This window comes from Haliotis rubra, unplaced genomic scaffold, assembly GCF_003918875.1.
Source record: "Haliotis rubra isolate DU_JTF1 unplaced genomic scaffold, ASM391887v1 Scf71, whole genome shotgun sequence".
In the NCBI taxonomy this organism is placed as follows: Eukaryota; Metazoa; Mollusca; class Gastropoda; order Lepetellida; family Haliotidae; genus Haliotis; species Haliotis rubra.
The window spans coordinates 1,028,239-1,082,136 of NW_025767424.1; the positions used below are offsets into that span (position 1 = coordinate 1,028,239).

At 40.9% G+C, this 53,898-nt stretch overlaps 5 protein-coding genes across 5 annotated transcripts; 4 read left to right on the plus strand and 1 right to left on the minus strand.

The window, feature by feature from the left end:
- Nucleotides 1-9,991: 9,991 nt before the first annotated feature.
- On the plus strand, nucleotides 9,992-12,762 carry LOC124259090. The gene is made up of 3 exons (XM_046693178.1): nucleotides 9,992-10,228; nucleotides 11,310-12,163; nucleotides 12,620-12,762. The coding sequence occupies exons 2-3, from the start codon at nucleotides 11,314-11,316 to the stop codon at nucleotides 12,694-12,696; spliced, it is 927 nt and encodes a 308-aa protein (XP_046549134.1). The 5' UTR covers nucleotides 9,992-10,228; nucleotides 11,310-11,313; the 3' UTR covers nucleotides 12,697-12,762.
- Nucleotides 12,763-19,537: 6,775 nt separating this feature from the next.
- Nucleotides 19,538-23,446, plus strand: LOC124259137. Its single transcript, XM_046693232.1, has 3 exons — nucleotides 19,538-19,760; nucleotides 21,352-22,256; nucleotides 23,303-23,446. Exons 2-3 carry the CDS (start codon nucleotides 21,356-21,358, stop codon nucleotides 23,365-23,367), a joined length of 966 nt encoding a protein of 321 aa, XP_046549188.1. The 5' UTR covers nucleotides 19,538-19,760; nucleotides 21,352-21,355; the 3' UTR covers nucleotides 23,368-23,446.
- Nucleotides 23,447-33,294: 9,848 nt separating this feature from the next.
- Nucleotides 33,295-36,644, plus strand: LOC124259113. The gene is made up of 4 exons (XM_046693206.1): nucleotides 33,295-33,504; nucleotides 35,086-35,672; nucleotides 35,912-35,989; nucleotides 36,544-36,644. The coding sequence occupies exons 2-4, from the start codon at nucleotides 35,090-35,092 to the stop codon at nucleotides 36,606-36,608; spliced, it is 726 nt and encodes a 241-aa protein (XP_046549162.1). The 5' UTR covers nucleotides 33,295-33,504; nucleotides 35,086-35,089; the 3' UTR covers nucleotides 36,609-36,644.
- A 6,551-nt stretch (nucleotides 36,645-43,195) lies between these two features.
- Nucleotides 43,196-46,216, plus strand: LOC124259087. The gene is made up of 3 exons (XM_046693174.1): nucleotides 43,196-43,289; nucleotides 44,697-45,031; nucleotides 45,836-46,216. The coding sequence occupies exons 2-3, from the start codon at nucleotides 44,701-44,703 to the stop codon at nucleotides 45,907-45,909; spliced, it is 405 nt and encodes a 134-aa protein (XP_046549130.1). The 5' UTR covers nucleotides 43,196-43,289; nucleotides 44,697-44,700; the 3' UTR covers nucleotides 45,910-46,216.
- A 2,289-nt stretch (nucleotides 46,217-48,505) lies between these two features.
- Nucleotides 48,506-51,351, minus strand: LOC124259122. Its single transcript, XM_046693215.1, has 3 exons — nucleotides 51,330-51,351; nucleotides 49,551-49,986; nucleotides 48,506-48,597 (listed from the first exon to the last, which is right to left on the minus strand). Exons 2-3 carry the CDS (start codon nucleotides 49,981-49,983, stop codon nucleotides 48,506-48,508), a joined length of 525 nt encoding a protein of 174 aa, XP_046549171.1. The 5' UTR covers nucleotides 49,984-49,986; nucleotides 51,330-51,351.
- Between the last annotated feature and the right edge of the window lie 2,547 nt (nucleotides 51,352-53,898).

The window sequence follows — 53,898 nt, forward strand, 5'->3', positions numbered from 1 at the left end:
CACGTCTTACACCAATCACTTTTCAAAAGCGATTGCTGTACAAACAACTATGATCATAAGGAAGTGCAAGCGATAATGCACTCTCACAACATTCATCATTATCATATCAATATTGATTGTCTCCGCTATAGCTCCCAACTGTTTCAATCGTATATTAAAAACCAAGTTCCCCTACTTTTTTGGAAGAGTAATTATCTTCTGTTAACCAGAAGGACAGATTTCTCACGGAGAACAAATGGGTAAACCCTGAGTAAAATTAGTTTTGATTTCATGGCATGAAGTTCAAATGACACTATCCACGTGTTTATAAAGGGAATACTTCCTAGATGTTCGATGTTCACAAGGGTCATGTTTCCGGTAATTGTTCCACGCCCGTTAGTCGCAGTGACTGGCGAATATTTTTACTGTGGGTTGTGTCTCTATCGCCAAGGATAGGCGTCCGAAAATAGTCTGCTGTCATTCAGACCCACTCGGCTTTTCCCGTTATTCATAGAATACCAAGGCCAGTGTGGTGTAATGTTATTGTATAGTTTCATGGGAAAATACAGTCCGATCGATCCCTCTGCATATAATAAGTATGACTTGAGAGCTGATTTAAAAAAAGGCTATTGTTTGTAAGAGACAGAAATTATGTTACGAGTACGACGTCAAGAAACAGAATAGTTTATTTTTTTCTGAGAGAAGAAAGCAGGTGAAGTGAGGTGAAATTAGATTTTACGTCGTACTTGAGAATATTTCGCTCATATGACGACGTGCATGCGTGTGTATGTGTATGTGCGGCTGCTTGTACTAGCCCAGACTTAAGCTGGTTTTATAGTGCTAGCCCATTGAGATACCATGCCGCAGTGAAGCATGAATACCCCACTCAGACACATTATACTGACTCCGAGCCGACCAGTCCTTGTTGTACCCATTAATGCCGAGCGCCAGGCAGGGACCAACAAGTACCATAGTTTAACGTCTTTTGGTATGACGCGGTCGGGGATCGAACCCACGACCTTCCGCTCTCCGGGCGGACGCTCTAACCACTACACCACGGAGGCGGTCAGAGAAGAAAGAAAGTTCAACAGAACACATTTTTCTTTTTGCAGCACAATTTTAGTACATCAGAGGACATTTACACATATTTTTTTCTTTTTCAATATACAATAGCCTGATCAGTGTTCAATTCTGGAACGAAACTATGTAAATTATCAACGGCCGTGTTTGCACTAGGAAAACCAATGTTTGATACTGTGAGCAGCCATCCACGTGGTCCGGTTAGGATGACCTCTAACCACGTCACCCAGGATGACCATTCGATCCAGGTCATTTCTTTCGACCAGCGTAGGTTGTTGCTGACCTTTCAGCACTAAAGGCTGGTTCGTTTTCAAGGAAGTCCGCTTGACCTGCGTGCCGTTGTACAAAGCGATCTTAGCGCTAAGGTGGCCGTAACTCCCATACCTTAAAATAGACTCAATGTTGGTTGGTTTGTTGTTTAACGCCACACTCAGCAATATTCCAGTTATATGGCGGCGGTTTGTAATTAATGTCTGGACCAGACAATCCAATGATCAACAGCATGAGCATCGATCTGGGATATGATGACATGTGTCAACCAAGTCAGCGCACCTGACCACCCGATCCCGTATGTAGCCTCTTACGACAAGCATGGGTTGCTGAAGGTTCATTCTAACCCGGACCTTCACGGGTCGCCTTCCGCATGACCCGTGTTGGGTGGCTTCGTGGTATTACGGGAACCTCATTGTCTGGGGAACTCTCGATTATTTAAAGGCACTGTGTCACACAATTTTGACAATATTTTGGCCTCTATTTTACACATTAGGGGCATATGCAGTTCTAACCCGGATTCGTCACGTGTATGTGATGTAGGACATAAGGTACCTTGGCGCTAAGGTTGGTTTCCACAACGGCACCTGGCTTCTAGTGAAACAGTTTGTCAGATCTTGATGGGAAAGATAAAAGCCTTGGTTTGATGACATTGTGGAACAGTGGCAAGAAGATACCAACATTGTCGGTTCATTAGCATGTCAGACTATTGATATGACTTTAGTAAAAGGGGAGCAGCCGTTTTGTAATCCCTCCTTTGTGATCATGATTGAACGAGGACATTTCGCGTTCATCCCCCGCAACATGTTATCATTTCATCGCCAAACCCGACAAAAACATGGATAGGTCAGGGGTAAACTGGTGCCTTGTGGTATTTTTGGATTTCTCAATAAATGTTTTCCCCTAAGAACGGAAGTACATGTGGTAGTATAGTACTCTCCCTATCTTCATGACATGTTTTAGAAATAAAATAATGCTGTGGTTATAATTTTACATAAAACTCGAAAATCTGAATGATGGGAGTTATTTTGCATGCTTCTAGTTTCAGGGAATGATTAGTCACGTCGCTCACATGTGTAATTACTGACTCACAAACAACCCACCGAACACATTGCTGTCGGATGAAAACTTGTGATTATGAGGGTTTCATACACATACACATACACACATTCATAAATTCAAAGTCCAGTATGATGTGTTTGTAATGGAATTTAAATGAGCAAATAATGAATAACTTACTTACTCATCGGATGCAGCTGTACATCAAAGTGTGCAATTGACAACCATGTGCATATACATGTGACATAGACCAGCTGTTTGGGTGTATGTACCCTAAAGCTCCGCTGAAGCAACATGGTGAAAATGTATATATATTAAGCTCTATAAAACACGCTTTAGTTGGATTTAGATAAAGCCTTGTGTATATCAATCTACGCTTAAATACATTTAAAATTTAAAAAGAATTATAACTTCTTATAAATGAATCGAGTATTTATTATCTCTGTTGTAAGGAACGCAGTCAATGTATACTCTTACTTATTTACCATGTGTCTTATACACAACGTGTATGAGTATAGTGTTACGTATTTATCATCTTTCTTAACACAACACAACGTATAACTGTATAGTCTTACTTATTGATCATCTATCTTATAAGGAACACAATGAATAAGTGTATAGTCTCACTTATTTATCATCATTCTTATAAGGAACACAATGTATTAGAATATAGTCTTGCTTATTTATCATCATTCTTATAAGGAATACAATGGATAAGTGTATAGTCTCACTTATTTATCATCTTTGTTGTAGGGAACACAATGAATAAGAGTATAGTCTTACTTATTTATCATCATTCTTATAAAGAACACAACGTATTAGAGTATAGTCTTGCTTATTTATCATCTTTGTTGTAAGGAACATAACGTATAAGAGTATAGTCTTGCTTATTTATCATCTTTGTTGTAAGGAACATAACGTATAAGAGTATAGTCTTGCTTATTTATCATCTTTGTTGTAAGGAACATAACGTATAAGAGTATAGTCTTGCTTATTTATCATCTTTGTTGTAAGGAACATAATGTATAAGAGTATAGTCTTACTTATTTATCATCATTCTTATAAAGAACACAACGTATTAGAGTATAGTCTTGCTTATTTATCATCTTTGTTGTAAGGAACATAACGTATAAGAGTATAGTCTTGCTTATTTATCATCTTTGTTGTAAGGAACATAACGTATAAGAGTATAGTCTTGCTTATTTATCATCTTTGTTGTAAGGAACATAATGTATAAGAGTATAGTCTTACTTATTTATCATCATTCTTATAAAGAACACAACGTATTAGAGTATAGTCTTGCTTATTTATCATCTTTGTTGTAAGGAACATAACGTATAAGAGTATAGTCTTACTTATTTATCATCATTCTTATAAACAACACAACGTATTAGAGTATAGTCTTGCTTATTTATCATCTTTGTTGTAAGGAACATAACGTATAAGAGTATAGTCTTGCTTATTTATCATCTTTGTTGTAAGGAACATAACGTATAAGAGTATAGTCTTATTTATCATCATTCTTATAAGGAACACAATGTATTAGAATATAGTCTTGCTTATTTATCATCATTCTTATAAGGAATACAATGGATAAGTGTATAGTCTCACTTATTTATCATCTTTGTTGTAGGGAACACAATGAATAAGAGTATAGTCTTACTTATTTATCATCATTCTTATAAAGAACACAACGTATTAGAGTATAGTCTTGCTTATTTATCATCTTTGTTGTAAGGAACATAACGTATAAGAGTATAGTCTTGCTTATTTATCATCTTTGTTGTAAGGAACATAACGTATAAGAGTATAGTCTTGCTTATTTATCATCTTTGTTGTAAGGAACATAACGTATAAGAGTATAGTCTTGCTTATTTATCATCTTTTTTGTAAGGAACATAACGTATAAGAGTATAGTCTTACTTATTTATCATCTATCTTATAAGGAACACAATGAATAAGGGAATCATTTTTCATATTTATCACTTTTCTTTTTAGAAACACAACGCATAAGAGTATAGTCTCACTTATTTGTCATCTTTGTTGTAAGGAACATAACGTATAAGAGAATAATCTTACTTATTTATCATAATTCTTATAGGGAACACAACGTATAAGAGTATAGACTTACTTATTTATCATCTCTCCTATAAGGAACACAACGTATAAGAGTATAGTCTTGCTTATTTATCATCTTTGTTGTAAGGAACATAACTTATAAGAGTATAGTCTTGCTGATTTATCATCTATCTTGTAAGGAACACACCGTATAAGAGTATAGTCTTGCTTATTTACCATCTCTCTTATAACGACCACAAATAATAAAACTAGCATCGTTGAATGTCCTTTTCTTGATTGTTTTTGTTGGGTTTCTTTTGGGGGGTTTTCTGTTGTTTTGTTTTTTATCATGATTTGATACCAACAAATATGAGTGGTACTTTCTTTGTCTAGTTCATGTTGTTCCCCATGACAGGCCGTGGACCCATGCTATCACCGAAAACAAGACAATAGTAGTAGCAGTAACAGTAGTAGTAGTAGTAGTAGTAGTAGTAGTAGTAGTAGTAGTAGTAGTAGTAGTAGTAGTAGTAGTAGTAGTAGTAGTAGTAGTAGTAGTAGTAGTAGCGCGGTGGGCGAGCTGGCTAAGGCGCCAGGCTAGTGATCCAGCGAGGTTGAGGTGTCGGGATCGAGCCCACCTGTGACCGGGTGTAAAAACCTTGGAGTCAACTTTGTGTGCAGACTCTTTCAGTGTTGTCACAACCCCTAGTGTACAGTACACAACCCTGTGCACTTAAAAGAACCCACGAATCCGTTGGTATATGACCAGATGCTGGCCACATGAATACGTGCAAACACCTAGTTGCGGGTACAGCAACGTGCAGTGAACTTGGACAAAATACTGTGACTATTTGTCCCAGTCCACCCACAATGGGTACCTCGTTAGGATGAGAAAGCCACAATAACTCGGTGCGCCTAGTGGCTGCAAGAGTTGTATACTCCCCAGGGAGTTGAGATTGATAATACGATGTGCAATTGAGATTGACATCCAATGATTGAGGGAAAAAAATATTAGCGCCTTGAGCAAGCACTAGTTGCCTGGATATGTGCGCTATATAAGTATCATATAATAATATAAAAAAATAGTAGTAGCAGTAGAAGTTTGATACATTTAATCAGTGGTACCAAAATTAAGCACATGTCATAGGGAATAAAGCACTTATAATTATCTGTAAATTTCCAAGTTGCTACGGACCATTTACCCGTTGCCAGTGACATTTATGGAGAAGCATTTTGTTAAAGACCCAGAGGACAAATGAGATTACAGACTCGCATCGACAACACTGGTAGGTCCAAGGGACGCAACTCCGCATATCATATTGCCGTGCTTCCGAATTCTGGTTCACCGAGAGAAAAAATCAAAGTGAAACTATTCAGTGTGCATTGGGTGCCCACAATGAAAACGATGTATGATGGCATATAAACGAGTTATGACAACAAGACTGATACTTACGTGTGGATCGACGGAGTGGGCGATGGCTAGGCAAATGTCAACCCACTCCAATAAAACATACGGGGGCGGTGGGGTAGCCTACTGGTTAAGGCGTTTGCTCGTCACGCTGAAGACCCGGGTGCGAATCCCCATATGGGTACAATATGTGAAGCCCATTTCTGGTGTCCCCCACCGTGATATTGCTGAAATATTGCTGAAAGCGGCGTAAAACCAAACTCACTAATAAAATGGTTAGGTCCCGTATGGGTGTAAAAACAAACTGGTCGGTTTGCAGGGGTATATCTTCAAAGTCGACTGGTTCTAGACAATGGGCAGTCAAAGTTTTTAGAAACGGTACGGTTAATGCTAAAATGTTCACCTGAAAATAACTGGACAAGAATCACGCTGTAAAATGTCATTTTTATTTAGGCTTTCACTGGGACGGTAATTTCTAATGTCTACATAATAAATAATACAAATAGTTTATAAAGTTTATAGCACTAAAAAAAGCAACTTTGAATAACATAACATACAATGCATAATCTAACATTATTTATAAAAAGAAAACTGTATGGCACTACAAATGACCATTTCCTTGTGAATTAAATTAAATGTATAATTCATGGTGACAGCAAATACCTCAAGGTGTCTAGTCGTCTCTCCAAATATCTGTACTTCTTTTTGGGTCAGTCTTTGGCCAGCATTGTACTGAAGCATCTTTGCCTCGTTCAGCCCCTGTTCATCTGCCAAGAACTTGGCCATCGATCTGGAAACGGTTGGGATGTTGTTTTCCAACAACCTTCTTGAGACGGCCATGTCAACCCTCGAGGTTGTTGTTTGTGCGGGGACCGTCAGTATTTTTGGTACAGTCGAAAAGATTCACCTTGAATTCGTTGTGTACAGGTTTGTGATTGTTGTCTCAAGGTATTTTGGAAATTATGTCGTTCACTGTTGAGATTGATCTGCAGACTTTCTGAATGCATCTCCTCGAGATTCTTTCTCCCCTTTCTCCTTGTTCACAAGAAACATATAACCATTTACACGTATGTATCTTCCACCATGAGAAGTAGAAAGAAACGTATTGTGCATTTGCTATAACTGATGTTGTGGAAATGAGGATGAAAACTGTCAGTTCTAACATTCTTATAGCATGCACGTTTATGTAAGAGTGAGTGAGTGAGTTTAGTTTTACGCCGCATATTCCAGTTATATGGCGGCGGTCTGTAAATAATCGAGTCTGGACCAGACAATCCATTGATCAACTGCATGAGCATCGATCTGCGCAATTGGGAACTGATGACATGTGTCAAACAAGTCAGCGAGCCTGATCACCCGATCCCGTTAGTCGCCTCTTACGACAAGCATAGTCGCCTTTTGTGGCAAGCATGGGTTGCTGAAGACTTATTCTACCCCGGATCTTCACGGGTCAGTTTATGTAAGACATTGAATAACTCACTACTAATGAACTGAGTGAACTAAACTCACTCACTAAACCCGCTGGTTCACATGTCATATATCGTTGCCTGAGTGGACACATTTTACATTTTGTAGAAAACCAGTGTCTTAATCCCTTAAAAACAACACGTTTTCACAACGTCAAAAATCAAAGGATTTTTACCTCGACCCAAAGGTCGAACTTACGGGACTACCCCAATAAAACATACTGACGAACAAAAGAAAGTACACGCCAGTTTGAGGGGTGTTTTTTAAAAAAACTCAGCGTAATTATTTTGAAAAGAGTTACAAGTCACAAACATCGTGAACGTTGTGCCAGGTGTGTACTTTCTTTTGTTCGTCAGTATATTATTTCGCGGTTACATACGTAGTTAGATATTGCTCGTCACGAAGAAGTCCCGTCGTTATTATTCTGGACTAAGCCAACACTCACTCATTTTTAGAATCAGGTTGATCATGTTTCCAGATGTGTGTGCACAGTACACGTGCACTGGCATTCAGCAGCATTTCAGACTTGTCCTTGACCAAACTGACGTTAAGGCTGGGACGAGTCCAAATTTTCTACCTGGGTATCCCACCCCCTACTACTCTACCCTACCCGGATACCCGTTATGTTAATTCCTGACATCAAATTTGTAGGAAATGGCAATATATTCTTCAGCTCGGAGGCTAAAATTTCAAGTTTTTCAATATCTTAACCATGTATTATATTCAAAAGAAGTGACTGTAATTATGTCTAAATCTTCAAAGACAATACAACCTTTTAAAAATGAAAGAATATCATATAACATATTACATTGTTTAATCTATTGGTCACATGATCATAACGGGTCCGGGGATTGAGACGGGTACCCGGGTCCAACTCATTACCCACGCTTCTCGGGTATCCGGGTTACCCGTCCTAGTCCAAGCTGACATGCCATGACGTAACTGAAATACTGATCAGAGCGGTGTTAATCTGAACTCATCCACTCGCTCTTTCCGTCGCGCATTGGTGATTTTAGTGTCCATCTGAGACAACCAGAGTTATGTCCCTTCGTCCATATGCTTTCCATTCTCATTTGGGTTTGTATGCTAAGTTACACCAGAGACCATATAATAGTATGGTCTCTGGTTACACACCACCAAATGTTTTCCCATAGACTTCTATAGTAACCTTATATTTTTTTTTAAATATCCAGGCTATCAATAGCCATTCCAAGTACACATGGGTACACTCTGGCCTTTAAACTACCATAAAACAAAATATCAGGCCAACTTGCCCGGCTCGTTTTGCGAGCACAGGAAGTGGAACACATAAACCCCAGTTCCGCACCAAATGTCACCTGCTGGAAAATATCTGTACACACAATAAGCATATGTGATGGTGATAAAAATGACAGCACTAAATACTTAAAATTGTGGTAAGTTTTAATTACTGGTTGGATGTGCTTTTAAAAAACAAACATCTTACACTATTTCATCCAATCACAGCTGTCACATGTCTCTGTCTCTCTTCACATGTGATACTGATTTAGTGTAGTGAAACCTGCTACGGTAAGAGAACCGGCAAACGGAAACAAATATTCGAGAGTATACCGGTTTAAGTTACGACAACATGACAGTCGATCTGATCTGGGAAACATTTAAGTAGCGGCCATATATTTTCCCGTGCTGGTACTCGAAACACGGACCTTCTGATAATGATTTTAAAGGGGGGTCACCCATTTTGTTCGGTGGGGGGTGTGGGGTGTGTGGGGGTGTGTCATCAAGTTTGAACACATGTTTTAGGGGGTCAGCAATTTTGTACATACAAATATTTAAAAATTATGCTTAAACATTATCATAAGGTAAGGGAGGCAGGGGTGGGGTGGGGGTGTCATTGATTTTGTACATGAGATGCAGGGCGGGGTCACTTACTTTGTACATAAATTTTAGGGGTGGGGGTGGGGGTGGGAGTTGTCATTCACATTGTACATGCTTCTCCATGAAAATCATCATCACCCTCCCTAGCCATAAATTATGAACGGTCCCTATAACAACTGTCAAAATTAATGGTCTATGGTGATTTATTTATCAACCGTCTTGAAAACCGTCAAAATCAAGAATGACACCCCATGTACGTGTGTGGGACTACTGCGTTGTACACGTGCATACCATGCGTTGTGTTTAGGGGCGGTGATAAAGAGAAATGGTGGTGCGTTCATAAGATGTCTGTCTTTGAAAAGTTTGTTAAGCCTATACATGTACTTCATATACAAATTCGAAGTTCCCCTACATTCATGAAGAGTACATATGAAAGTACGCATGATATTGCACATTCAGCATCACCCAAAATAGCCTCTTTAATTATGGTGATGTTGGCAGATATGTATGTATCATATTATGTGTGGCTGACATATAGCGCCGTCACTACGACCATCCGTGTCGTGGCAATGATTCTCCGTTTCCTAATGCCCCGTACATAACTTGTAATGCCACCACACGGTCACATCTACTTGAGTTTATCCACAGCTAAAATCTGCATGACTTCCCTGTCATTCCCGCCATCTTGTCCGGTGCGTTGTCATGACAGCACGGGAGATAACTCTTGTTACTATTGTCTGGTACTGTGTGCGTAGCAAAGATCAAAACTGGGGGAAACACGTGGGAAGTATAGCATGGAGTTTGAAGGAAACTGAGTCACCCTGCTCCATCACAGCGGACGCTTCCCATTGTCCCCCAAATCCCACGACCCCCCGACGACGAGCAAAGAGGCTGTGTCATGGATATATGGCACCACCCCATGATTCACCCACGGAACCAGTGTCACAGAATGACAAGGTTCCCGGCTAACCCTATATAATGGCACAGACTCAATGGTCAACACAGCAGCTGAACACACGCTGACCCACACATAGATCTGTGTCTCAGAGAAAGGTAAGCTTTCTTGTTTTGAGTGAGTGAGTTTGATTTTACGCCGCTTTTAGCAATATTCCGGCGGGGAACACCAGAAATGGACTTCACACATTGCACGCAAGTAGGGAATCGACCCCGGGTCTTCAGCATGACGAGCGAACGCTTTAAGCACTAGGCCCCATCGCCCCTGTTCTTGTTATACAAAATATAATAGGTTAATCGTTTGTATATCTGTTAGAAGACAGATATTCATTTACAGATACCTACTTAAGGTAAAAGTGAATGATATTGCTGGACACTCTGGTGTTATGGATAACGTATTTCAAAGTCTGATGTTACGGGTAAAACACAGGAAGCATTGCTGCAGTGGAAAGGTTCTGGAATTTACAATTAACGACCCAATTAGTCTCAGCCGATGATAAACTACTTCATGTTCCTAAAACTAAAACAACGATGGGCCCGGGCGAAGTGGGTCTATGCTTTGCAGCTCCAAAACTGTGGAATGCTCTACCACTGGAAATCAGAAATTGTCAAACAAAAGACTCTTTTCTAACTCATCTGAAGACTTATATTTTTTCCGCTCACTTCAACAAGTGCCGTTGAGCAGCCATGTTTAATCTGGAAACCAGACGCTATACAAATCAATTATCATTCATTCATTATCATTCATACGTCAAACGTGTTTCACATTTGGAAAGACACGAGACACAGACTCGCTATGACAGACTGGATGACCTCTGTGTTGTTCAGCGTACAACGGAAGGGGCAATATGTATATAACTTACTCATTAGTCATTAAGATAGAGAGGGCTATACAAGCATATTAAATACTTTATACTATTGGTACACGTTACTGTTCCAATTTTTAAATGTGTCCTTGACACCCGGTGTCCATTGACCTGGGAGACTCGTTCATAGTACCTCCTGCTGTTTCTTCAGGGATATATTGGTATTGGCCACGTGCCCAGTGCCTTGTTCAGGATGTATATATTAACATATTGCTATTGTTTTAACTGTGAATGTAGTGATTTGATGACTGGGGAAATAGAATACAAATGCAGGTATTATTCCATTAATACTTTAACTCTTATCTCTTATTCAGAAGCATGCAGTCCTCCATCTCCCTTCTGTGCCTCGTTGTGCTGGTGTGTGCTCATTCCACTATGTCTGACACCCAAGACACCCTGGACACCAAACTGTCACGTCCTAGACGCTCAGTGGATGATATCGTGGATGGACTGACCAACAAGTTCAGCAAATATCTCTCGTCTATTTTCGACCTGGATGAGGATGACTTCAAGGACATCTTGAAAGCTCTGGGGAAGCTGAAGTTGGCGGTACTGAAGGCAATCCTGAATAAATTCTTTGATTTGAAGGACAAGCACCACGATTTTGGAAGCGCACAGAATGTTCAGAGAGTGTCTCAGATGATGGAATCTTTGGAGGAGAATATCCAACAGCGGGATATCTTGGATGGACTGACCACCAAGTTCAGCAAATATCTGCCCTCTATTTTCAAGCTTGACGAGGATGACTTCAAGGACATCTTGAAAGCTCTGGGGAAGCTGAAGTTGGCGGTACTGAAAGCACTCCTGAATAAATTCTTTGATTTGAAAGACAAGCACCACGATTTCGGAAGCGCACAGAATGTTCAGAGAGTGTCTCAGATGATGGAATCTTTGGAGGAGAATATCCAACAGCGGGATATCTTGGATGGACTGACCACCAAGTTCAGCAAATATCTGCCCTCTATTTTCAAGATTGACGAGGATGACTTCAAGGACATCTTGAAAGCTCTGGGGAAGCTGAAGTTGGCGGTACTGAAAGCACTCCTGAATAAATTCTTTGATTTGAAGGACAAGCACCACGACTTTGGAAGTGGTGAAAATTTCCAGAGGGTGTCCCTTTTGATGGAATCACTGGAGGAGAACATTCAACAGCAGGAATTAGCTAGCGGTAAGTATTGTGCATTGTAGCCTCAGCTTTACCGTTACACGACAAAACCTGTCAACAGAAATTAAAAACAGATAATAAAGGCATTTCTATAGCAAGCGTTTTGTATGTCACAAATGACACAAAATATACTTTTAAATAGATAAAGGACACAACATAGAATACCGATAACTACATATGATATGAGATCAATGTGAGTGAGTGAGTGTGTTTAGCAAAATTCAAGCAATATCACGGCGGGGACACCAGAAATGGGCTTCACACATTGTACCCATGTGGGGAATCGAACCCAGGTCTTCGGCATGACGAGCGAACGCTTTAACCACTAGGCTACCCCACCATCCCCATGTATGCTAGAATAGTGCATATTGCAATTAGAGTAACATTATTAAATGTTACTCTTTTGTTGTTATGTTCTTTTGAAATTGTATATGATGTTGGCGTTTTTTCTTATTTCAGGAGCTTCTGCAACAAATGTCGCCATGACGTCATTGATGATTCCACTGCTGCCAGTGATAGCTAAGGTCATAAACTGACCTGTGATGACTGTAATACAGCGTGTGAATGTCTGGGAAATACATTTATATATTTGTATAAATATATCTACGTGTTGGTATTCTTTTGTGGTCGAAATACATGAACAGTTTTTTTCTTCAGTGAGTGAGTGGGTGGGTGGGTGGCTGAGTGAGTGAGTGAGTGAGTGAGTGAGTTTTAAGCCGCTTTTAGCAATATTCCAGCAATATCACGGAGGGGGACACCTGAAATGGGCTTCACACATTGTACCCTTGTGGGGAATCGAGCCCGGGTCTTCGGCGTGACGGGCGAACGCCTTAACCACTACTGACTGACTGACTGAGTTTGGTTTTACGCCGCTTTTAGCAATATTCCAGCAACATCACGGCGGGGGACACCAGAAATGGGCTTTACACATTGTACCCATGTGGGGATTCGAACCCGGGTCTTCGGCGTGACGAGCCAACGCTTTAACCACTACGCTACCCCACCGCCCCGTTAATCTTCAGTAATCCTGGATTCAATTTGTCCCTATAATTGACTGAGAAACAATTGTTCGGTTTATCAGGGCGTGTCATATTGACACGGGACAGAAGCCAAGGGAAGACGTTTTACTCTGGTTAACCCATGAGCACGTATATGGAGCTGGCAAATATGGGTGGTCAAGCTCGCTGACTTATTTGACACATGTCATCGGTTCCCAATTGCGCAGATCGATGCTCATGCTGTTGATCACTGGATTGTCTGGTCCAGACTCGATTATTTACAGACCGCTGTCATGTAGCTGGAATATTGCTGAGTGCGGCGTAAAACTTCACTTACTCACTCACTCACAAGTACTGACACGTATACTCGCATGTTCTAACAAATACACGTCCTTAAACACTACACGTACAATTACTTACCCGTGGCCCAACAGTGTCTGGCGCCTTGCCTCGTGACTACTATCTTGCCTAATGTCTGCCAATAAATCACATACTGTGCAGTTACGTGAACGTAGGTTTCGCTGTCGTGCTTAAATCGTTAGACAGGGGCGTAGCTACCATTATGATAAAAGCCCCGGGTTATTCATGATTTTTGCTTAAAAACTACTATTTTTTTGTTACTCTTGCCAAAAATATCTACAAACACTTTTTCAGAACAATTTAAAAAATGGTAATCCCTCTATGAATCATGATGACTACAATATTCTTTGATAACAAAGTATTATCAATACAGTCACCATGTACAGTAAACATGTTAATATTCTTCATTCATATCATAAACCGCCTCCGTGGTGTAGTGGTTAGAGCGCCCGCCCGGAGAGCGGAAGGTCGCGGGTTCGATCCCCGGCCGCGTCATACCAAAAGACGTTAAAATACGGTACTTGTTGGTCCCTGCCTGGCGCTCCCTGGGTACAACAAGGACTGGTCGGTTCGGAGTCAGTATAATGTGTCTGAGTGGGGTGTTCATGCTTCACTGTGGCATGGTATCTCAGTGGGCTAGCACTATAAATCCAGCTTCAGTCTGGGCTAGTACAAGCAGCTGCACATACACACACACACGCATGCACGTCGTCATATGAGCGAAATATTCTCACGTAAAAAACCCAATGTCCCACACGGGTACAATCTGTGAGTCCCCATACAGGTCTCCCTCGCCGTGATACTACTGGAATATTGATAAAAGAAAGCTCACTTACAAACGTATAACGGAACCACTGCTGTTGTAATTGTGGTAACGTAGATGGTAGAGGTGAGGTGAGGTGAAATTGGGTTTTACGTCGTGCTTGAGAATATTTCGCTCATATGACGACGTGCATGCATGTGTATGTGTATCTGCGGCTTCTTGTACTAGCCCAGACTTAAGCTGGTTTTATAGTGCTAGCCCACTGAGATACCATGCCGCAGTGAAGCATGAATACACCACTCAGACACATTATACTGACTCCGAGCCGACCAGTCCTTGTTGTACCCATTAATGCCCAGCGCAAGGCAGGGACCAACATGTACCATATTTTAACGTCTTTTTGGTATGACGCGGTCGGGGATCGAACCCGCGACCTTCCGCTCTACGGGCGGACGCTCTAACCACTACACCACGGAGGCGGTCGTAGATGGTAGAAACGAGCTAACCAGTTACACTGAGTACTGTAATGTCGTCAACTTTAGATTTTGTGTTTGGATCCCCGGGTACTGTCTCTCGAGACCTACAATCGTTGAATTGTATTTCTTTCACTGTAGGTGTACCTAAGACGAACAGAGTTATGTCCCTTCGATCGCGTGACACTCGTTTCCGCATTCATCACTTCTCGTTTCCGTAACATGAAAAGCCTCGGCGTGGCCCTCCGATAATGATAAAAGACAGAAGGAGAAACGCAGCGTCCTTGAGAGGATAACATTTTATTGTTTTTGTTTGTGTTGAGTCGTGTTCCTTTGTTGGTGTTGTTGGTTTTAGTTGGGGTTTGGGTTTAGGTGTTTTATAGGTTTTGGCCTTGGCCTTTTGCGTATCTTGGGTACAACGAGGTTGACCAGGATTTCGAAGCTCCCATTCGATTGTACTATGGATATACACCGTATCATTACAGCACTTTGGGTGGAATAAGTTTTAAAACTGTAAAAGAAATAACATGTATAGTTTGGCTTCGTACGTTTTAATTGTAAAAGAAATTTAAAATTCTGCTTAAAAAAGCTGCAACTTTACACATTCTATTTACCTGGTTCCAGGGTTGTCAAATTACACGTGGAATTAGCTACAACGGAAAATGCTGACAATATGTCATTAATGTGGTCGTTCAGTTCCATGTTTTATGTGAACAATTTCGTGACAATGTCGAGCTGACAGGAAATATTATCGGACATGTCGGTGTTGAAACGTGTGTGTCATTGTTTACATCTCGCCCAGGTTACGACGACTTTCTCGAAACTGTTTTCCTTCTCTGAAAGTCTCTGAAAGTAACGATGGGCCTTATTTCGGTGACGTATGCTTTGCTATAGGATCGATGAAATGCTAAGAAAAACAACTAACTACCCGTTCTCAGGTTTTTCTACAGTGTTGCTCATAAGTGAAGCGCCTGCGCAACATACCCCGGGAACCAGTCTGGGAATGGGTCAAGGCGAAAAGGAAAACACTTTGAACATCATAAGGAGGCCATGACGGAAGTGGAATGAATCACCACCTCTCCACTTGTAACCGAAATGAAAGCTCGTCTCGTTTTTCAATAACCGCCAGGAGTGAAAAAATCACAACCTGAATGCTCTAGGATTGGAGTACTTGATCAGTATGATCAGGATCATTGACTTACATGCGTTAAATTAATATGTTCGATCGTCAGTTTCGTAACCCGATAACAGAGATAACAGATTTGACTTGATGACACTGATACTGTTACTTCTAAGAGAATGGCGGATCCAGTGTGAGAGTGAGTGAGTTTAGTTTTACGCCGGACTCAGCAATATTCCAGCTATATGGCGGCGGTCTGTAAATAATCGAGTCTGGACCAGACAATCCAGTGATCAACAGCTTGAGCATCGACCTACGCAATTGGAATACGATGACATGTGTCAACCAAATCAGCGAGCCTGACCATCCGATCCCGTTAGTCGCCTCTTACGCCAATCATTGGTTACTGAAGATCAATATTCTAACCCGGACCTTTATGGGTCCCCGTATGAGAGATTCGTCAAAATTCAGGAAAAGGCTCACTTAACACCGACATTCTTTTCAACAGCTATATTTTTTTTATTTTGCAACGATGAATTCAATTTTATATGCGTTTTTACAAGATATCCAAAATGATAAACGATGTAAACTTTTATACAAGATACCATGCAGGTACTTCGTTGTACAGGTACTCAAAATTACAAACTAGTCTGTATATTCCAATGCCCGTGTACGATATCAACATATTTGTTTCTGGTCAGACTAACAGCTAGTCTCTGAAATAAACTTATTTTACAGAAATAAGTGTTTGAATTAAAATAAAATACAATAAAAAGTAGCCCAAGGATTTTCTTCATTTTCAGAAACTGCGATAATCTAGACCTGCACACATTCTAGACTTCCATGTGCTACTTTGGGTATAATTGTTTCAGGGTCTGTATGGCAGGCTATTTTGTGGCATACACGAAAAGCTAATGGTTCCACAAACACATTAAACACATAAGTCAGCTTCATACTTTAAACTACATAAAGCTGTACTGAAATATTACATTTTGTAGAGTGGACAAACACAGGCTGTGTTTTCTCAGGTCACGTCTGTGTTTTTGACGGCATGAATAGATAATTATACAAGTACAATTACACATGGGTATACAAGCAAAGCTCGGTATATGTATGCGTATCAACTGACAGCACGTGTTTACAAAACTCTCCAGGTATATGTCTCCGTCAAGAACCAACCAACCAACCGTCCAATCAACGAACCAATCAATCAGTCAGTCAATCAGGTCACCAAGCATTCACACTTTTTTACGAGAAGCATATGTTACTGAGAGCTTCTTACTCGGAAACTGCAAGGGCGTGAATATAAGATATTCATTCGATGTGTTGGTATATATAGTATTAGTTACACAGTGTTTTGAAAGGGTGTACGGGACTGTAAGACAATTGTAAAGTCCTAAGTTCGTGAGGCCCAACGAAATACGGAAATTACAAGGGTCTTACAGTCCCGTACGCCCTTTCAAAAAACCATGTGACGAATTTATTAGAGATAACTCGGGAGTTTTTTTATCAAAATTATAGAATTTGAGGATTTGTTATGTATAAAGAAAGTGATGAGAATATATAAATAAAGTGATGAGAATACCGAGCGTACAGTAGTACGTATATAAGAAGAAGTTTCTGAAATAATCACACGACACGGATCTTCTCCAACATGTTTCACTTTTATCTTCAGGGAGAAGTGATATATATATATATATATATATATATATATATGTCGGTACATATTGTGACATGGTACACGACAAGATCCGGGTTAGAATTGCATTTTTTCTTCAGCAACCCATGCTTGTCGTAAAAGGCCACTTAAGGGATCGGGTGGTCAGACTCGCTGACTTGGTTGACACAAGTCATTGTATCCCAGTTGTCGAAGCTCAAGCTGTTGATCACTGGGTTGTCTGGTCCAGACTACTTACAGACCGCCGCCATACAGCTGGAATTTGCTGAGTCCGTCGTTAAACAACAAAACAACCAATCTCTTGACATGATGATGATGGATATTTTGTTCTTAGTAATGTTATGGGTATCAGTTTAGTTGATCGATGCTCCTGTTGTCCAGACTCGCCGAGATATCGCTGAGTGCGGCGTTAAACAACAAACAAAGATTCAGATAACTCAAAGGACACAAATGTAGTTTGCATAATGTTCGTTAGCGCTGTCATGGTCGAGAAGTAAGTCATGTAAGGTTTAATTTGCAGTCCACAGAAATGTATTGTGGAAATAATATATCAAAACGGGCACGAGTCTACTTTGTGCTTGTTCCAGAATGACACGAATTGGTCACAAATGGTTCTGATCTGTTTTACTTTATGTTCATTGACTGACTGACTGACTGAGTTTAGTTTTACGCCGCTTTTAGCAATATTCCAGCAACATCACGGCGGGGGACACCAGAAATGGGCATCACACATTGTGCCTATGTGGGGAATCGAACCCGGGTCTTCGGCGTGACGAGCCAACGCTTTAACCACTGGGCTACCCCCCGCCCCCTTTATGTTCACTATGGTCGGAGAGTAATATTAGGAATAAGATATGAAGGACATTTACGTATATGCGAATTAAGACCGGGTTAGAATTGATCTTCAGCACCTTTTCCTAATAGGCGACTAACCTATCCCAATTGCGTAGATCGATATTCATGATGTTGATCACTGGATTGTGTTGTCCAGACTCGATTATTTACAGACCGCCATATGGCGGGAATAGTGCGGTGTCCAACAAACAAACAAACAGTTCTGGTTAACTGTGCGTCACTTATAATAGTGACTCAATGTGTGAGAAAAGTCAGATCTGACGGAGATGGAATGCCATTTGGATGTCAACAACAAATATAAACGCCTTCTGAAAACTACCATGATCAGCCGCTTCAGCACCAGCGTCAGTCAGAGGCATCTTCTGCTATACTGAATGAATAGGAACTGTCGATACAGCCCATTCAGTTTGTACAAAGATTTAATAAAAACAGTTTTAAATTAACATGTAATTTAATAACAAACTTGGGGGATAGACTGTTGTTTTACGGAGGGGTGAGAATAAGAATTTAATGCAAAATGACGAATGCGCCCACAAAAACGATACATTACATTTCAGGAGGCAGGAAACGGCCAATAGCGAAATGGTACAGCGAAATGTCTGACCTGTATATTTTCATACACCATCTCGGCCGTTTGAGAGGAACAATAAATGCTACATTAATCTGTCAAGCTGTATGGTCAATTCCAAGCCCGAAAGTACATTTAAGTGCAGCTGCTACTGAAAATACGCTCAATGACTGATTTTGCTTTATCAGCATCACCCCAAACTCTTCTTTGATAATAGTCTTGTCATTTGTGCCGACAGATCTACAAAGGCTGCATCATGTTACGCTGATACAGCGCTCCGTCATGATGAACCCCCGTGGAAATGAGCCCCCGTTTCCTAAATGTCTCGTAAATAACACCCCCACGCGTTGTCAAATCTGCTTGGGTTTATCTACTTTTAAAATCTACACGATCGCCTTGTCATCATTGCTGTCAGACCCGTGACGTCATATGACAACACGGGAGATAACTCTTGTTGTTATTGTCTAGTATGGTAGTTGTAGCAATGATCAAAATTGTAAGTCTAAATGAATACGTCATAGGGTGTTCAGTGTGAACTATGAAGGAAACTGAGTCACCCTGCTCCATCACAGCGGACGCTTCCCATTGTCCTCCCAAATCACAAGACCCCCCTGACGACGAGCAAAGAGGCTGTGTCATGGATATATGGCACCACCCCATGATTCACCCACGGAAAGTGTCGCAGAATGACAAGGTTCCCGGCTAACCCTATATAATGGCACAGACTCAGTGGTCAACACAGCAGCTGAACACACGCTGACCATCCACATATCTCTATCTGAAAGGTAAGCGGTTTTGGTGTTATAAGAATAAGGTGTTATCCATGTGGAAATCGTGTTAGTAAATATTCAGGATTTAGTTTGGTTGCTGCGATCACCTCACAGGGGCGTAGGAACGGTTTTCAGAGCGGGAAGGAAGGTGGGGTGGGGGTGGGGGTGCTAATTTATGAAAAGTATGGTAAGGTAGATGGTTTCGTCTTGAAAAAAGTGGGAGGCTAAGCCCCCCCCCCCTCGTTCCTACGCCCCTTCCTCAACCCTACGACTGTCGTAAGTTATGTTAAAGTATGGGAATTGCGATCACCTCAACGCTACGATCGCTTTGTATTGAGTGAGTTTAGTATTACGCCACACTCAGCAATATTCCAGCTATATGGCGGCGGTCTGTAAATAATCGAGTCTGGACCAGACAACCCAATGATCAATATCATATAAAGCATCAATCTGCGCAATTGGGAACCGATGACATGTGTCAACCAGGTCAGCGAGCCTGACCAGCCGATCCCGTTATTCAGCTCTTACGACAAGAATGGGTTGCTGAAGACCAATTCTAACCCGAATCTGCATGGGTTCTTGTTCTCTGAACTGGCTATTAATGTTCGAGTATTTGATGCTATTGGACGATGTTTTTCTCACCACAGGGAAGGTGGGGTAGGCTAGTGGTTAAAGTGTTAGCTCGTTACGCCGAAGACCCGGGTTCGATTTCTCTCATGGGTAAAATATGTGTCTTTGCTGGAATATTGCTAAAAGCGGCATATAACCATACCCACTCACTCACTCTTTTCACCACAAACTCTCAATATACTCTTTAACATGCGTGTGATTTCAACCGCGATTATTTACTTTTGCACCCCATGGAGATTGGTCGAGACTGGTGATCGTTTTGAGTTTGAGTGAATTAGTTTCGCTACTTGCAACAGTAGTTCAATAACATTGTATCATCCAAAACTATGTTCCACAGGAGATATCGCTTGTGTGAGACCATTTTGACAGTAGATTTTGTACAATGCCTGACAATGCTATGACGTCATCAACTTGATGACGTCACAATGCCATGACATCGCTGCACTGCAAGTCTAATGGAAGTACAGTGTTGAGAGATGTATATTTTTCATTGAAAATAAATTAAGAATGATTTTTCATGATAAACAGAATCTCACCCTCGTGTCTACTGATATCAATTATATCAACACTCGTTGATAAAGGTAGAAATATCCTCGGCAAGCCTCGGGTATTTGTAACTTTATCAACTCGTGTTGATATAATTGATATCAGTAGACACTTGGGTGAGATTCTCTATATCTTAATCTGCGAGAAAGTCAAAAAGGATCTTTGGTAAATAACCATGGCACGCGGTGAATCTGGGATTGGAACCCATGCCAAAGAATCACGGCACGCCTAAATGACGACAACCTGGACAGCGTTTTCACTGTCCTGAGGTCGGCTCTGAACAAGGACCAATGTTCTTTAGAATGCTTTGTATTGAGTCTGTTCCTCTGATGTATTCAAACTAGCTTCATTTAGGACCAACATTAAACTAGCTAAATATATTTAATATATATTCATAATATTAAAACTTTAACTTTTATTGCATATTCAGAAGCATGCAGTCGTCAATCGCCCTTCTGTGCCTCGTACTGGTGTGTGCGCACTCCACCATGTCCAACGCCCAGGACACCCAGGACACCCATATCCGCCAGGTTACCCTGGACACCCATGTCACAACGGTCACACAGGTCACCACAACGTCACGTCATAGGCCGTTTGTGAGTGTTATCGTCGATGGACTGACCAGCAAGTTCAGTAAACATCTCGCGTCTATTTTCGACCTGGACGAGGACGACTTCAAGGACATCCTGAAAGCTCTGGGGAAGCTGAAGTTGGCGGTACTGAAGGCACTCCTGAATAAATTCTTTGATTTGAAGGACAAGCACCACGATTTCGGAAGCGCACAGAATGTTCAGAGAGCGTCTCAGATGATGGAATCTTTGGAGAAGAATATCCAACAGCGGGATATCTTGGATGGACTGACCACCAAATTCAGCAAATATCTGCCCTCTATTTTCAAGCTCGATGAGGACGACTTCAAGGACATCCTGAGAGCTCTAGGGAAGCTGAAGTTGGCGGTACTGAAAGCACTCCTGAATAAATTCTTTGATTTGAAGGACAAGCACCACGACTTTGGAAGTGCACAAAATTTCCAGAGGGTGTCTCAGATGATGGAATCTGTGGAAGAGAATATCCAACAGCGGGATATCTTGGATGGACTGACCACCAAGTTCAGCAAATATCTGCCCTCTATTTTCAAGCTTGACGAGGATGACTTCAAGGACATCTTGAAAGCTCTAGGGAAGCTGAAGTTGGCGGTATTGAAGGCACTCCTGAATAAATTCTTTGATTTAAAGAACAAGCACCACGACTTTGGAAGTGGTGAAAATTTCCAGAGAGTATCCCTTTTGATGGAATCACTGGAGCAGAACATTCAACAGCAGGAGTTAGCTAGCGGTAAGTGTTGTGCATTACAATGTCAGGTTTACCGTTAACAATATATAATGAGTGAGTGAGTTTTACGCCGCTTTTAGCAATATTCAAGCAATATAACTGCGGAGGACACCAGAAATGGGCTTCACACATTGTGCCAATGTGGGGAATCGAACCCGGGTCTTCGGCGTGACGAGGGAAGGTTTTAACAACTACGCAACCCCACCTCCCCTAGAAATGTATAAATTATTCCATCCCATAATAACGGCTTCGCAAGTCAGCGTGGTTTCGATTATTTCTCTTGGTCACTTAGAACTAATCCAGATCACATTTACCTTTGTTTGAAAATATGTATCAGAGTATCCAATCAATGTATTTCCCTATCGTCGTTCATTCATGGAGTCTAGGAATACTCAGAATAAAAATAACATTGTTTCTTATGACATGTTGATGCACAGTAGAAAATAGGCTTGAATTGGGCCCGGTGGGCGAGCTGGCTAAGGTGCCAGCCTAGTGATCCAGCAAGCTTGAGGTGTCGGGATCGAGACCACCTGTGACCGGGTGTAAAAAAACCCCTCGGAGTCAACTTTGTGTGCAGACTCTTTCAGTGTTGTCACAACCCCTAGTGTACAGTACACATCCCTGTGCACTTAAAAGAACCCACGACTCCGTTGGTATATGACCAGATGGTGGCCACATGAATACATGCAAACACCAAGTTGCGGGTACAGCAACGTGCAGTGAACTTGGACAAAGTACTGTGACTATGTGTCCCAGTCCACTCAGCTGTGAATGGGTACCTCGTTAGGATGAGAAGGCCACAATAACTCGGTGCGCCTAGTGGCTGCAAGAGCTGTATGATCCCCAGGGAGTTGAGATTGATAACTGACATCCAATGATCGAGGGAAAAAATACCAGCGCCTTGAGCAAGCACTAGTTGGATATGTGCGCTATATAAATATCATATAATAACTTCACGATACATATTGCCAGTACTTCTTTAGAGAAATACTTTATGTACCTTTCTATGTAGCTTACGCTTCTATGATGTGGTTGTTTTCTTATTTCAGGGGCGTCTACAGCTTACGTCGCCATAACGTCATTGGCTATTCCTCTGCTGGCAGTTATAGCTTAAGTTATAAACTGATCTGTAGTGGAATCATCTGTAAAATAGTGCCGTGATATAGGGAAAATAAAATGCTATTTTTATAATATGTTATGTCTGTGTGTTTTCATTCTTGCGTGACAAAACAAAGTTATTAATCATTAACGATTCTGTGTAGGTTCACGTCACTTGAAGTACAATTTCAGTTATATCAACTTGGGCCCCGTTCCACAAAGCGACCGTAGTGGTAAATCTATGTTAAAGTATGGGAGTTGCGATCACCTCAGTGCTACGACTGTCGTAAGTCTATGTTAAAGTATGGGATTTGCGAACCTCAGTGATACGACTGTCGTAAGTCTATGTTAAAGTATGGGATTTAACCTCAGTGCTACGACTGTCGTAAGTCTATGTTAAAGTTTGGGATTTAACCTCAGTGCTACGACTGTCGTAAGTCTATGTTCAAGTATGGGATTTAACCTCAGTGCTACAACTGTCGTAAGTCTATGTTAAAGTATGGGATTTAACCTCAGTGCTACGACTGTCGTAAGTCTATGTTAAAGTACGGGATTTAACCTCAGTGCTACGACTGTCGTAAGTCTATGTTCAAGTATGGGATTTAACCTCAATGCTACGACTGTAGTAAGTCTATGTTAAAGTATGGGATTTAACCTCAGTGCTACGACTGTCGTAAGTCTATGTTAAAGTATGGGAGTTGCGATCACCTCGGTGCTACAACTGTCGTAAGTCTATGTTAAAGTATGGGATTTGCGATCACCTCAGTGCTACAACTGTCGTAAATCTATGTTAAAGTATGGGATTTGCGATCACCTCAGTGCTACGACTGTCGTAAGTCTATGTTAAAGTATGGGATTTAAACCTCAGTGCTACGACTGTCGTAAATCTATGTTAAAGTATGGGATTTGCGATCACCTCAGTGCTACAACTGTCGTAAGTCTATGTTAAAGTATGGGATTTAACCTCAGTGCTACGACTGTTGTAAGTCTATGTTAAAGTATGGGATTTGCGATTACCTCAGTGCTACGACTGTCGTAAGTCTATGTTAAAGTATGGGATTTAACCTCAGTGCTACGACTGTCGTAAGTCTATGTTCAAGTATGGGATTTAACCTCAGTGCTACGACTGTCGTAAGTCTATGTTAAAGTATGGGATTTAACCTCAGTGCTACGACTGTCGTAAGTCTATGTTAAAGTATGGGATTTAACCTCAGTGCTACGACTGTCGTAAGTCTATGTTAAAGTATGGGATTTAACCTCAGTGCTACGACTGTTGTAAGTCTATGTTAAAGTATGGGATTTGCGATTACCTCAGTGCTACGACTGTCGTAAGTCTATGTTAAAGTATGGGATTTAACCTCAGTGCTACGACTGTCGTAAGTCTATGTTAAAGTATGGGATTTAACCTCAGTGCTACGACTGTCGTAAGTCTATGTTAAAGTATGGGATTTAACCTCAGTGCTACGACTGTCGTAAGTCTATGTTAAAGTATGGGATTTAAACCTCAGTGCTACGACTGTCGTAAGTCTATGTTAAAGTATGGGATTTGCGATCACCACAGTGCTACGACTGTCGTAAGTCTATGTTAAAGTATGGGATTTAACCTCAGTGCTACGACTGTCGTAAGTCTATGTTAAAGTATGGGATTTAACCTCAGTGCTACGACTGTTGTAAGTCTATGTTAAAGTATGGGATTTAACCTCAGTGCTACGACTGTCGTAAGTCTATGTTAAAGTATGGGATTTAACCTCAGTGCTACGACTGTCGTAAGTCTATGTTAAAGTATGGGATTTAACCTCAGTGCTACGACTGTCGTAAGTCTATGTTAAAGTATGGGATTTAACCTCAGTGCTACGACTGTCGTAAGTCTATGTTAAAGTATGGGATTTAACTTCAGTGCTACGACTGTCGTAAGTCTATGTTCAAGTATGGGATTTAACCTCAGTGCCTCGACTGTCGTAAGTCTATGTTAAAGTATGGGATTTAACTTCAGTGCTACGACTGTCGTAAGTCTATGTTAAAGTATGGGAGTTGCGATCACCTCAGTGCTACAACTGTCGTAAGTCTATGTTAAAGTATGGGATCTGCGATCACCTCAGTGCTACGACTGTCGTAAGTCTATGTTAAAGTATGGGATTTGCGATCACCTCAGTGCTACGACTGTCGTAAATCTATGTTAAAGTATGGGATTTGCGATCACCTCAGTGCTACAACTGTCGTAAGTCTATTTTAAAGTATGGGATTAAACCTCAGTGCTACGACTGTTGTAAGTCTATGTTAAAGTATGGGATTTAACCTCAGTGCTACGACTGTCGTAAGTCTATGTTAAAGTATGGGATTTAACCTCAGTGCTACGACTGTTGTAAGTCTATGTTCAAGTATGGGATTTAACCTCAGCGCTACGACTGTCGTAAGTCTATGTTAAAGTATGGGATTTAACCTCAGTGCTACGACTGTCGTAAGTCTATGTTAAAGTATGGGATTTAACCTCAGTGCTACGACTGTCGTAAGTCTATGTTCAAGTATGGGATTTAACCTCAGTGCTCGACTGACTGTCGTAAGTCTCATGTACGACTGTCGTAAGTATGGGATTTGACCTCAGTGCTACGACTGTCGTAAGTCTATGTTCAAGTATGGGATTTTAACCTCAGTGCTACGACTGTCGTAAGTCTATGTTAAAGTATGGGATTTGCGATCACCTCAGTGCTACAACTGTCGTAAGTCTATGTTAAAGTATGGGATTTAACCTCAGTGCTACGACTGTCGTAAGTCTATGTTAAAGTATGGGATTTAACCTCAGTGCTACGACTGTCGTAAGTCTATGTTAAAGTATGGGATTTAACCTCAGTGCTACGACTGTCGTAAGTCTATGTTAAAGTATGGGATTTAACCTCAGTGCTACGACTGTCGTAAGTCTATGTTAAAGTATGGGATTTAACCTCAGTGCTACGACTGTCGTAAGTCTATGTTAAAGTATGGGATTTAACCTGAGTGCTACGACTGTCCTGAGTCTATGTTAAAGTATGGGATTTAACCTCAGTGCTACGACTGTCGTAAGTCTATGTTAAAGTATGGGATTTAACCTCAGTGCTACGACTGTCGTAAGTCTATGTTCAAGTATGGGATTTAACCTCAGTGCTACGACTGTCGTAAGTCTATGTTAAAGTATGGGATTTAACCTCAGTGCTACGACTGTCGTAAGTCTATGTTCAAGTATGGGATTTAACCTCAGTGCTACGACTGTCGTAAGTCTATGTTAAAGTATGGGATTTAACCTCAGTGCTACGACTGTCGTAAGTCTATGTTAAAGTTATCTTTGTCTCTGTCATGTGTTTTAGGGTAACAGTGAAAAGCACGTGTCTGTATCTTTGCAAACAAATAAACCTTTGATCATACTGCTTATGTTCTGTCTGTAACATGCACGTCCTTACACGCATGCATGCCTGTTACTGTAACAGAAACTGTAACTCGACAAAACCATTTCCATAAACATGGACAAATCTCTTTTAAAAGCAGTTAATTGCACGATTACCATACACACACACCTGAGAAACCATACATATAATGTGTAGTACTCATATAATGCATGACGAGTGAACGCTTTAACCACTAGGCTACCCCCACCGCTCCAGTAACTATATAAAAGTCTAGATATTCGTGCTAGTCAAAACTCCTTCATGCACACCAGATCTGTCCCCGCTCAAGGCTCTTCAGTGGTAATGACAATTCATATATATGTGAATGAAGCAGTTTGGATGTTACCAGGGTAAAGGGTTAGGTGAACGGATTCTGCCCAAATAGTAGCAGCAGCACAAACACACGCAAAGGCAAGTCAATTGAAAGACACACCTGCACATAACAGTACAAGTCAAACCAGAGAACTGCATCGTACATTTGCGTCATTGCGACATCCCTACACATGCACAAGTACTGAAACCCGTGAAGGTCCGAGTTATAGAATGAACCTTCAGTAACCCATGCTTAATTGTCGTAAGATGCGACTAACGGGATCTGGTGGTCAGGCTCGCTGGCTTATTTGACACATGTCATCGGTTCCCAATTGCGCAGATCGATGCTCATGCTGTTGATCACTGGATTGTCTGGTCCAGACTCGATTATTTACAGACCGCTGTCATGAAGCTGGAATATTGCTGAGTGCGGCGTAAAACTTCACTTACTCACTCACTCACAAGTACTGACACGCATACTCGCATGTTCTAACAAATACACGTCCTTAAACACTACACGTACAATTACTTACCCGTGGCCCAAACAGTGTCTGGCGCCTTGCCTCGTGACTACTATCTTGCCTAATGTCTGCCAATAAATCACATACTGTGCAGTTACGTGAACGTAGGTTTCGCTGTCGTGCTTACATCTTTAGACAGGGGCGTAGCTACCATTATGATAAAAGCCCCGGGTCATTCATGATTTTTGCTTAAAAAATAATTTTTTCTAACTCTTGCCAAAAATAACTACAAACATCTTTTCAGAACAATTTAAAAAATGGTAATCCCTCTATGAATCATGATGACTACAATATTCTTTGATAACAAAGTATTATCAATACAGTCACCATGTACAGTAAACATGTTAATATTCTTCATTCATATCATAAATTTGAATTCTTTCAGTGATGATTGTTTCCATCGACATGTATGTGAATGTTTTGTAACAGTCATGATTATATGTGAATAATAACTGAAAGGCAGGTACAATCGCCCTTCAACGACAACTTTTACGCGTAACAAATGTGAATAATAACTGAAAGTGATAAGTATAACAAGCCGCCCTTCAACGACAACTTACAAAATAGTAATGCGTAACGTATCAATGAGATATTCGATCAATTCTCCACGTGTTCTGTATAGTCATTCATAGGCGGGCTTTTAGGTGGAAATCGTCAAGGTTTCAAATAGGTCCAATGGGTTCGATTAACCACATGGGTACAATCTGTGAGTCCCCATACAGGTCTCCCTCGCCGTGATACTACTGGAATATTGATAAAAGAGAGTCCACTTACAAACGTATAACGGAACCAGTGCTGTTGTAATTTGTGGTAACGTAGCTGTTAGAAACGAGCTAACCAGTTACACCGAGTACTGTAATGTCGTCAACTTTAGTTTTTTGTTTTGATCCCGGGTACTGTCTCTCGAGACCTACAATCGTTGAATTGTATATTCACAGTTATTTCTTTTTCTTTTTGTTTATTTTCTTTTACTGTTAGTGTACCTAAGACGAACAGAGTTATGTCCCTTCGATCGCGTGACACTCGTTTCCGCATTCATCACTTCTCGTGTGTTTCCGTAACATACAAAAAGCCTCGGCGTGGCCCTCCGATAATGATAAAAGACAGAAGGAGAAACGCAGCGTCCTTGAGAGGATAACAAGTGATTGTTTTTGTTTGTGTTGAGTCGTGTTCCTTTGTTGGTGTTTTTGGTTTTAGTTGGGGTTTGGGTTTGGAGGTGTTTTATAGGTTTTGGCCTGGCCTTTTGCGTATCTTGGGTACAACGAGGTTGACGAGGGTTTCGAAGCCCCCATTCAATTGTACTATGGATATACACCGCATCATTACAGCATTTTGAGTGGAATAAGTTTTAAAACTGTAAACAAAATAACATGTATAGTTTGGCTTCGTACGTTTTAATTGTAAAAAAAATGAAAAATTCTGCTTAACAAAGCTGCAACTTTACACATTCTATTTACCTGGTTCCAGGGTTGTCAAATTACACGTGGAGTTAGCTACAACGGAAACTGCTGACAATACATCATTAATGAGGTCGTTCAGTTCCGTGTATTATGTGAACAATATCGCGTGACAATGTCGAGCTGACAGGAAATATTATCGGACATGTCGGTGTTGAAACGTGTGTGTCATTGTTTACACCTCGCCCAGGTTACGACGACTTTCTCGAAACTGTTTTCCTTCTCTGAAAGTCTCTGAAAGTAACGATGGGCCTTATTTTGGTGAGGTATGCTTTGCTATAGGATCGATGAAATGCTAAGAAAAACAACTAACTACCCGTTCTCAGGTTTTTTCTACAGTAAGTATAGGGCATGTTGCTCATAAGTGAAGCGCCTGCGCAACATACCCCGGGAACCAGTCTGGGAATGGGTCAAGGCGAAAAGGAAAACACTTTGAACATCATAAGGAGGCCATGACGGAAGTGGAATGAATCACCACTTCTCCACTTGTAACCGAAATGAAAGCTCGTCTGGTTTTTCAATAACCGCCAGGAGTGAAAAAAATCACAACCTGAATGCTCTAGGATTGGAGTACTTGATCAGTATGATCAGGATCATTGACTTACATGCGTTAAATTAATATGTTCGATCGTCAGTTTCGTAACCCGATAACAGAGATAACAGATTTGACTTGATGACACTGATACTGTTACTTCTAAGAGAATGGCGGTTCCAGTGTGAGAGTGAGTGAGTTTAGTTTTACGCCGGACTCAGCAATATTCCAGCTATATGGCGGCGGTCTGTAAATAATCGAGTCTGGACCAGACAATCCAGTGATCAACAGCTTGAGCATCGACCTACGCAATTGGAATACGATGACATGTGTCAACCAAATCAGCTAGCTTGACCACCCGATCCCGTTAGTCGCCTCTTACGACAAGCATAGTCGGTTTGTGGAAGATCAATATTCTAACCCGGACCTTTACGGGTCCCCGTATGAGAGATTCGTCAAAATTCAGGAAAAGGCTCACTTAACACCGACATTCTTTTCAACAGCTATATTTTTTTTATTTTGCAACGATGAATTCAATTTTAAATGCGTTTTTACAAGATATCCAAAATGATAAACGATGTAAACTTTTATACAAGATACCATGCAGGTACTTCGTTGTACAGGTACTCAAAGTTACAAACTAGTCTGTATATTCCAATGCCCGTGTACGATATCAACATATTTGTTTCTGGTCAGACTAACAGCTAGTCTCTGAAATAAACTTATTTTACAGAAATAAGTGTTTGAATTAAAATAAAATACAATAAAAAGTAGCCCAAGGATTTTCTTCATTTTCAGAAACTGCGATAATCTAGACCTGCACACATTCTAGACTTCCATGTGCTACTTTGGGTATAATTGTTTCAGGGTCTGTATGACAGGCTATTTTGTGGCATACACGAAAAGCTAATGGTTCCATAAACACATTAAACACATAAGTCAGCTTCATACTTTAAACTACATAAAGCTGTACTGAAATATTACATTTTGTAGAGTGGACAAACACAGGCTGTGTTTTCTCAGGTCACGTCTGTGTTTTTGACGGCATGAATAGATAATTATACAAGTACAATTACACATGGGTATACAAGCAAAGCTCGGTATATGTATGCGTATCAACTGACAGCACGTGTTTACAAAACTATCCAGGTATATGTCTCCGTCAAGAACCAACCAACCAACCGTCCAATCAACGAACCAATCAATCAGTCAGTCAATCAGGTCACAAAGCATTCACACTTTTTACGAGAAGCATATGTTACTGAGAGCTTCTTACTCGGAAACTGCAAGGGCGTGAATATAAAGATATTCATTCGATGTGTTGGTATATATAGTATTAGTTATTATGTAGTGTTTTGAAAGGGTGTACGGGACTGTAAGACAATTGTAAAGTCCTAAGTTCGTGAGGCCCAACGAAATACGGAAATTACAAGGGTCTTACAGTCCCGTACGCCCTTCAAAACCATGTGACGAATTTATTAGAGATAACTCGGGAGTTTTTTTTATCAAAATTATAGAATTTGAGGATTTGTTATGTATAAAGAAAGTGATGAGAATATATAAAGAAAGTGATGAGAATACCGAGCGTACAGTAGTACGTATATAAGAAGAAGTTTCTGAAATAATCACACGACACGGATCTTCTCCAACATGTTTCACTTTTATCTTCAGGGAGAAGTGATATATATATATATATATATATATATATATATATATATATGTCGGTACATATGTACATATCTATTGTGACATGGTGACATGGTACCCGACAAGATCCGGGTTAGAATTGCATTTTTCTTCAGCAACCCATGCTTGTCGTAAAAGGCCACTTAAGGGATCGGGTGGTCAGACTCGCTGACTTGGTTGACACAAGTCATCGTATCCCAGTTATCGAAGCTCAAGCTGTTGATCACTGGGTTGTCTGGTCCAGACTACTTACAGACCGCCGCCATACAGCTGGAATATTGCTGAGTGCGGCGTTAAACAACAAAACAACCAATCTCTTGACATGATGATGATGGATATTTTGTTCTTAGTAATGTTATGGGTATCACATGGCAGTTTAGTTGATCGATGCTCCTGTTGTCCAGACTCGCCGAGATATCGCTGAGTGCGGCGTTAAACAACAAACAAAGATTCAGATAACTCAAAGGACACAAATGTAGTTTGCATAATGTTCGTTAGCGCTGTCATGGTCGAGAAGTAAGTCATGTAAGGTTTAATTTGCAGTCCACAGAAATGTATTGTGGAAATAATACATCAAAACGGGCACGAGTCTACTTTGTGCTTGTTCCAGAATGACACGAATTGGTCACAAATGGTTCTGATCTGTTTTACTTTATGTTCATTGACTGACTGACTGACTGAGTTTAGTTTTACGCCGCTTTTAGCAATATTCCAGCAACATCACGGCGGGGGACACCAGAAATGGGCATCACACATTGTGCCTATGTGGGGAATCGAACCCGGGTCTTCGGCGTGACGAGGCAACGCTTTAACCATTAGGCTAACCCACCGCCCCCTTTATGTTCTCTATGGTCGGAGAGTAATATTAGGAATAAGATATGAAGGACATTTACGTATATGCGAATTAAGACCGGGTTAGAATTGATCTTCAGCACCTTTTCCTAATAGGCGACTAACCTATCCCAATTGCGTAGATCGATATTCATGATGTTGATCACTGGATTGTGTTGTCCAGACTCGATTATTTACAGACCGCCACATGGCGGGAATAGTGCAGTGTCCAACAAACAAACAAACAGTTCTGGTTAACTGTGCGTCACTTATAATAGTGTACTCAATGTGTGAGAAAAGTCAGATCTGACGGAGGTGGAATGCCATTTGGATCTCAACAACAAATATAAACGACCTTGTGAAATCTACCATGATCAGCCGCTTCAGCACCAGCGTCAGTCAGAGGCATCTTCTGCTATACTGAATGAATAGGAACTGTCGATACAGCCCATTCAGTTTGTACAAAGATTTAATAAAAACAGTTTTAAATTAACATGTAATTTAATAACAAACTTGGGGGATAGACTGTTGTTTTACGGAGGGGTGAGAATAAGAATTTAATGCAAAATGACGAATGCGCCCACAAAGACGATACATTACATTTCAGGAGGCAGGAAACGGCCAATAGCGAAATGGTACAGCGAAATGTCTGTTTATTTTCATACACCATGTCGGCCGTTTGAGAGGAACAATAAATGCTACATTAATCTGTCAAGCTGTATTCTCAATTCCAAGCCCTAAGGTACATTTAAGTGCAGCTGCTACTGAAAATACGCTCAATGACTGATTTCGCTTTATCAGCATCATCCCAAACTCTTCTTTGATAATAGTCTTGTCATTTGTGCCGACAGATCTACTAAGGCTGCATCATGTTACGCTGATACAGCGCTCCGTCATGATGACCCCCCGTGGAAATGAGCCCCCGTTTCCTAAATGTCTCGTAAATAACACCCCCACGCGTTGTCAAATCTCCTTGGGTTTATCTACTTTTAAAATCTACACGATCGCCTTGTCATCATTGCTGTCAGACCCGTGACGTCATATGACAACACGGGAGATAACTCTTGTTGTTATTGTCTAGTATGGTAGTTGTAGCAAAGATCAAAACTGTAAGTCTAAATGAATACGTCATAGGGTGTTCAGTGTGAACTATGAAGGAAACTGAGTCACCCTGCTCCATCACAGCGGACGCTTCCCATTGTCCTCCCAAATCACACGACCCCCCTGACGACAAGCAAAGAGGCTGTGTCATGGATATATGGCACCACCCCATGATTCACCCACGGAAAGTGTCGCAGAATGACAAGGTTCCCGGCTAACCCTATATAATGGCACAGACTCAGTGGTCAACACAGCAGCTGAACACACGCTGACCATCCACATATCTCTATCTGAAAGGTAAGCGGTTTTGGTGTTATAAGAATAAGGTGTTATCCATGTGGAAATCGTGTTAGTAAATATTCAGGATTTAGTTTGGTTGCTGCGATCACCTCACAGGGGCGTAGGAACGGTTTTCAGAGCGGGGGGGGGAGGCTAATTTATGAAAAGTATTGAAAATCAAAATGAAATTGTAGTTATGGTAAGGAAGATATGGTTTCGTCTTGAAAAGTGGGGGGCTAAGCCCAAGCGCCCCCCCCACCCCTCCCCGTTCCTACGCCCCTGCCTCAGCGCTACGACTATCGTAAGTCTATGTTAAAGTATGGGAATTGCGATCACCTCAACGCTACGATCGCTTTGTATTGAGTGAGTTTAGTTTTACGCCACATTCAGCAATATTCCAGCTATATGGCGGCGGTCTGTAAATAATCGCGTCTGGGCCAGACAACTCAGTGATCAACATCATAAGCATCGATCTGCGCAATTGGGAACCGATGACATGTGTCAACCAGGTCAGCATGTGTGACCAGCCGATCCCGTTATTCAGCTCTTACGACAAGAATGGGTTGCTGAAGACCAATTCTAACCCGAATCTGCATGGGTTCTTGTTCTCTGAACTGGCTATTAATGTATTTGATGCTATTGGCCGATGTTTTTCTCACCACAGGGGCGGTGGGGTAGGCTAGTGGTTAGCTCGTTACGCCGAAGACCCGGGTTCGATTTCTCTCATTGGTACAATATGTGTCTTTGCTGGAATATTGCTAAAAGCGGCATATAACCATACCCACTCACTCACTCACTCTTTTCACCACAAACTCTCAATATGTTCTTTAACACCCGGTGTCACAATGTAATACATGCGTGTGATTTCCACCGCGATTATTAATTTTTGCACCCCATGGAGACTGGTCGAGACTGGTTAACGTTTTGAGTTTGAGTGAGTGAGTTTCGCCACTTGCAACAGTAGTTCAATAACATTTTATCATCCAAAACTATGTTCCACAGGAGATATCGCTTGTGTGAGATCAGATGATCATTTTGACAGTAGATTTTGTACAATGCCTGACAATGCTGCACTGCAAGTCTAATGGAAGTACAGTGTTGAAAACAAATTAAGAATGATTTTTAATGATAAATAGAATCTCACCCTCGTGTCTACTGATATCAAATATATCAACACTCGTTGATAAAGGTGAAAATATCCTCGGCAAGCCTCGGGTATTTGTAACTTTATCAACTCGTGTTGATATAATTGATATCAGTAGACACTTGGGTGAGATTCTCTATATCTTAATCTGCGAGAAAGTCAAAAAGGATCTTTGGTAAATAACCATGGCACGCGGCTATGAATCACGTGGTGAATCTGAGATTGGAACCCATGCCAAAGAATCAAGGCACGCCTAAATGACGACAACCTGGACAGCGTTTTCACTGTCCTGAGGTCGGCCCTGAACAAGGACCAATGTTCTTTAGAATGCTTTGTATTGAGTCTGTTCCTCTGATGTGTTCAAACTAGCTTCATTTAAGACCAACATTAAACTAGCTAAATATATTTAATATATATTCATAATATTAAAACTTTAACTTTTATTGCTTATTCAGAAGCATGCAGTCGTCCATCGCCCTTCTGTGCCTCGTACTGGTGTGTGCGCACTCCACCATGTCCAACGCCCAGGACACCCAGGACACCCATATCCGCCAGGTTACCCTGAACACCCATGTCACAACGGTCACACAGGTCACCACAACGTCACGTCATAGGCCGTTTGTGAGTGTTATCGTCGATGGACTGACCAACAAGTTCAGTAAACATCTCGCGTCTATTTTCGACCTGGACAAGGACGACTTCAAGGACATCCTGAAAGCTCTGGGAAAGCTGAAGTTGGCGGTATTGAAGGCACTCCTGAATAAATTCTTTGATTTGAAGGACAAGCACCACGATTTCGGAAGCGCACAGAATGTTCAGAGAGTGTCTCAAATGATGGAATCTTTGGAGAAGAATATCCAACAGCGGGATATCTTGGATGGACTGACCACCAAATTCAGCAAATATCTGCCCTCTATTTTCAAGCTCGATGAGGACGACTTCAAGGACATCCTGAAAGCTCTGGGGAAGCTGAAGTTGGCGGTACTGAAAGCACTCCTGAATAAATTCTTTGATTTGAAGGACAAGCACCACGACTTTGGAAGTGTGAAAATTTCCAGAGGGTGTCTCAGATGATGGAATCTTTGGAAGAGAACATTCAACAGCGGGATATCGTGGATGGACTGACCAACAAGTTCAGCAAATATCTGCCCTCTATTTTCAAGCTTGACGAGGATGACTTCAAAGACATCCTGAAAGCTCTGGGGAAGCTGAAGTTGGCGGTATTGAAGGCACTCCTGAATAAATTCTTTGATTTGAAGAACAAGCACCACGACTTTGGAAGTGGTGAAAATTTCCAGAGGGTGTCCCTTTTGATGGAATCACTGGAGGAGAACATTCAACAGCAGGAGTTAGCTAGCGGTAAGTGTTGTGCATTACAATGTCAGGTTTACCGTTAACAATATATAATGAGTGAGTGAGTTAAGTTTTACGCCGCTTTTAGCAATATTCCAGCAATATAACGGCGGGGAACACCAGAAACAGGCTTCACACATTGTGCCAATGTGGGGAATCGAACCCGGGTCTTCGGCGTGACGAGGGAAGGTTTTAACAACTACGCAACCGCACCTCCCCTAGAAATGTATAAATTATTCCATTCCATAATAACGGCTTCGCAAGTCAGCATGGTTTCGATTATTTCTTTTGGTCACTTAGAACTAATCCAGATCACATTTACCTTTGTTTGAAAATACGTATCAGAGTATCCAATCAATGTATTTCCCTATTGTCGTTCATTCATGGAGTCTAGGAATACTCAGAATACAAATAGCATTGTTTCTTATGACATGTTGATGCATAGAAGAAAATAGGCTTGAACTTCACGATACATATTGCCAGTACTTCTTTAGAGAAACACTTTATGTACTTTTCTATATAGCTTACACTTCTATGATGTGATTGTTTTCTTATTTCAGGGGCGTCTACAGCTTACGTCGCCATAACGTCATTGGCTATTCCTCTGCTGGCAGTTATAGCTTAAGTTATAAACTGATCTGTAGTAAAATCATCTGTAAAATAAAATAAAATGCTATTTTTATAATATGTTATGTCTGTGTGTTTTCATTCTTGCGTGACAAAACAAAGTTATTAATCATTAACGATTCTGTGTAGGTTCACATCACTTGAAGCACAATTTCAGTTATATCAACTTGGACCCCGTTCCACAAAGCGACCGTAGTGGTAAATCTATGTTAAAGTATGGGATGTAACCTCAGTGCTACGACTGTCGTAAGTCTATGTTAAAGTATGGGAGTTGCGATAACCTCAGTGGTACGACTGTCGTAAGTCTATGTTAAATTTTGGGATTTAACCTCAGTGCTACGACTGTCGTAAGTCTATGTTAAAGTATGGGAGTTGCGTTAACCTCAGTGGTACGACTGTCGTGAGTCTATGTTAAAGTATGGGATTTAACCTTAGTGCTACGACTGTCGTAAGTCTATGTTAAAGTATGGGATTAAACCTCAGCGCTACGACTGTCGTAAGTCTATGTTAAAGTATGGGACTTGCGATCACCTCAGCGCTACGACTGTCGTAAGTCTATGTTAAAGTATGGGAGTTGCGATCACCTCAGTGCTACGACTGTCGTAAGTCTATGTTAAAGTATGGGATTTGCGATCACCTCAGTGCTACGATCGCTTTGTGGAACGGGCCATTAATGTGGAATGAGTGAGTTTAGTTTTACGCCGTACTCATTAATATGCTAGCTCTATGACGGCGGTCTGTAAATAATTGAGTCAACCCAACCAGACAATCCAGTGATCAACACCATGAGCATTGATCTACGCAATTGGGATACGATGACATGTGTCAACCAAGTCAGCGACCCTGACCATCATTGATGTAAGCCGAAGTAGATATATCACCACTTGAGTAAAACCAACGACCGTTTGTATGGTGCCTACAAACCAAGAAAATCTGTCACGGAGAATCGAACCCATGACCATAGTTTTCTCATCTCCCCATATCAGGCATAGCTATTTTTGCGCTCTCCGTACATGTACACATGTATGTTTAGGTGTAGATTATTTTGTTAACAATGACACACTCACATTGTCAACAATGAGACGAATATCAAATATGAGTAGATTACAGCACTCAACTCAAAAGCGTGACAATAAGTGAAAGGTATTCGCTTAACACAAGATAATTCACATCGGTTCCTATACGTTATCGATACATACAGTGTATAATTACATACTTATAGCTTTGCATTATGCTGCTTTTAGCAATATTCCAGCAATATCATGGTGGTGGTGTTGTATGAGTCGTGCTGGTGAGTGGAGTCAATAGGTGGCAGGTGATGAAATATGCCACTGTTTCAAGAGCGTCAATGATTCTAGGTTTACGCCGATTTTAACAATGTTCGCAGCAATATCATGGCGGCGGACACCAAATTGAAATTGTCTTTCTAAAGTCAAGTCGTGCTGGTCACAGGCTGGTATCTCATTGTGTCAACAGTCAATAGCTGTTGGCAGGTGATGAAATAAGGCTGATCTGGTCTGTGTTCAAGAGCTTCTACTTGTGAGTGAGTCTAGTTTTACGCCGCTTTTAGCAATGTTCCAGCAATATCACGGCGTGGGACATCAGGAATGGGCTTCACACATTGTACCCATGTGGGGAAGCGAACCCGAGTCTTCGTCGTGACGAGCCAACGCTTTAGCCTCTGGACTACCTCACCGCCCCTGTTGATTGGGGAAATCCTGTGAATCAAGATCAGACAATCCACTGATTGACAGTATGAGAACGATCCATACCGTCGGATATGGTGACACGCATTCCACCAAGACAACTCGCCTGACCACTCGATCCAGGGGTTTCTGGTGACCAATTCTGTCCAGGATCCCCACGGACTTTTAAGAAACCGGTATAACCTTGACAGACAGGTCCAGTGGATCGTCATGGATGTTTTGCCAAAAAATACAAACACTGACATTTGTTCTAGACAACATAAGCATCACAGGAGAAAAGACAGACTGTCAGAGGAACGTTATCAGTGGAATATTTGACTAATTCAAAATATTCTTCAACCTTAGAAATGCGTTACAGGGACTAGTTACAGACAGTGCTATCAAATCTTAAGTCATTAGGAACCGTTCATTATTCATCGTTGTGTGTGAGAGAGTGTGTGAGTGAGTGAGAGATTTTTGATTTTAAAGAGAGAGAGAGAGATTTTTTTCTGGGGAGCGGGTGGGGCATGACCAATTTTACACACGTACTGTGGGGTCAGCATTTATGTACATAGGAATATGTGTAAAGAAATACTTAGAAATCATGGGGTCGGGGGTGGGGGTGGGGTGGGGTCATTGATTTTGTACTTGACATTTTGTTGATAGATTTTATTTTAGGGAGGGTCATTCACATTGTACATGCTTCTCCATAAAAATCATCATCACCTCCCCTAGCCATAAATTATGAACGGTCCCTTACGATACCGGCGCCATATTTCACACCTACGATACTGGCGCAGACATCCACACCATTGTTGAGTAACAGAGTTTCAAAGTTCACCTATCTGACACGAAATCTAAAATGTCCGTGTCAAAACTGCGATAAACCCTTTAAAAGACTGTTATAAACATTCCGTATATATCAGGTTTAGGTATCTAATTAAATTGTCCAACTGACCTTTGGCTCTTCGTCGGCTTGACCATGTGCGTGACCGCGTGACCAACCGTTTGACACACACTCATCTAAACAGGTCTGTGTCAATTACATTACTTACGTTGTATATATTACTATATTACCTACGCTGTATTTACTATCGTACCAATTGTATTAACTTTCGTACCAATTGTATTTACTATCGTACCAATTGTATTTACTATCACACCAATTGTATTTACTATCACACCAATTGTATTTACTATCACACTCATTGAACAGGGTTTTTTTTATAACGAAAAAACTTACATAACGAACGAACGGATATAACGAACTGTTTCTTTTCGTCCCGGACACCTTCTGCAAATCTTGGTCAACCAACTTCGGTTATAACGAACTACATTTTGTGGTCTCTTCGAGTTCGTTATAACCGTAGTGTATAGTATAGGGATATAAAATGCACTGTTCATAGAAACAGCTTGTGCAAATAGATTAACAGTGAGTGAGTGAGTCTAGTTTTACGCCGACTTTAGCAATATTCCAGCAACATCACGGCTGGGGGACATCAGAAGTTGGTTTTACAGATTGTACCCATGTGGGGAATCGAACCCGGGTCTTCTAACATCACTGTCCCTATAGATTTAAAGGAAACAAGGTAACATTTTTAAGCTGCACTGAGAAAAGATCGACTTAATACAAGGAAAGAAGTATAAATTCGTGTTATCACAAAGCGTTATGGTGTGCGTTAAACAAGCAAAATATGGAAGCACACGTCTTTATGGATAAGGGCGGTGGTGTAGCCTAGTGGTTAAAGCGTTCGCTCGTCACGCCGAAGACCCGGGTTCGATTCCCCACATGGGTACAATGTGTGAAGCCAATTTACGGTGTCCCCTGCTGTGATATTGTTGCAATATTGCTAAAAGTGGCATAAAACTAAACACACTCACTCACATTATGGATAATAACATCTTGTCCTTGGCTAAGATAACTATCAACTAGGTCGTTTTCTTCGTTATTGCATCACCAACTTTTAGAATGCTGATTAAACAATTAAAAATCAATATAAAGAATAGGTGAGGTGGGGTGAAATTGGGTTTAACGTCGTGCTTGAGAATATTTCGCTCATATGACGACGTGCATGCGTGTGTATGTGTGTGTTTGTGCGGTGCTTGTACTAGCCCAGACTGAAGCTGGTTTTATAGTGCTAGCCCACTGAGATACCATGCCGCAGTGAAGCATGGATACCCCACTCAGACACATTATACTGACTCCGAGCCGACCAGGCAGGTACCAACAAGTACCATATGTTAACGTCTTTTGGTATGACGCGGCAGGGGATCGAACCCGCGACCTTCCGCTCTCCGGGCGGACGCTCTAACCACTATTCCAGCAATATCACGGCGGGGGACACCAGAAATGGGCTTCGCACATTGTACCTATGCACATGTGGGGAATCGAACCCGGGTCTTCGGCCTAATGAGCGAACGCCTCAACCACAAGGCTACCCCACCGCCCCTGTACAAATACGATTATATACCAAGCATGTATGAAGAAATCACTATCATATATTGAATTTATGACGACTGATTACAAGGGCTGCACGTTATTATCGGAAAACCGCAATATGCTTCAAACGATTCATATTGCAATAAGATTTATCTGTGTACCGGTATATTGGGTAAAAAATGCATCGACATTTGCTATTATGTCTATGGTTTAATCTAAAGCCGAGGGACGCAAACGTATACTGCAGAAACGGTTTACACAGTTTACAGCATATCATGATAGTTCTCTTTGTGTGAATGTGTAGATTAAAAAGGAAATAAATATGGTATAAAATGCAACTTCAACTCTGAAACACAATATACATGAACAACGGCATATATCTTGGGGGTACGGGTGATAGGTTGGATGGTTTGTTGTTTAACACCGCACTCAGCAATATCCAGCTAAATGGCGGCGGTCGGTAATTAATCGTTTCTGAACCAGGCACTCCAGTGATCAACAGCATGTGTCAACCAAGTCTGCGAGCCTCACCACCAGATCCCGTTAGTCGCCTCTTACTCAAGCATGGGTTAAGACCAATTCTAACCCAGATCTTCACGGGTCTTCAAGGGTCTCTTGCATCTGAAATCATTTTTGTCAGTAAATTATAGGATATTTATATAGCGCACATATCCACGCACTAGTGCATGCTCAAGGCGCTGGTATTTTTTTTTCCCTCGATCATTGGATGTCAATCTCAACGGCACATCGCATTATCAATCTCAGCTCCCTGGGGAGTATACAACTCTTGCAGCCAAAAAGCATTAAAGCATTAATACACTCTGTCATGCACAATCTTGTTGTGTGCTGTACATTCTTGCGTGCACACACACGTACAGGCATTGTTACAACTATAGTCTGTTTAAAATGATGCGGATGAATCACAATCTAACTCCAAATCGGTTCATGATCAAACATTCCTTTCAACGCAGAATATAAGGAAAACATCAGACCAACTCTGGAAAAAAAGTTTCATAACGTTTGTCTCCAAAATATAAAAGTTACTCCTCTACAGAACCATGTGACAAGAAACTGATAGATTCCGGTCCGGAAGAGTTTTGATACAACCCCTAAATGTTGACATCTGCACGTGCTTCCCGTCCTTGAGGCTGTTCCTACAACAGTACCACTGTTAGTTTACCCTCGTAAAACTTCACGGAAAATCGCAATTTCTGGTGTCCCCGCCGTGATATTGCTGGAATATTGCTAAAGCCTAAAAGCGGTGTAAAACCCAACTCACTCACTCACTCACTCACACGGAAAATCAAAACAAAATCAGGATAGTTTGTTACGTAACTTTTTTATTTTGGGGGCAAACGGTACGAAACGTTTTTCCAGTGTTGGTCTGATGTTTTCCTTACATTCTGCGTTGAAATGAGTGTGTGATCATGAACCGATTTGGAGTTAGATTGTGATTCATCCGTATCATTTTGATCCCAACAAACTTTTTTTAGCAAAGAAATCAGTGGGTGACACAGCATAGCTGTCTCACTGTTCGCCTTAATATATGTTTTAGTCATAAAGCATTTCACTACGTTATTCTCTTGTTCCAGCATCCACTAAAAATACATACTAAAAACAATTATGGTTTGTTATTGTCCTTATAACGATTTACATGTGGACATATTCGTAAATACACATCTACCGTCACCACAGATAACTCCTTTTATCAGGACCTAGTCCCTGAAACACATTATTTTCCCTAATGCCTAGCCTTCTCTGCAGTGCTAAAGCCCTAAATAAAGCAAGCCTAGATTTCCTCAGGTTCAGGAATCTCTGGTCTGCCTAGGGCTCCTTTTCAATTTAAATGGGGGCTTGTTTGTTGCTATCAAAATTATATATATTCAGACACTAAGCGTTAGTCTAATCAGGACCATGCGCACGCACGTTTCCTATGAGACCAATGGACAAATGCAATAGTCAAATGTATATCTTTGAAGATACAAAGTAGTTATAGAGCATCTTCTGGATCTGGACCAAGTGTTATTGACCGAACAAAACCATCACGCCCGAACTAGCTCATCGTTTCCTGTCCTAATTGTGGTCCTCCCTATCCAGTTCACAAGTAGAACACCACATCCACTTACTCTTATCTACATACATAATCTGCTGGATCATCCTGTCTCAGTTACTATCATGACGTCATGAGAGATATGACTTTATGGTTGTGGTGATTTGCTAGTGAATCTGATTGTCACAGCCAGCACTCTTCAAGCAACATCATGGCGAAATACTCGATGGTTGTTGTGAACTTGACGGAAGCCACGGAAAGAAAGCGTCACATGATGCATAAATAGGAAGTATCCAATTGTTCCCCATAACCACACAATCCTCCTACGAGCACAAATGGCATGAGTAATTACTATCTGGCACCCTCCCCGACAACCGCTGAGGAAGCAACGTGGTCGCATCATCTCCGACTGTGAAGAAGATGGGTCAAGGCTGTCCTTATATAAAGGATGTGGAGTCAGAGGTCCCCGGCAGAAGTTCCTCGATCTACCACCGTATAACACTGGTAAGTGTTTGAAACAGTAGAAATTATTGAAAAAGATATATTACAAATTGTACTTTATGTAGTGCACATGTTAGTAATTGTAAAACTCTTCTTCTTTTTGAGACATTTGAAAAAGTGTAAAAATCATATTATTATTCTAATCTGCAATGTTTTAACTTTATTAAAATCTTTAATAAAATTATGCAATAATACAATGCGGTATCGTCAGTCTTGTTTATATTGATTGTATGTTCTTGCTTGCTAGAATCATTAAACGTAAATACTCTTGTGAATATTGAGGGGCGGTGGGGAAGCCTAATGTTTAAAGCATTTGGTTCGATTCCCCACATTGGTAGAATGTGTGAAACCCATTTCTGGTGTTCCCCGCCATGATACTTCAAAATGTCCAAAATGTAGCGGAAAGAATCGTTACACGTGCTCTAAAGTACTCTCACATTACGCCGATACTGAACACAGGCCCTCGTGTCTTTGCGAGGATTAAAGATTTTTTAAAAATTGTTTTTGAGATGACCCCCGACTCGAAATGCTTCACAGTGTAACAATATCTTTTTAATCTTTAATCCTCGCAAAGACACGAGGGCCTGTGATACTGAAGTCATTACACTGGCTTCCGGTTGAGGCAAGGATAGTATTTAAAGTACTCTGTATCACATTCAAGAGTCTGTAAGGCATGTCACCCGAATATCTAAGCGAACTGCTAACCCCCTACAAACCACCCAGACAACTGCGATCTGAAAGCAGATTCTTGTTGAAAACTCCTTCTTATAGACTGGTCTCTTATGGAAAGCGTTCTTTCAGTGTTTGTGCTCCATCGCTGTGGAATGAACTGCCCCTCGCCTTAAAACTGTCCCCATCAGTTGATGTGTTCAAATCACATCTTAAAACGCATCTCTTTTCGCTGCACTATTAACTCTATTCAAACATTATTATTATTTTGTAGCGCTTTGAGCACCCACTTAGTGGTTGGACTTAGCGCTATATACATTTCCATTATTATTATTATATTGCTGGAATATTGCTAAAAGTTGCGCAAAACCATACTCACTCACTTTTAGATGACATGCCCTGATATAACTGAACTATTGTAGATTTGTTAAAGTTGCATGTCATCGCACTTCGGCGGTGTGGCTCATTGCTCATAATGTCAATCACTTGATTGTTCGGACCTAAAGATGAAGTTGGCATATTGTAACATTCACTCGCTTACTTAGCATAAACCGAATATATCAAGAGTAAGTGAATAAACATTTAACATCGCATCGGCAATGATTCAGCCATATAGAGACCAGGAGTATATCAAGAAGCTCCAAGCACTAACCGTCTGTCTGACAAATTGGTTCGGAATAGCGGAGTCCAGATTATCAAGGTTTTGCGGTTAAAATAAAACTTCAAATTGTTCTTCTTCAGAAACATGAAGTCTTCCATTATCCTAATGTGGGTCGTGGTACTGTTCTGTGTGAACGCCCAGGACACCGAAGACACGGAACCGTCGCATCCCGAACACAGCGTGAAGGGTATTCTGGAGGGCCTGAAGTCAGGATTTAGCAGAACTCTGGGTTCCGTTTTCGGTCTGGCAAAGGATAAGTTCAAGCTGGTCCTCTCCGGTCTGAAAAAACTAAAGAAGACAGTGGCCAAAGGGATCCTCAACAAGTTCATTGACTTGCGAGACAAGCAGCATGATTTCGGAGATGCTGAAAGTGCACAGAGGGTGGCCCAAATGATGCAGGTTCTGGAGACCAGTGGTCAGTGTATATCACAGATATGATAGGGACGGTGGGGTAGCCTAGTGGTTAAAGCGTTAACTCGCCACGCCGACGACCCTGTTCGATTCCCCACATGGGTACAATATGTGAAGCCCATTTCTGGTGTCCCCCGCCGTGATTTTGCTGTAATATTGCTAAAACCGGCGTAAAACTAACCTCACTCACTCACAGATATGATAATTTATATATATATATATATATATATATATATATATATATATATATATATATACATACATACACACATACACACATACACACATATACATACACGCACATATAGATATACATGTATATATTGATCATTAAGATATAAGAATATTTCATAGACAAACAAACTGGGGCCTGTTTTATTTGTCTCTTTTATTCAGTCATTCATTTACTCACTTGGATATTTATTTATTTATTTATTTATTTATTTATTTATTTATTTATTTATTTATTTATTTACCTTGTTAAATGAAAATAAATGTTCTTCTAGCTTGGGGTAGCCTAGTGGTTAAAGCGTTGGCTCGTCACGCCGAAGACCCGGGTTCGAATCCCCACATGGGTACAATGTGTGAAGCCCATTTCTGGTGTCCCCCGCCGTGATGTTGCTGGAATATTGCTAAAAGCGGCGTTAAACCAAACTCAGTCAGTCAGTCTTCTAGCTCATTAATTTAATTTAAGCTGTTAACATGTGCAGCATAGTATATCCCTGACATACCTACAGTTGTTTTGCAGGGTTAAGAATGACGACCATATATTGTGGAATTATCACTGATAATATATGTTCTGTTCTAGGGGCATCGACGTCATACGTCACCATGGCGTCCTTAACGATTCCACTCCTTGCAATGGTGGCGCTGGGGTTGTAAGCTTATCTGGACTCAAGAACCTCTACTGGAAATAACTGTATAGTGTTGCTGGTCAACGTTTTGCGTATCGAGATCAGTGCCACGATAATCGCACTGGCAAGTCGCGTATCCATGGTAACACAGTATGAACTTGAATTGTAAAATACTCCAGGTACGATACATCTGGAGTGTTTGAGCTGTTTGTGGACTCCAATACACTCATAGTGACGAGTTTCCATGCATTGTTTCGCGTCCTCACTATCGCTAAGAAATGTTTCGTTATAGCAATAAATACTTTTTGGGAATAAATTATTTTGTGCTACACTCATTTGTGTTCTATTTTATTTTATTGTGTATATCTTATTTAGTATCGGAGTCTCATCCAAGGACGTATTTTATACAATAAATACATATACTCGCATGTTTGGTATATTGATTAACACTAGATATATATTGATGACCCTTATATATCGACATTCGTTGATTTGATTTATCGCATAGATTTTGTATCATGATTTATAAGATAAATATGCAAATGAGTTTGCCTCGCAGGAACTAATTTCAATGTCCATACGCCAATGCAGTGGGTTCCAGTGGACATGCAATATTCCAGCAACATCACTGCGGGGGACAGCAGAAATGTGCTTCACACATTGTACCCAGGTGGGGAATCGAACCCGGGTCTTCGGCTGGACAAGCGAATACTTTAGTTTGGTTTGATGCCACTTTTAGCAATATTCCAGCAATATCACAGCAGGGCACGCCAGAAAGGGGTGTCACACATTGTACCCATGTGGGGAACCTTCGGCGTGACGAACTAACGCATTAACCGCTGGGCTACCCTACCGCGTGCGATTATTAAGGTGTAAATAGTAATGCATGTTTCATACAGCCTGACACAAGGCAGACACGTCTTATTTAATACTGTGATACACCTTTGGAATGGAAGGAGTGAATGAGTTTGGTTTAAGCCTCTTTAAGCCAGTTATGCAGCCCAAAGAAGGCCCTAATGAATCCCCCGAGCATGGGTATGTTGCTTAAAAATGAATTAAGTGCGAATCGGGGCATTACAAAAATACTTTGTTGGCTAATGCGATGTAATACCACCACATTGGCACTTATATAGTTAAAGCTATGGTTAAAGTACTGTCGGAAATGCTAGAAAAATGCTTTTTGACTTATTTAAAATTCAGAGGTATTACAGTTACTTAAATAACAAATATCACTTTAGAAACATCTACCTAATGTAGACCGAGGGAATAAATTTTAAGATATGACTTAAAATGTGTTTTTACTGATGAAAATACCAAAAACTTAAAAAAATAACGGGTAGTTGTTGTTTTGGTACCATATTCTATCCTGTAAACTGCCCTTTTAAATGCATGGGAATGTTAAATCGATTGAAATAAAAATTAGGTACTCTATAGGCGAGTTGATATATTGACAACATAGTACATTTATCACCTTTATCAAAGTATTAGGGCTAAAAAGCATTTTTCTAGCATTTCCGACAGTACTTTAGTTATTCTCACTGAGCATGTGGGAATCTACGATTAAAAGCCACGGTCAACAGATCATGATTCCATCAAGGGACGCAACTCTGTACAGTGATTTGAGGAGATTGAAAAGCGATTTAATGTTCACCCATATGTATTCCATTGCACGGACATTCTGTATGTTGTTCCACTTTGATTAAATAACACTATAGAAGTCGACTACTATCACAACTCAGAAAAGAAAACAAACAGCTATCTAATTATCAGATTTTTTATATTTTTTTTCGTTTGACATATATAGGTACAAAAATCCGTGTCAGATATATTTCAATATGTGTGCTGTAAGACATGTGTTAATTTTGCATAAAGACTGGTATATTCTTCAGCTTCAGTTGGAAAAGCAGATTTTTTTATCGAAAGTGAACCTAAATAAAAAAAGTTAAAACAATGTATTTTCAAGTATTCTCTGGGTCGTTTTGAATTTTTCACCGATGGCCCCTGTTCATACAGGAACAGTTAATACCTGTTTAAACTCAAAACATTAATTTAAATAAAAAAATAAATAAATAAAAACTTAAACAAATAATAAAAGCTTATGTATACAAAATATGTAACTATAGTATGTGTGATGAGGTGAAATTGGGGTTAACGTCGTGCTTGAGAATATTTTGCTCATATGACGACGTGCATGCGTGTGTATGTGTATGTGCGGCTGCTTGTACTAGCCCAGACTGAAGCTGGTTTTATAGTGCTAGCCAACTGAAATACCAAGCCGCAGTGAAGCATGAATACCCCACTCAGACACATTATACTGACTCCGAGCCGACCAGTCCTTGTTGTACCCATTAATCCCGAACGCTAGGCAGGGACCAACAAGTACCATATTTTAACGTCTTTTGGTATGACGCGGCCGGGGATCGAACCCGTGACCTTCCGCTCTCCGGGCGGACGCTCTAACCTCTACACCACGGAGGTGGTCAACTATAGTTTGTAATACGTCTACAAAATAATTGAAAATATGTAACTCATACGTATACTGTATACAATATATATAACCCACAACAAAATATTTTATATATGTATAATGAACTGTTAAGCCAGTTTTGTCTTCGCATACACTTCTAGAATGACATCTGGAGCCCCAACACCATGTACAGGATCCTGACGCCTATAAACATCAGGATTGCAGGCAAACCCTGGATTTCCTTGGCACCTGCGAATGACACAAAGGTGAAACTATGAAAATAACACAAACAAAATACACAATCGCAACCAGTAACCCTTAATCGCTAGACAACTAGGGTGGTTGGGAGCCGTGTCAGGAGTTCGAATCCCTTAACCGACACTTATACAACTCGTAAGTCCCATACTTGTCTTCCTTCATTAAGACTGACTGACTGACTGAGTTTAGTTTTACGCCGCTTTTAGCAATATTCCAGCAATATCACGGCGGGGGACACCAGAAATGGGCTTAACACATTATGCCCATGTGGGGAATCGAACCCGGGTCTTCGGCGGGACGAGCCAACGCTTTAACCACTAGGCTACCCCACCGCCCCCCTTCATTAAGACAATCAAAGGGGAAAGCGACTGTACCATGTTTATGTCCATACACACTAGGGGCAGTTTGGTATCTTAGAGGTTAAAGCTTTCGCTCGTCACGCCGAAGACCCGGGTTCGATTCCCCACATTGGTACAATGTGTGAAACCCATTTCTTGTGTCCCCAACCGTGATATTACTGGAATTTTGCTAAAAGCGGGGTAAAACTAAACTCACTCACGCATGCGCAATAACTCCCCCCTTGATCAGTAAGAATTACCATACAAACTACACTTGAAATATCTGTGATCCTACGGCCATAATGAATGCAAGGGATCTCATTATTTTGCAATAGTCAGATTTGTACATTTAACATTTTTCAAATTCTCGATACTGCATACATAGCAATATTACCTAAATAAAGGTATGATACATTAAGGATGACAATTTCACGTCTTTATTATGTTGTGATGTGACGTTTCGGTATAGATTCGCCTGAAACGCTTTCCTTAAGCGAGACATCGATAGACAAAAGCACTGCTGTCCCGTTGACTAAAACGTCAGTGATTACAAAGGAATCATTTTTTTAAAATCTCTATAGTGCAAAGGGTAAACTGAAGACACACCTGATCTCAGCGCCTGCTGGTATTCATAAAATTTTCTTTCCAGCTGGGCCTCTGTCATACAGTCGGGAGTATTTGACGAACCCTGAAAAATATTACGGAAAAATTCCCCTACAACTGGTATTGCCGCAGCTAGTACAGAAGCTCTCTTTGGCCTCCTGCCATCATGACTGTTCGGCTCCTCGCTCATCACGTCAGAATCTTGCACGTGGTCTTCTCTGTTCTCTGACGTCATCGCGGACTTCATGTAAGAGCTGCGATGCTCCTGCACATGCGCTGCATAAGCATTGAGAGAGGAGGATGCTGATTGGCTAAGTGGAGCCTGGGTCTTGACTTGATCTTGTACGGGCTGATTTCGTTGGCTGATCGCTGCCATTGCCAATACTAAGTGTGTCGACAGGACAACTAGGACCTGAACTTGGGTAATTGTCCGCATTTTCTGTAATACATTAAAGATGGAAGTAAGGCTAGGTTGTTTGTTTGGTTGATTTGTTATTGTTTGGTTCTTTTCTTTTTCTTTTTTCATCTTTTTTCTTCTTGATCTCTAAATCACCCGTCCTGACCCTCACCCCACCCCCCATCCCTCTCCTACGTCAAGAGTTCATGGGTAGACTAGAACAAGTCTCTGCGTAATAATTAACAGTTTAAATGATAATTTCTAAACAATATATGAATATAATTAAGTCCTTGTCCCTCTAACAGACTGACGTCAAAGTGGAATGTCCGTTATCTAGACTCGCCTCTTTAAAGAATAGAATTACTATACAGCCTTTTTATCGAGTATCTTTGAATGGGATGTAAAGAATTAGGACCATACTGATACTGACAGGGATAATACGTTTACAATATCTTGATATACTCAAAGGTAAAGAAACGCGATCATATGGGTATATTGACATCTGACGCTTAGTTATAATACTTATGATACTTTGAGGCTTTAAGTTTCTTAAAACAATCAGCAAGTTCCCAATTTTGAGAATTAGAACTTAAATTTTCTATCAATCTATATATTTTTGTAGTAATCTTTAGAAAGCGTCTGGACTTGACCAATGTGCCATGTAACACAGAGGAACGTTTGAAACGTTTGAAACGTTTTTTTATAAGTCTACTTCTGTATCTGATACGGGTAATTGGGTCGTCAAAGGGCACAATTCAGTGTGCAGAGTTGCGTCCCTGGGACACCCAAGAATATTTTGGGTTCGAATGGTTTGCCCAGACTATATTTCTAGGTTTATCATCACCAAACCCTGTATCACCGCAGTGGTAAACGCCAGCCCAACACATTAAACCGACACGCCGTGCTATATAACTGGAATGTAGGGAGGGTGACGTAGCCGAATTCGCCTTGTGGTTCGCCCGTCACGCTGAAGACCCAGGTTCGATTTCCCACATGAGTACAACGTGTGAAACCCATTTCTGGTGTCCCCGCTGTGATAGGTTTATCAGCACCAAACCCTGTTTCACCGCAGTGGTAAACGCCAGGTCTCCTTCCCCAACACACACACATACACATTAAACTGACACGCCGTGCTATGTAAATTGAGTTCGCCTAGTGGTAAAGCGTTCGCCCGTCACGTTGAAGACCCGGGTTCGATTTCCCACATAGGGTACAGCGTGTGAAACCCATTTCTAGTGTCCCCCGCCGTGATATTGCTGGAATATTGCTAAATGCAGAGTAAAACCACACTCACTCACTCATTCACTCATAGAGGCATAACACCAAGTTCACTCATATGTTTAAAATCGTAATATAATATGCTCGCATTACATTTAAAAACTTACCTGAGAAGCTCTCCGTGACTCTCTCTCTTTGTGTATGAAATGGTGTCCAATTTGCCTCGCCTTTATACGATAATTTTGACTGTCAATATTGGTTGACTTCCTGTTAGTCATGACAGAAAGTAGAATAGTCACTATTATGTCACCTAGTAATTGTGTAAGATTGCATTCAGGTGCATTTACTTTTTCCGGTCGATTCCCGAAGAATTGCGTTTTTTATTGAATTGGTGCATTCACGTTTTCCGGTCGAGTCACACCTATTTCACCCCTACTTAACCCCCAGCCCCTACCGACAATAGCTGTCTCATCGGGATGTTAGTGACGGTGTCATGTACGACATCACCATCACCACCACCACCCATAATACCATCATCATTTCCAACACCACCACTACCAACCTCCTCCTCCTCATCATCATCATCATCATCATAACCGTCATCATCATCACCGCTCACCATTATTTCTTATTATGAGTAAACATACAACATTATGTGAATCTCAGTGTTCAGTCTGTTAAATTTCAAGCTACAAATTGAGTTAGAGATACATATCCACATTGGCAAATATAATCAAGCAGGATTGTTTGAAAATGTAGTTGTTAGTTCTCGATTTCCATGCAACTAAAATTATCGATACTACATACATGGAAATGCTACCTTTTCGTTAAAAATATATTTTAAATCTGATTTAGTAAAATTATTAATCACTCGATGACACTTTTCATTGTCGCCTGCTATTAGAGGCGACTTCCTGTGCGTGTACAACCAGTTCTTTTAGTTTTTTTAGCGAGACATTGTCAGCCACAAGTATTGCTATTCCACTGACTAAAACATCAAAGATTACAAAGACATCATATTTAAAATCAAACCTTTTTAGTGTAAAAGTGTAAACTCGTCCAGAGTGAGTGAGTTTAGTTTTACGTCGCACTCAGCAATATTCCAGCTATATGGCGGCGTTCTGTTAATAATCGAGTCTGGACCACACAATCCAGTGATCAACAGCATGAGCATCGATCTGCTCAATTGGGATACGATGACATGAGTCAGCCAAGTCAGCAATCCTGACCACCCGATCCCGTTAGTCGCCTCTTACGACAAGCATGGGTTACTGAAGATCAATTCTTACCCGGATCTTCACGGGTCAAACTCGTCAAGAAGTAAGGGGACCATAAAATGCATTACATTTACAATCCTATAGCTTCACTATGCTGAAAATAATCAACTATGTATGAACTAACAGGCTGTTAGGTTTCCCATTTGTAATATGATGACGATATAACCTCAGACCATGAACGACACACAACATTGGTGGACATTGCTAGCAAATGAGTTATCAGAGATCCGTGACGCATTCATGTACACTGTCAGGGTATGGTATATCTTTCCACAAGGTATATGTGTACACTATACGCTGAAACTGTGTGTAAGGGCAGCATTTATATTTTCTGTGTTTCTCATCGCCCGACCGACCATTTTAATTTTATTGCCGACCTCCCCTAAAAATTGTCTTTTTCATTCCAACACTGCCGACTCGAACCGAAAACGTACCGCCTCGTCATATAAAAATGTAATATCTAAAATCTATTAATCAGTCGCTGCCACAAGTCCAAACAACGCGAGAAATTGAAATAAGAATTACAATAAATGAGAAATAAATGAGAAGCAAGAACATTATTCAGATAATATTGTCTTTATTAATTTTTTTCCGACCGGCCAACCCACGTTCAGAATTTTGGGGCTACGTGAAACACATAAACAAAAATGATGCCCTAATTGTGGGCAACGATCATGATGCCTGGTTTGGTGACAAAATACATGTGCACTTAAAAAACAGTGTCCAATCAGCGCGGTGGGCGAGATGGCTAAGGGACCAGGCTAGTGATCCAGCGAGGTTGAGGTGTCGGGATCGAGCCCACCTGTGACTGGGTGTAAAAAACCTTGGAGTCAACTTTCTGTGCAGACTCTTTCAGTGTTGTCACAACCCCTAGTGTACAGTACACAACCCTGTGCACTTAAAAGAACCCACGAATCCGTTGGTATTTGATCAGATGGTGGCCACATGAATACGTGCAAACACCTAGTTGCGGGTACAGCAACGTGCAGTGAACATGGACAAAGTACTGTGACTATGTGTCCCAGTCCACCCAGCTGTGAATGGGTACCTCTTTAGGATGAGAAAGCCACAATAACTCGGTGCGCCTAGTGGCTGCAAGAGTTGTATACTCCCCAGGGAATTGAGATTGATAATGCGATGTGCCGTTGAGATTGACATCCAATGATCGAGGGGGGGAAATACCAGCGCCTTGAGCATGCACTAGTGCGTGGATATGTGCGCTATATAAATATCCTATAATAATAATAAAAAAATAATAATATCTTCGTTATCATGAGCCCGATTAATCTGTCGTACAGACCCTGAAACAAATATAAGCAAGAAAGCCCATGCAAGTCTAGAATATGTGGCAAGGCTAGATTTCCATAGTTTCAGTTCTGAAAAGTCTCTGGGCTTCTTTTCATTACTTTTAATAAATATTATTTATGAACCGTCATTTCTGTAAAATATATAGAGAATC

Coding starts and splice junctions, on each gene's coding strand:
- LOC124259090 (XM_046693178.1), top strand. CDS start 11,314: ATGCAGTCCTCCATCTCCCTTCTGTGCCTCGTTGTGCTGGTGTGTGCT. Junction 12,164..12,619: donor ACAGCAGGAATTAGCTAGCG/GTAAGTATTGTG, acceptor TTCTTATTTCAG/GAGCTTCTGCAACAAATGTC.
- LOC124259137 (XM_046693232.1), top strand. CDS start 21,356: ATGCAGTCGTCAATCGCCCTTCTGTGCCTCGTACTGGTGTGTGCGCAC. Junction 22,257..23,302: donor ACAGCAGGAGTTAGCTAGCG/GTAAGTGTTGTG, acceptor TTCTTATTTCAG/GGGCGTCTACAGCTTACGTC.
- LOC124259113 (XM_046693206.1), top strand. CDS start 35,090: ATGCAGTCGTCCATCGCCCTTCTGTGCCTCGTACTGGTGTGTGCGCAC. Junction 35,673..35,911: donor CAAGCACCACGACTTTGGAA/GTGTGAAAATTT, acceptor ACGACTTTGGAA/GTGGTGAAAATTTCCAGAGG. Junction 35,990..36,543: donor ACAGCAGGAGTTAGCTAGCG/GTAAGTGTTGTG, acceptor TTCTTATTTCAG/GGGCGTCTACAGCTTACGTC.
- LOC124259087 (XM_046693174.1), top strand. CDS start 44,701: ATGAAGTCTTCCATTATCCTAATGTGGGTCGTGGTACTGTTCTGTGTG. Junction 45,032..45,835: donor GCAGGTTCTGGAGACCAGTG/GTCAGTGTATAT, acceptor GTTCTGTTCTAG/GGGCATCGACGTCATACGTC.
- LOC124259122 (XM_046693215.1), bottom strand. CDS start 49,983: ATGCGGACAATTACCCAAGTTCAGGTCCTAGTTGTCCTGTCGACACAC. Junction 48,598..49,550: donor CCAGCAGGCGCTGAGATCAG/GTGTGTCTTCAG, acceptor TGTCATTCGCAG/GTGCCAAGGAAATCCAGGGT.